The sequence below is a fragment of the Chroicocephalus ridibundus genome, chromosome 5 (genome assembly GCF_963924245.1).
Source record: "Chroicocephalus ridibundus chromosome 5, bChrRid1.1, whole genome shotgun sequence".
NCBI classification, from domain to species: Eukaryota; Metazoa; Chordata; class Aves; order Charadriiformes; family Laridae; genus Chroicocephalus; species Chroicocephalus ridibundus.
This window is the reverse complement of record NC_086288.1, coordinates 50,963,643-51,024,590: the sequence shown is the minus strand read 5'-3', so window position 1 is coordinate 51,024,590 and position 60,948 is coordinate 50,963,643. Positions and strand designations below refer to the sequence as shown.

The 60,948-nt window shown below is 46.8% G+C and overlaps 1 protein-coding gene across 3 annotated transcripts; it reads right to left on the bottom strand.

The window, feature by feature from the left end:
- Positions 1 to 245: 245 nt before the first annotated feature.
- FGFR3 (fibroblast growth factor receptor 3) lies at positions 246 to 59,377 on the bottom strand. Of its 3 annotated transcripts, none has more exons than XM_063335922.1 (18): positions 59,253 to 59,377; positions 58,843 to 59,068; positions 36,385 to 36,648; positions 31,910 to 31,963; positions 25,607 to 25,776; positions 20,844 to 20,967; positions 20,236 to 20,426; positions 15,117 to 15,261; positions 12,227 to 12,420; positions 11,157 to 11,302; positions 10,944 to 11,065; positions 9,237 to 9,347; positions 8,888 to 9,078; positions 7,443 to 7,565; positions 5,705 to 5,775; positions 4,106 to 4,243; positions 3,522 to 3,627; positions 246 to 3,435 (listed from the first exon to the last, which is right to left on the bottom strand). In XM_063335922.1, the coding sequence occupies exons 2-18, from the start codon at positions 59,018 to 59,020 to the stop codon at positions 3,271 to 3,273; spliced, it is 2,493 nt and encodes an 830-aa protein (XP_063191992.1). In that variant the 5' UTR covers positions 59,021 to 59,068; positions 59,253 to 59,377; the 3' UTR covers positions 246 to 3,270. The 3 variants fall into 3 exon arrangements, with proteins under 3 accessions (XP_063191992.1, XP_063191993.1, XP_063191995.1); XM_063335923.1 differs by having other exon boundaries at positions 11,157 to 11,305; positions 12,233 to 12,420; XM_063335925.1 differs by having other exon boundaries at positions 12,233 to 12,420.
- Positions 59,378 to 60,948: the final 1,571 nt, after the last annotated feature.

Below are 60,948 nucleotides of genomic sequence, written 5' to 3'. Positions count from 1 at the left end.
AATATACCCACTAACAAATAAATACTGCTGCCCTTAAACCAAAATTGTTAATAAATTTATTACGAATATAAAACCTGTGCTGGCCAGGATTCGCAAAGCAGCACTGTAAAAACCAAACCCTCCTGGCACCAGAAATCCCAGAGCCTGGAAGACTGGGTTTTGCAAAGGACCCTCACAACCGGGAATAAACCCCAAAATTTAACAACTTGTTTATTAAATATTCTTTTTTTTTTTGGAGGGGGGGGTAAAAGTAAGTTTGCCATGTTAACAAAAGCAGAATAGTTTTATTTAGTGTTCATCTCACACCTGCGACAGCTGCAGCTGTCAGGCACGGAAATACAGTATTAAAATAAACTGAACAGAGTTGCTCCTTGAAAAAATCACACTATGCAAACCTGTGGATTGTAACATCAACAGTATAAAATGTAACAAAATTGGAATTTTTAATTTTTTTAAGCTTTTAAAGATAATAGTCCAGGCTATAAAACTATATAAGCATTGAATAAGAAATGTTAAAGTCAACAAGTCTACAACAGATACAACTTGTAAAAACTCAATAAATTATATATATATTTATAATATCTAGTAACATTTGAAATCATGCACAGTTTTGTACATTTTCTTTTTTCAGTACAGGAAAACTCAACGCTTCGAGTACTTGGAATGTACACAATTAGCAGACATTTGTAAGAAAATACCAAAAATTCTTTTTTATTCCAACAAAACAAAACAAAAAAATCTATAGTAATCTACCTTCTCAAACTTCCACTGAAGTAACCTCAAACTATAAATTATTTATTTTAGGATAAGGATTTTGTGGCTCTAAGAAGAAAAAAAAAAAAAAATCTTAAAATGAGATGCTGTCATCCTGTTATTCTGAAACGTTGATATGTAATATGCACCAGAGAAAAATGGAAAAAAAGAATTCAGGATGCAATTTGCTTTGCCTCTTCGTGGTAGCAGATAAAGTCTTCCAGACAAAAAAAAAAAAAACCCCAACCCAAACCCACAAAAACCCCCAGACCAAATCTCCCCCCTCGTCAGCCTGATCCACGCTAAAATTTCCCAGTTCGCTCGTGTGCCTTTAAACAGCTGTCTCACATCGAGGAACAAAACAGCACGGCATCCGAAACACAGAAAACCAGGCGTCACTGGCCCTTTCCAACGTGTCAGATTAAAAGAAATACACAGTCGTTGCTCCTCTCCTGCAAACAGCGTCACACTTCTTGCTATTTTGCTCGCATGGCATTTCTGAAGCCCAAAATACAACGGTACTGGCAAAGGGGGGGAAAAAAAAAATTACCCCGCATCATCCAAAGTCAACATTTCGCTTTGCTGCATACTTGTTATTACATCGACCACAAAGAATACCTTCATTTGAAAATAGAAAAATAAACACCCACGCCCCCTTAATGCACAGTGGTTAAACTGATGGAAGAATTCTTGGCCCTGTTTTCCTGAAATATGTAAAAATCATCTCTCTGCTGCTATTTGTTTGGTTTTAACCACTGGTGATGTATTGAAAAATAAACTTACCTTTGCTCACTGCAATCCAGGATAAACTAATATTTTTTTAAATGAATACATATATATATATTTATAACATTAAATGCAATTTGTTAAAGGACTGTACACCTATACATTCTTTCAATATTTCCCATAAACACAAAAGAAAAACTTGATTAATATATTTTTTCTCGATTTTTAATAAGTTAAAAAAAACAAACCCACCCTTAAACTCGGTGAAATTTAAAGTTTACAGTAACGCTATGCTATTTAAACCAATGAACAGATATGTTAATGTCTATAAATAACTTTACAAATATACATGTTAAGGTACAATTTTTAAAACAAAACTGTGAAGATATAAAACAAACAAACAAAAAAAATCTTTTCTTTCGCCCAGATCAGTATATCCTAGATTGCAATGCTCGTATTTTGAGACTCTCTCTCTCAGTACTGCTTTATGTTGCATTAGTATTATACATTCTTTTTTTTTTTAATATATTTATTTATATATATACAGGATATATTTATAGATATATACACAGATTCTCTGGAATAAACCTTTTTGATATAAGTTAAAGGCTCTTGCCTACAGGTACCCGTAACTTCTTTCTCCGAGTCACTGCACGTAGATGGAGCCAAACCGCTGGCGTCGAGGGTTGGATGGAGGAGCTGCTCCCCTCCCACTCACCCTTGGCAAGCAAAATTATACAAACCCCGAAAAGCGAGATTTATTTCCCTCCCACCCCCCCCAAAACAGCTGTTCCCAAAGGTCGGGATGTGGCTTGAGATGCCGTGCGGGCAGCCAGGAGCCAGGTCCCCCGCCGCTCTCGGATGGGTGATGCTCTCCTCCCTGGAGACCCCCACGGCTGCCACCAGGTCTCCGCCCGTCCCCGGGGTCTGCTCCTGCCTCGGCACAGACCCATCGCTCCCAGCCCAGTGCAAGGGCCGGCGGCCACCAAGCCTGGCCAAAGCGCCGCCATTTCAGATGACGTGACTGTCTCTTTTGATCCTTTTTTTTTTTTTTTTCCTTTTCCTTTCTCCATGATGATTTGCATTTTACTCATTTTTTTTTTCTTCTTCCAAAAAGGATTCCTTCTATGTAGCTGGGTAACAAGATCATGAAGCTATAAAAACGACGACAACAAAAATATAGATATTTTTATAAATATATGAATCCCTGCAGGCAACGTGGCTTTTCAGCTCCACCAAAAAGGTTCATGTACAGATTGCATAAGCAAAGAATTTCTACATTCTTTACACTTTTTTTTTGTCTGTGTTTTTTTTTTTAAAAAAAAGGAAGATTTTTTTTTTTCTCTTCTTCGTATTGCAGGCACAGAACGGCTACTCTGGCACTCGAAACGCAAGCGCGGAGGTTGGGAGGTCAGCGCCCCCCAGGTTCAACATTCTGCTTAGTAAAAAAGAAACCCCAAAAAAATGAAAAATAAACAACAACAAAAAAATTATATATGATAGATCATCTTGGCAAGAGATTAGTTCCTTCAGGCCAAACAGTGCTTCTTGACTTTTTATACAGCAAACGGGAAAACAAACAAACAAACAAACAAAAAAAAACCAAAAAAAGTTAACTTTTTTTTTTTTACCCTGAACAGCTCGACAACACTCATATCTCTGGGCACCACCACGCAGTTCCACTGGAAGATCCTTCACTACGGTTTCGTCCTCGGCGCCCCACCCTCGCGTCTCTGTGGGCATGCTGCCCGCCTGTCCATCCGTCCGTCTGTCCGTCCGCCCGGGGTGTCCTCACGTCCGGATGACGCCATTGCAGGGGGGGTGCTTGGGCAGGCAGGGCTCGTCGGGCAGCAGGTCATGTGCAAAGACCGAGTCGTCCCCCGAGGAGCAGGTGCTGTGGGTGTCCTGGCCGGCTGGCGAGTACTGCTCAAAGGGCACCGAGAGGTCCAGGTACTCCTGCCAGGGCAACAGACCCATCAATGCTGGGTGCCCCCCACCAGGGACCGAGTGACCCCTCCCCACGCCCATCCCACCACACTCACATCGGTGGACGTCACAGTGAGGACCCTGTCCAGGTCTTCCACCAGCTGCTTGAAGGTGGGCCGCTGCGAGGGGACGGCGTGCCAGCACTCCCGCATGATCATGTACCTGCATGAGAGGGGACAGGGGACTGTCACCCATGGTGGGGCTAAGCAGTGTCCACCCGCCTGCCCACCCACACCCAAATCGCCTGAGAAAACAGCTAAGGCCAAGGCAACTTCAGCCATGGTGGTCTTGGTGCGTGGCCACCAGCTGGGAGGAGGAGAAGGGTTTTGTGGAGCCACACTCCTCATTACTGATCACCTCGCACATGTCCACGCTCCTGAAGTAGGAGGAGGAACCATCCTATAAATGGCAGAGCTTCACCCCCAACAGCCACCCGCCAAACAAGGGCAGGTGCGTTAGGTAGCCCGGAAGTCATTGACTGAGCCGAAACACATCAGGGTGGGTGAACCTACCTGCTGCCAGCCCCACAATCACACGGTGGGAATGTCCCACACCAGCCTGAACCATGGCGTGGAGTGGCATTTGGCCACAGAGGGAAGGGGGAGCGGGGAGAGAAGGTCGCCCCCCACTACGAACTCACAGGTCATGGGTGCAGTTTGCGGGTTTGTCCATCCTATGGCCTTCCTTCAAGAGTTTGAAGAGTTCCTCAACAGGAATTCCCGGGTACGGAGACCCTCCCAAAGTGAAGATCTCCCATAGTAGCACTCCAAAAGACCAGCTGGAAACCAAAGAAAGATCTTTAAAATTCAATGAGGGTTTTTTTTTCCAAGCCCCTCCTCATATCCCCTCCCCCCCCGCGTGGCTTTATTTCTGTGCAGCCATGCATAGCTAACAAAGTCATCAATAGCATGACTAATTGCCTAGGCCATTTTTACTAGTTACTTGGAGATCTCTGCTGATCCAACTCAATAGCAAAGAAATCCCAGGCACCAAGTCTGAAATTGAAATGAGCATTTAATCAGATAGGTGACAGCCCATCTATTACCCCCAGCTCTTTGTTAGGTCTTCCACCAGCTCCACTGAATGGAACAAATCAAATTATTCATGCACAGCTTCACTGAATTGCAGGCTTGGAACCACAGGCCACTAATTGTGCAAGCTGATACCAAAACTTGCTTGTTACAACACTCATTTCACTGGCCAAGCTGGGAGAAAAATACCCCAACAAAAATCAGCAGAGCACTAATGTTACACGCTCCAGCCCTGCAGCTGTGCTCTGGTTAAAAGTCCTCTTTTTCAAAAATATCTTTTGCCTTCTTCGTTTTCTTTTTGAAAACAGGGATTATCTGTCTCTGTTTCGCTTTCACGCACGCTCGCTCTCCCGTTCTCTAGCTTTGATTTATCTGTCATGCCCGCTGCAGCATTACCTAAGCATGGAAACTATGATTTAAGATCAATAAAAGCCAAAGTATGTGAAAAATACAGAAATAGAAAAAGATTCATTTGTCCAATTGCAAGTGGGGAGCTTTGGGGAGCAGGCATGCTGGCTGCTGAATTACTGTAAAAATGCTGTTATCGACCAAATATTGAAATAAAAAGCCGGTGTGCGTGCTGAGCGACTTCAGCCCTGGCAAAGTTCAGACGCGATGCAGATTTACGCGTAAGGCGGGCTCTGCTGTTTGCCTACCGTGCAGAGGCACCAAAACAGACAAGACAGGATTAGGAAAAATAAAGGGCAAATAAATGAAGCAGCAAAATTAATCAGAGAATATATTTGTTGAATATTCTCTGATCAGCTCTACTAACAGCAGACGGAATATTTCAAGCTCATCCCACGTACTCAACTGAAGCGTAACTGTCTGGGGCAAAGCGTGGAGGAAGACGAGGGTAATTATTTTATTTTTTTTTTGCATGGAATTTTTTTCTGCACGGATTTTTTTTTGACTGCAGGATGAATCACCTCATCTATAAACTGGACAAGAAATACCTGCCTGCCATCCAATCATTTTTCAGCAGCTCACTAGAGATCCTCGGATGAAAGCAACTGGATAACGGTAAAATAAAACCACGTGTGCAAAGCTGCAGCTTGGAACCCATTCGTTTGCTTTTGCATCCCCAGGCACCCCAGCAGCGAACGAGCCCTGCTTGTGCTTAGCAATGCATTTGTCTTCAAGATACTATAGGTGCTGATTTCCCTGTAATTTTATTTTTTTTTTTAAGAAAGCGCGGGTATGCTTACACATCGCTCTGGTGAGTGTAGACCCGGTCAAACAAGGCTTCTGGAGCCATCCATTTCACAGGCAGCCGACCCTGTAATTAGGAAGACAATGGGAAGATCCCATCAGCATATTCCCCCAGCCACAACGGCACCATCTGAATCTTCTGTTCTAATCCAGTTTGAAACATTTTCATTAACAAACACATCTGCCTTCCCGGTCACTGGGCAAAGCAGGAGTGGCCACATATAAACAGATTAGAGCATTTGATCCCTGGATCTTCGCTGACAATCTTTTCAGTAAATGTTCTCCGTAGAGGACTGTATTTCACTGCCAAGGCAGGTTTAACATATCAGAGCATCTAGATCTTTGCATGGGAACATAAATGCAGCTAGCTATGCAGCAGAGCATGGGACAACACTTTCCATCTCCTTGGTTGGAAGCAGCGGTTTGACTCCAAGTCCAAACCCTGCTTAGGCTGAACTTGAAGGGAAACTTCCAAGAGCGAAGGCAAGGGCCAGATCCTCTAAGAATCAAGTCTCGGTCCTGCTGAAGGCTAAAGGAGGAGGCCTCCTCCCAGGTTTCCAGGGGAACATCCTACATCAGGGCCATAAATATGGGCTGTCACATATGAGAAATATGAGATGAGAAGGACTAGATTAATCATAATTCTTTTGGGTTTTGCTTGGCCCCTGGGGGGAGTTTTAAGCTTGAGGCATAGTTTGGCTAAGGGAGGGCTTTGTCCTCTTCTGACCCACGGTCTCACTGGGGCAGATAACTAAAGATGGGACATATCCAGGATGCACAAATGGGATTATGCTCTCAGCTGTCCAGTATAGCTCAAACAAGGAAAATACATCTGATTGATAATTAAAATTCCCAGGAATTTTTATTAATTTACGATTAAGAAATCCTGGCAATTAAGAGAGATTTCTGATAAGATATTGCAAAGGATCAGTATGGGCATGGTAGGCTTTGTAAGACTGCCTGGACATTTAGACCACTTGCAGTTGCAAAACCCTCAGGTTCTGCAATACCTTCAACCTCTTCCACTGCCATCTCCACACTATGTTGTAGTTGTGGCTTTTGCTCTTTTGCTGCAGCGCACTGGGACGTGCTTTGTTCTCTGCAGCGTGGCAGTGATAGGAGGGATATCCCACGGACTGCTCAGAGCTCAGCATATGCTGCAGGGCTTTGAACCGTAACACGGGTTGTGTCTCTAGCCCTTCATTCCTAAATTAATCTCTACAGAAAATATAAATGGCTCCAGGATGCAGGCCTTGGCTGGGACCATCTTCTCACCCTTGGCAGTGGAGTCAAGGAGTTCAGTTGTAAAAGAGAGAGAGAAATGCAGGAAAGCTCCAGAAATACAAAAAGTGACATTCCTCTGCCAAGGGCTCTGGTGGGACCAGAGGATGGCTCCTTGGGAGCTTTATGAACCGTAGTGTAGCAGACTGGAAAGGGCCCAATTCCCCTTTGGTAAAATCCTTGGTTTCTCTTAGTCTAAAGCCTCCTGGCCAGAGCTGAGACCTCACAACCAGCTGCGAGCAGCAGCAGTATCTGTCAGGAAGAAAACAGGATGGTGGGTGGACTCCTGGGACCAGCCTATCTCCAGTCCCTCACCAGGTGAGGCCACTGGCAGAGTTCTTCCTTCGAAGCCCCTCTAGAAAGGGAGATGTGGGACAAGGGCCACTTGCTGCAGGGATGGCCGAATTCCCTGCCAGAAGGAGAACTGCACGTGCTTGGCAGCTTTGTACTTACATTGGTGGTTTTCTTGTAATAGTCGATGTTGTGAACGTCTCTGGCGAGGCCAAAATCAGCTATTTTCATCACATTGTCTTCAGTGACTAACACGTTCCTGGCTGCCAAGTCGCGATGAATGCACTGTGAAAGGTGAGCAAGTCAATAAATAAGGGCTTGTTAGCTGCTCGCGCCTGGAACCAACAGCACCGTGTGGTTTATGAGCTGCCATTTCATTGACTCCCAAGCTCATAAAGCTGTGGGCACTGCTTAACTCCTCGCTTTCTGTGTCACTGCCCCATCATGCATGCTCGGTGGGAGCCACCTCTTAGCAACACCTAATCGGCAGCCTCAGCGCTGACAAAGCCACGTGCCTGCTGTCTCCAAAAGGGATGCACAGATGAAAAACTCAACCCTCCTCTTCTGTGGGTGCCTACTGGGACGTGAAGCTGTCTTTCTGCCCTGCTTCCTTCAGGAAGAGGAGTGCAGGTTGACGTTTGAAGGAAAATAATCCTCAAATTAAGACATTCCCAATACACCCAAAATACACCATAGTTGCTAGCTGAGAAAGAATCTAAATTAGCCTGCACTGTGCAGAAAGGGAGTTTAAAGCCACCACAAACCATCCACCCTGAACTGCAGTCACAGGACCAACACATTTGACATCTGAAGCTGAACTTGCTCTTGCCGCAGTGCTCCCCGCCTCCAAAAAGAGGTCACGCCGGCTGGTGCACAGCTTCCTGAGCCCAAAGCCCCATTCTCCCCTTGCTGACGTCAGGGTAAATGAGGACTAATCCCAGGGTATGATGTAAGCAAACGCAGCAGCCAGCCCAGTGTCAGCAAAGTGCTCCACAGGGAGCATCTTGGGCACGGCCATGCATTGAGCCAAATCCACTGTCGGCTCTGCTCCCACCGAGTCTCCATGCGCTGGTGACAGCCACAAACACATGAGCTACACCCAGGATCTCAGCTGCTTTGTGGGTACTCCACATCTTTAGCGATCTCAGGAGGGAGGTGGCGGGGGACAGGGGTGCACGCAGCTCCTGACTGTCACCTAAAGTAACATCTCCCATGGTGGAAGCTCATGAGTTGCTGTGACCCTCACCCTGACCACTGCTGCCCAAGCCCCAGGATCGCACATCTGAAAGCCAGTTATCTCTACGAGTGGTAGAGGTTGAGTTGGTGAGGACAGACACCCAGGTTTGGGTTGCTTGTGCTTTTGTACGTATTTTGGGGAATGCTAACAGGCCTGCGGGTGACAGCAAGGGTTGTGCAGCTGCACGGGAGCTTCTGCATACAGCTGAAGCCTTCTGCAAAAAACCCCAGACACTTCATACAAAAATCTGGTCTCTAAAGGGAGAAGCCTGTAATGCTCCTACACACACACACACACACACAGAGCACTGCATGCCTCTGAACACACGGATCTGACCGACGCTTCTACCAAATGAAGTTTCTCAACTCACTTTCTGAGATGCCAAGTACTCCATGCCCCGGGCCACCTGGTAGGCGCAGGAAACCAGGTCTTTAAATGTCAGCTGCTCCTCGGGCAGCTTGCAGGTGTCGAAGGAATAGTCCATGCCAGGTGGGCGACGTGCCCTGAGGTATTCCCGCAAGTTCCCCTTCGATGCATATTCCACCAACACGTAGAGCGGTCCTGCAAGAAAGAGCACCATCAGCATCCAGCGGAGGAACAGATGAGCACCGAAATCTCATCTGGGACATTTTGGGCAGCCAGTGAGTAATTGCACAGAAGGGACAGTCAAACCTGAGCCTCCCACTGGCCTGCGAGTACCGGGCTTCTTTGCTACCTACCGTCCTGCGTGCAAGCCCCAAGGAGGTTAATAATGTTTTTGTGCTTCCCAATCATCTTCATCATTTCCATCTCAGAGACCAGGTCAGAAAGGTCCTTGTCAGTGGCATCATCTGGAGAACACAAGAGAAGAAAGCAAAAAAATATCAGGAATAACTGTTTTGTGAAGGTAGTTAATACAACTGCTGTATAGACATGAGGGGCTTTCATAGTGAAACCGTATTCAAAATATGAAAGTATTTGCATTTATTCTACATTTGGAAAAAGAACTGAAGTAAAACCTAAAATTATTATAATGAAAAAAAGAGAATACTTGTTCAAGAAGAAAAAACAGATAAATGGAGAGAAATAGTCATATGGAAATCCATAAAACCTTTCATCTTCCATTTCATCCTGATAAGTATTAAAGAAAAAAGTCAGCTTTGGTACCCAGGACCATTTTCCTTTTCTAGTTGCTGCCCTCCCCCATCTCCAGGGGGCAAAGAGTTAAGGATGGGGGAAAGTCAGAGCTAGGAAAGTGGCTAAAGGAAGGAAGGTATTTTTGCATGGAAAGCTGTAATTTTTCTACAAAAGTAGAATCATAGAATCTTCATGGTTGGAAAGGACCTTTGAGATCATCGAGTCCAACCAAACACACGCAAAAAACCCCAAACCCCTACAATCTCTGCCACTAGAGCATGCCCTGAAGTGCCACATCTAGACGTTTCTTAAATACCTTTAGGGATGGTGACTCAACCACCTCCCTGGGCAGGCTGTTCCAGTGCCTGACCACTCTTTCAGTAAAGTAATTCCTCCTAATATCTAATCTAAACCTCCCCTGCCGCAACTTCAGATCATCTCCTCTGGTCCTGTCATTATTCACCTGGGAGAAGAGGCCAACACCCGCCTCTCTCCAACCTCCTTTCAGGTAGTTGTAGAGGGCAATGAGGTCTCCCCTCAGCCTCCTCTTCTCCAAGCTAAACATGCCCAGCTCCCTCAGCCTCTCCTCATATGACTTGCCACATGAATGCTTTGGTTTGGAAAGACGGAAATGTTCCTGCTTCCAAAACCAAGTTCAGAATGGATTGAAGGAAATGCAAATTAAACAAATCCTTTTCTGATAAGAAATACTTTTTTAAAGATGTCACTGCTCGCTGTTGCAGCATCTGCCCTGCTTGCTCCAGCTGAACTCCTCAGGGTGATTTTGTCTGCGTGTTGTCTGTGGTTACTGTGCCCGCGGGAAGGATGGGAAACAGAGACTCATCTGGAGGTGCCCAGTGAATCCCCCACTTTGGCTTCCACTTAACCTCTCAGGAGTTTGGGATTGAGTTTCTTCAATGAAGAAACTCCTCAAGGAGCAGTGTGTCAGTGAAATCTCTGCAAACTCCACCGGAGCTTGTAGCACAAGCATTTGCTAGAACAGGCAGTGCTGGTTACGGGAGTAAGGAGTGGGCTGATTCACAGAGCTGGCTAAAGTGAAGGGGGTTCCCCTTCTTCTCAGGGATGCTATTACCCCTTGGCAGAGAACTGCGTTAATTCCCTTTCTTCCTGATGGGATTTCACCTTTACATGCTCTCCAAGGAGACAGCACTCACCCCCAGGCTATTGGGGGTGAAGGGGAAGAATGGCTGTTCTTGTTTTCTTCTGTTGTATCTCTTTGTATAAGAGAGAAGGAACGAGAGGAAATCCCAGTGCAATATGCTGTTGTGCCCCCTGTGGACTCCCCATACCTTTTAACATCTTGACAGCAACAGTGATGGCCTTGTTTGGCTTGTCCTTATCAATCCCAATCGCTTCTGCCATCACCACTTGGCCAAAACACCCCTCGCCGAGCGGCTTCCCCAAGGTCAGGCTGGAGGGAGGAACAAGCAGGAGTGTTAGTGGGTACCGGGGTGGTGACACTCCTGGGAGGCAAGGGGACCCCAATCGGTGGGTTGACTGACCGAGAGCGTGCCAATTCCCACTTGGGATCAGGCGGCAGTTCTAGTTCAGAGACATTGGCCAGCATCGGCCCATCACTGGAGGAGAGACGCGTGATCCGGACCAGGGGCGTGTTGGAATTCATGGAAGAGTTGGACTCCAACGACACCTGCTTGGGTAGAGCAAATGGAAGTGTTATTGCCAACTGTATTCCTAGGGAAGGCGGTGCCCGAGATGGATCACTGAGGAGGTTTGAGCTGTCTTTGACCACTGACACCTTTCTGGTAATTTCTAAATGGGAAATCCCCCCCGACCCCTCCCATCCACCTCTCCCCCCATCCTTGCAGAAATGCACTGATCTAGGCACCTGTGGTCAAGGTTTTTAGCTGGTGGAAAGGAGGGACAGGTTAGCCAGTGCCCTCCAGCAGGCAGGAGGTATAATCCGTTCGTTTGCTCTGTGTGCATCTCCATAGCACATACAGACTATGGAGCTATGGAGTGACTTCTCCTGTTCTAGCACTGTAAATGCCCACCACGAGCTTGCAGACAATGCCGTGAAATCCGTATCCTTCACAGGTGGTTTTACACAGTGCCTTTTGCTCTTGCCCACCTGCAGTTAAACGTGGCAGAGCATCACTTACTGCATGGAGGAGGACCCTCTCCCACCTCCATGAGAATTGTTTTGGGTTCACCAGTGACCTCGGTGAAAGCAGGACCAAGCACGATTAAACGTGCTCTTGCTCCCCAGATCCCTGCTCCACCAGGGAGTCTGGACTAAACTGTTCCCCTGCAAGATGTGCTTTCTGTGGCATCCATGGCTGCACTGCCAGCCCCTCTTGGACAAGGGTGACAGGAAAGCGGCTCCTTGGGAGCTGCTCATGAACCAGAGTCAGCTGCCACCAGCTACTGCTCCACTGGAACAGAAACAAACAAATAAAAGGGGTTAAACTCCTAGACTGCAGACAACTTATGTCCTTCTAGGGCAATGTTTTTCTGGAAGAGCTTCTCACCTAGAGAGAAAATTTCAAGGGGGTGGGGTGGGTGGGAAATAGGGATGACCATAGCGGGGAATAGGAATCTTGTATCTACTTTCTGTTACCTGTCTCTTGAGTGGAAATTTGGAGACTTTCTGTACAGTGGGGGTGTTCATGGCTTTTTTGTTTGGCATTTTCATCCTGCAGATAATCACAATGACCAGCACCAGGATGAAGAGAACAAAGCCAGTGCCGTAACTGAGAATGCCAGCGTACACTGAGCCCGAATCATCCATTTCCATGAGCTCCTCTGCTGCGGGGTGACAAGAGATGGCAAGTCAGGACGGGACGGGCAGCTGCCCGCACACAACTACACACACGCAGCACAAAGAATTTGGGGAGGATTTGCTCACCTACACCAATTTTCTGAGTGACTTCAGTGAGGGGACTCTCCCAGGCCAGTGGTTTTCTACCTGCGGCTGTAGCTAAAGCATTAGTTCAGTTTGCCTTTTTTAGGCTAATTTTACCACCTTTGGATGCAACCCTGGGGTTTCTAAGAGCCTTCAGCCCACATGTTGAAAACCACTGCTCTAGGCTGGAGGCATCTTCACGTGCCTGTGCTGTCCCTCTGACCCAGGTCTTGCTTTCCCTGCACATCCACATCACGTAGCTGGATGCCTCGGATGTGCAAAGGCTGCAGGACTGGTGTTTGCTGCACTTCACTGATTTGCCTTCTCCAGCAACAATTTCCACCGGACCAGTGCCTGCCCTGAGGGACCAAGGGGCTCGAAGGGCACCCAGGGGTAAGGCATCACACAGGGAAAAAGCCTCACAAGGGCAATGCGCATAATTATTTAATGAAAACTTAGTTCTGCTGCGAAGAGGCTGGAAGGTCTGGCACTGAGAGGTGGCGGAGCTGGGAGGGTGATGAGCCCATCAGCAGTGGCTACCTGCTAGCAAGACTTTTTTGGGACCAGCAAAGCTCAGTTGTGATTGTCCCCTTGTTCCTTTCAGGACAGGCACGTAGACCAGAGGAAGGGGCCGTGGTGGGAGCAGTTTTCTGTTCCCCAAAGGTGGGCTGGTGTCAGAGGAACAGTCAGCAGTGGGAAACTTCATAGTGAAGTCATGCCAGCGGGGTTAGCTCACTAACGGCTCATGTACATGACTGCTGCCCCAAAGCAGCGTCGTCGGCAAGCAGTGGGAGAGCTTTCCCCTGGCAGCAGCAGGCTCCGAAACAGGTCTTCCCGTGGCTGTCTCCAAGGGGACACAAAGAAAGGGCTGTTGGTGACATTGGGGGCTGCACCAGCCTGTATGCCAGCTGTGCAAGGACTCATCCTGCCAAGCGGCCATCTCCTCCTGCAGGGAAGGGTTACCAAATCTCCCGGGATCAGACACTATGGTTGGTGCCACAGCTTTGCTGCCTTGGCTCACACCGTCTTGCTCTCTGCTCCGTGTCTCTCCTCCCTGAGTGAGGGCAGGGGTTTACAAGCAGAGGTTCCCCAGATGGGCTGTATTCTGCTCCCTCGCTGTGGGTAGTGCTTCGGGGCCTGCTGCTGCACAGACAGCTGTCCTTCACTGCGACTTCAATATAAAGTTCCACTTCAGGTTTTTTTAGCAGGTTTTCTTCTGCTTATTCTTTGCTTAAATAAGAGGTCTGAGTTCATACATTGTAAAAACAGTGTAACAGTCGGACGACACAGTATCAGCAGATTCTCAAAATAAGAGACATAAGTCTTCTAACCAAAGGAAACGATTTCTCATCCAGTGGATGGCAGAAGCAGAAACAGGATCAGATCAGCTATTACAGAGCTGGCAAATAAACAGAGAAAAAAACAGCAGATCCCACCGGCTGCAAGGTTGGGCATGGAGGAGACCTTCTTGAGCCCCAGTAAAAGTTGTAATATCCGAATCACCCGCACAGATAAAGTAAAGATTAGAAATGCCAAAGTTCCCGGTTCCTAAACACATCCCGAGATGGATGTGTTGCAAGATGGACCCAAATGTGGTCTATGACTGGGTGAGCCAAAGTGGGGTGTATAGGATTTTGAGTGCCCTTCCAGTAAGAGTCTACTGAACATACTCCGGGTCTGTTCCTGCACCATCTACACGGCACAGCACCCATGAGATTTAATATGAATATTGCCGGTGCTTTCCTGGACTGTGCTCGTGCCTCCCTCATAGCCGGAGGCAGATTCTGCAGGTGAAGGGACAGCACAGCCTCATTCCCCTCTTTTGGAGAGCAGACCCCTCTGTTGCATATTCTGTGCTGGCTTCATTGTCGATGAGAGCTTTGCACATGAAAGGACCACAAAATTGAGGTCACTCTGGCCTCGGGTGTCAAGCCCACTGCAGCTTTCATCAGTCCCAGCTGGAGCAGGCAGCGTGCAATGCCCCTGGGAGCCAGGACTCCTGGGCTCTCTCTACAGACGACTCTCCTCCACCTTCTGTTTGAGATTGCTATCTTGGCCTGTTCATCCGTGAAGCGGAAATAATGCTACAGGCAGAGAAGGGTGTAGACACACCAACCACTTATGCATCTAATTTTAGGTTAAGATATGAGGTTAGACAGAAAGGTTCCTTCATAAGATGATCCACAGTCCGTGTCCAATTTAGGTGCCCTGGATCATCTGATAGGGAGGTTTCCTTCTCTCACGGGCAGTCTAAGGAGACAAAGCTCCCAATTTTGGCACTTAACAGTCTCCTAAGAAAGAGGTTGTGAACACCTCCTTGTTCTCCAGATCAGAAAAAAACACTGGGCATTTTGAATCATTACTGCAAAAATCATTTAGATCTTGAGATGCAATGCAAAAAGTGTCAGCTGTGAATATGCAACAGAGGTCTTCTGCTGTATGGATTTACCACAGGCACAGCAAATCCCAGAGGACAGCCCTCCCTGGATAATGTGCCCTCTTCCAAGCAAGGGGTGGTCTGTAGGAACTTGGCATTTCTAAAGCAAAACGTCAAGGCACCCCTGGAGAAGGAAAGAGAGGCCAGCACAGAAGGAAATACCTGGTAGCACCGTCAGCCAAGCAGAGTGATGTGAGAACCCAATAGAATTCCCTGCGAGACAAGTATATTCCCCAGCATCCTCAAAAGTAACATTTCGCAAGTACAGAATCTCTAGCTCCTTATCCGTTGTGTTAACACCTGCCGTCTACGGGGAAAAAAAACACACACATATAGAAAGAAGGAAAACAGAGAATAAGCCACATTCCCAGCAAGTGTGAGGACACCACAGGCAAATTTCAAAAGCAGATTAAGGTGTTTTGTTTGTGTTTTTTTTTTTTTCTCCAATGGCCCATCTTCCACATTTATTTATTCATTCCCCTCTGCAACCTGAAGTCAAAAGCAAAAAAAAGTTCCCTTCACCAGGTTCTTACTCTGTCCCACTAAAGAAGCATGCAAGCAAAAGCATCCAAATGAAAAATTGCCCCCACAATATGACTGACTTGGGGTTAGTAGGGTGAGCACAGGGGTGGGGAAAGAAAGATGGTAAAAGAGGAGAGGAAAGACAGAAGGAGACGAGAAAGGAGGGGAGATGTAGTGGGGAAAGACTCAAGTGCTGATCAGAGGAACACACAAACGTTTTGATTTATTGGTTCATGGAAAAATATAGAATTTTAGAATTTTTTAGAATTTTTTCAGAGTGGGCATCTCGGAGCCGTATATTCATTACGCAGCCCTCGATGCTGTAATATAACTCTGGTGCCTGTAAAGAACGTTCCTGCAGTGGCACTGAGCAGCACAGCAGCCAAACCCTCCAGGCTGGAGTCAAACCCCAGAGCCCAGGAGATGGCTGCTGCTGCTCCTCTCTATTTAACGTATTTGCCTGCATGAGCCAATGTTGGTGTTTATTTCTCCATTACTTCTCCAAGGGACAGAAATCTATATACTGATTATATAAGTTTTCTGGGTTGAAAACCTTGAAACAGCTTGGTTTTCCAGAGCTTTGAACGTCACAGGTCATTAACATGCAATTCTGTTATCAGCACTCAATTTTAAGGAGGGGAAAGGAATAAAAGCGTGAAGAGTTGATAGCAAAATTTGACAGTCATTTTATTGTGGGAATTTTTCCATGGCAATTGCTGTATAGGCGTTACATTCTTGTAAAAAAAAAAAAAATTAGCAAGAAAATAAGATAAAGCCATTCAGCGTCAGTTGACAGGGTATAATACAAAATGAATAGTAATTTTAATCACTAGCTTCTTAAAAATGTTATAGCTCATTCTTGCATTTGCCAGGGCCTTGGGACAGAGTCTGTGGTTTACCTGGTTTTGGTTTGCGAATGTGGAGCCAAAATGGTTTTTCGGCTATGCCTACGAAATTGTTGGCTCTACACAGATATTCTCCTTCATCTTGTTCTGTCACATTGAACAGATTTAGGTTAGCATCGGCTTCAGCGTTTTTACTGATCCAAGACTGCAGGAACAGACAGAAACCTGAACTTCAGTAAACCAAACAATACCTCCATCGCACCTATATCAGCTAGGATTGACCGTTCACGGCTATTTTCTTTTTGGCTGTGGCAACATCCCCGGCTCACCCTGTGATGAGAGACCTAACTCAGGGCCTGGGTGAAGAAGAGAAGTTGCATTTGGCCCCCAAACCACGTGCAAGTGAACTCCCTTCCCTTCACGAGCAGCACACATGCGATTTCTTTTTTAAAACAGACCAACTCATGTGATTTCTTTTTAAAAACAGACCAATTTCCCACTTCTCCATCTGACAGCAGTCAAAGACCCTACAGTTTCTTAATAACTCTGCAGACAGGAGCACAAGAGAAAGGGCTTAAGCAGAGATTTGTGTTTGCAACCCGGCTCAGCAAATACTGTTTCAATTATCGGATTCCAAAATAGAATTTGGAAACAAAATATAAGCAGTGGCGGTCTGAAACTCGCTGCTGACTTTGCCTTTCAGAAATTAGCTGTAATTTTTTCCACTGCTTATAGGAGCCTCTTCTTTACTAAATAAAGTGGTGCATATAAATCAAACAAACTTCAGACTGTTAAGCAAGGGGTTTATTTCTCTTCTTCCACGCTGCCACAACAGCACATGAGTTTGTTCCCTAAACAGTTGTTTTCATTTTGGTTGAGAATGCACAACTGGTTTGGGTGGCCTCAGAAGTAGCCTAGGGAAAGTCTAGAAAAAATATCAGCTTCAGTTCTGGAAAGGAAAATAAAACAATTGGTCTTCTCATTTTTGGTGTTACGCTCTCCAGCCCAGTCTCGGTGCCTTCGATTTCAGGGCCTGATCCTGCCAATATGACTCGCAGCCCATTAAAACCAATGGAACTGAACCCAGAGGGGGCATCAGAGAGGAGCCCCAATGTCCATGTCTCATGACACCACCACCGGTTTTGACCTCATCTCATCTCTAAAGCTTACGTGCTGGCAAGTTTGTCTGTCCTGACTAGTGGGGAAATGTGCCTGCCTGCTGTTGCTGCCTTGTTTATAATTAAACCGGGCACGTTTCAATGCAGAACATACAATTTAGCCTTTGACAAAGCCTGGGCACAGTGTTGCCAGCCCTCCCTCCGTAACTGGAATGCATTTAGTGCTCTTCTGCAAAGAAAAAGGGGTTTCCTTTGATCACAAATTAGCCCAGGCTTTCAGGAACCGATGCAGGTGATGGCTTGGTTTTGTCAGGCTGTTTAAAAAATGGGTTGAAAGTACAGCATTCAATTTATCCATCTGGACTGGGGTGGGCTTTTTGCCCTTCCATTTAGATGTGAGGGGGAAATTTAATGTGCTGGGCACCTCTCTGTCCCCCTTGTTCCGATGGAGACCAGGTTACTCCCCGTGTATAAACTGCCTCGTAGCAGCTCCTACACTCCGCAAAATCTCCTGAAAGCAGGAGGGGAGGGCAGACTGATAAAAAAGCCTTATCTCCCTGCGGGCACCACAGCACTGGGCAGGAGAGCGCCTTTTCGAAAGCAGCCGTGGGCAGGGAAGGGCTGTTGACAGGACCCTGCTCCAGCAGCGTGGCCAAGGATGCTGGGTCAAAGCATCATCACTGTGTGGCACGAGGGGAACAAGTCCATATAGCCAATTCAATGGCCCCGAGATGACGGTGAGATCATTTTATCAGATCTTCATTTTTTAAAAAACAAGTACACACACATTAAAAAAAAGAAAAATAAAAAAATCCCTGCAAAGCTGGGCCTGACACAGCTCCACGGAGGCCCAGTACTGGCGCACAAAAGATGCATCCCAAAATGGAAATGCTCCGTACCCCAGCGCTGATGCCGGCATTAATACAATTCAAAGCATTCCTGATTAACCAGAAGTAGTAAATAGACGTGTGCTGGTCCTATTCAGCAAAAAAATAAAACCAAACAAAACTTGTGCTTTCAAACGCCTGCCTGTGCTCCCCTTCGAGGAATGTGGAGCCTTTGCCGTCCACAGAAGAGAAGGTATTTGGCAATTCTAATTACCTAGCCACCCCGGTGCCGCTCCAACTTAATTTTAAAACACTATTTATACGGACTATTTATATGTTCTTTGCCACAGCAAAATGGGAGCTTGTGCTTGTGACACAAGGCACTGTTCGCAGCGGCTCTGCAAACTTCCAAAAGGTAGCACTTTATCCCACAGGGACCACACACGGAGCTCGGAGACTATACTAGATGGCATGTGACACAGCCAGCTATTCAGAGCTTGGTACTGGGCTGTGAAACCAGGGGGAAATTCAAATATGCATAATTCAAACACATTTGGAGAGACAGCGAGAAAATAAAAAGTTTTATCAACTCGCGAGAAGCGCGCGTTGCCAATCCTGAAGAACTGTCTCGAGCCATTTCTTCCAACCAATCTGTTATTTCAATCTGTGTAATTATTTCCAGGGTCTCTGGCTTTTATTATCATGTATCTGGCTGAGTTACAGTTTTGTAGATGCTGTCTGTTAAGTGGGGGTTTTTTTTAAACTCCATACAAAAAGAAGGGTGTATGCAGCAGGATGTGCACGGGGAACGTCCACGCACAGGACAACCTCAGCCTGGAACTGCAGGGACAAAATCTGCTTTCAGCTGTAACTGCAGAGCCAGAAAAACTCCACTTGGCCCTATATATTGTAATAAACACCAACACAGGATGCCTTTAATTATTAAAAGGAAGAAAAAAAAAGGTATTTAAAAGTCCAATGTTTTTTTCACTCTCTATTCTCTACCTTTTTATATTTACATAGGTTGAGGGGAAACCGGATGCCCTGGCTTTGTTCTGGCTGTAATCTGGAAGTTTCCTTTCAAGAAAGCATTTTAGCAAAGTAAAGTCTTACTCAGTGCTTTTTTTCCTCAATAAAAAAAAAAAAAAAAAAAAAAAAACCGGCTTTCCTGAGCATGCCTAATAGCAATGTTCACAAATGTTAGTGGCTGGAACAAGAGTATCTTGGCTCTCAGGTGCTGGTAGTTCAGCATTATTTAGTACGTGCACGCTGCAGTGTGTTTACTTGGAGAAGGAAAGAATGTGTTTTAGTTGGGAGCCTTTTATTTTAATAAGCCCTGAAAATACCTCTATTGAAGCTGTAAAAAAAGGTTATTTTTACAATTTTAGGTCAAATGCGATCTAACAGCTTCTCTTGTATTACTCTGCATTTCTCATAGTTGCCTCAGCTCTTACAACTACTTTGCTTATCTGTGCCACTACCGTAGTTGTGTTATCTCTGGCAAACAGAAGAGTCTGGAACATCGACTTTAGGACATTTCTGCTGTACCCCCTCCAAAAAGCAGAGTATTCCACTGCGCGGGCTTAAAAGAAAGAACAATCCCAACAGCTTATTCTCATGACTTTTTCTTACAGACACAAAACAATCACAGAAAATCAGACCTTGAGCTCCCAAAAATCTGATTTAAATAATGATTACCCTGTTAGGAGCTGTGACATTGAACATATTCTGTTGGGAGTTTCTGGTTCGCATTGCACTGCTAGTCTAGGGCTTATTTATAAACATGTATATACAGTTTATGGCTTCCACTGCTGGTGAGAACCTTGACTCAGTGCTGCTCTCTTGCTATGAGTATGGCAGTGGGTTTCTTTGAGGAGCATCCCCACAATCCAGCTGCTGTCTCTCTAACACTGGGATCAAGGCAGAGGAAGGACTGTGCTGAGGGCGAGAAGAAGGAACGTGTACCAACCTTCAGCACCGTGACATAGGGTGTCCCATCGGGTCCATATTTGCTGCCGTTGACTTCCACGTGTTTCAGCCACTGGATGTGAGGCTGGGCATCGCTGTAGACCTTGCAGTGAAACTCCACATTGCTCCCTACCACCACGGTCTGGTTGGCAGGGAGCCCTGCTTGCAGGATTGGTCGGTGGGGCGACCTTTCTGAAAAACAGAGAGGTAAATCCCAATTTACTTGTCCTTCTTCCAGCAAGGATTCTCCTCTGAACCCTTCATCTCCTGGCTTTTCAGCAGAAAGGGTGTAGACTTGGATTGTACCTCCAGGTGTCTTGGCCACCGCTCTACCCAGTGCCTCTCAAGCCAAACAGGGAAGAATCACCTGGAGGAGGCATCTCAGCCCTGACATTCCTTCTGTGGCCCCTCTGTAGACCAGCTAAGTAATTTATTGATCACTGATCTGAGGATGAATTGTTGGCCAAAAGGAAGCTCGCTGTTTTTAGAAGACACATGATCCAGAGCTTTGGGAAAGAAACCAAGCTCCCATATGCTTCCCATATCCCATCACGCTCCTTTTCAACATCCTAACAGATCAGCTGTTGAGGGAAAACAGTGAAACCTCACCTAATACATCAAGCTGGTACGTGTGCCTAATGTTGCCGTATTTGTTCTCCACAACACAGGTGTAATTTCCTCGATCTGACGGCACAACACTCTCCATCACCAAGCTCCACTGCTGGTGTCGTAACTAGAAGAAGAAATCAAACCATCAAGCTCATGGTCAAGTACCATCATCACCAGACCATTCAAATCAGTGAACAATCAGTGAGCTTCTACACACTTGGCCAGCATGAATGGATCCCAGAGCAGGCCTGAATGTGACAAGGACCCATTTCAAGGGTCATTAAAGGCTTAATGTGAAAAGGAATTAAGATCAACGCAGGAACAGTCCAACACAATGTAACACGCTGAGATTGCAGGGGGGACTTGTAGATGCTTCCACAACAACAATAATGAAACCAGCTGATAGCTGAATGTGGCATCTCTCATTAGAATAACGACTTCAGAAGGCATCAGCTAAGATAACTGATCCACTGGTCCCCTCTGCCAGACCACTCTGGTCCACAGACACTGTCAGCTCAAAATACTGTACTCACATCTGCAGATCTTTACCAATTGCTACATATAACCCATACGATGTCTATAAACAATAAAAATCATAATTCTTACCCTATCTATAACATATGTGTGCTACGGAGGCAACAGCCCACGGCATCTGTCTGAGCAGAAGTGGGTGTCTACAACTGAGTTAATCCCCTAAATTCCCTGTAAAAAACAGGAGAAAACACGCCCAGCCTCAAGTCTGGTCCCTAGGATGCCTGCTCAGCCCTTCTCTTTTGGCAACAAATTTTACACTAGTTGGTTTTCTGGATGTGGCTCATGTCCAGAGTTGTTGGTTGTGCAGTAGCAGAAGGGAAAGCACAACCCATGTCTCTGCCCTGACCTGCTGCCCTGTGATCTCAGCTAGAACGCTTGTTTCTAATGAGTATAAAGGAAATAACGGATATGGAAAGCAGATCTTGAATTAATACAGAAAGCAACCAACAGTAACAAAGATGACTTCAGGATGCATCGCGTATGAAAGCTCTCCAAATCTCTGGATATTAATTTGATGCCTTCTACCGCCCAGAGCAGAAGATTTAACTTTATTAAATATTTTGAAGGTGACTCTAAGGACACAGAAGCAGGAGATTACAGTAACGCTGCACTACAGAATGTCAAGGGCTGATGGAAAAAACAAGGGCGTAATTGCTCCTGGAGGTTTCTTGCTGCAGCAGGTGAACTCCAATATGAAGTCATTTAACCTCTTTTGCTACACGTAAATTGCATCCACATGCTTTCCTTTAAAGGCCCGAGTTGCAATTAAAGCCAGAATTTTGCAAAGAGAAGGTTCGAAATCATAGGACTAGACAGCTTAGTTGCAAGATAAGCAAGCAAAAGTCATTTTAACAAAGCTTTGTAGATCTCTGCATCCCAGAGAACAGCTCTGCTGAGCACCCCCACTTTCCAGAGACTGCTGAATATAGCATTTCCTTTCATTTTAGGTTTTAGGTAATAGGAGGCTGTGGCTAAACAGTCTGTACAGAAATCTCAATTGTTGCAGATGTCTGATCAGGTCTGACTGCACCCTCTTCCCACCCAGGACAGCAGAGATGTAGCTCAACGCAGAATCCACATTACACCTTTTGTAAGGCAACACCCCTCTTGGTGCATCTCTGTAACAGCACGGCAACTGCAGGCTAAGAGGAGCTTTGAGAACAGAGAGCCTGGACCCTGAGTTCACAGCTGAACACACCAGACCGTCAAGGAAGTTTCAATGCAAATTTGTGGCTGCTCGGTGGCTCATTTCCATACTGGCTTGTCTCATAGTTGCGTCTAAAGACTTCTTTTAATCCACTGCTCAGCATTGCAAAGCATTTGCGTCCAGAACTCCTAGGAGCTACCCCAAGGAAATGGGTCTCCAGATACATGGACAATCCCCTAGTCTGGCCTGTATTATAAAATCACGTCCAAATTAGGTGTTTTGCTTAGGATGCACTTTCAAAGATACTTTTATGACACTTTCAAAGAACTTCATCACGTTTGGACTCTGAACAGAGAGGAGAACCTGGGGTGCACAGATTCATGGGGCAGAACTTGTTTGGAAACTCTTCTAGAACCAACAAGGTGGGGTTTTTTTGGTTGAGACTGGTGTCTAGATTTAAAGGATAATAAAAAGGGACATTCCCAGGTCAGGACAGTCGCTGCACTCAATACAACACTAGGAACATGAAGGGACTTAGTGCAGGCATTAACCAAGTTGGTGAGATACTGGAAATCCCTCTGGTTTATTTGGCATTGTCATTCTTGGCTCCTTGTGAAACAAACATTTGCAGACGCACTTGGAACCTCAGTCCGTGCTTGCCAGACTGGTATGCAAGTCAGTGCAATGGTCTGGGGAAGGGATAATCCTCTATCTCCCCTCCCCCTCAATCTTCCCTTCTAGGGTCATTTAACACACACAGGCTTACAATATTAGAGATTCCAACAAGGATTTAACCATTAATGCTCTTTAGGAAATTTCATATGATAAGTCATATGAATTTATTTTCTTTACCAGTTAAGGATGAACTGTAACAAAACTAGGTTAGCCTGCACTTCATGTTTTGAACACTCGCCCCTCTCTCTTGCAGGTTTTACTCCAGGCAATCACACGGGATCTAAACGCCATTTGCAAGAGGCAGACGTGGAAGTGTGGTCAGCTTTCATCTACTGACCACAGACCTTTCACAATCAACATTTAAACTCCTCCACACACTGAAAACAAATGAGAACATTCCCAGCTCAAGGATTTCTGGGTTAATACCAGATCTCGAGATGAAGTAAGCCAACCAAACTCTGCCAGATCTGGATCTTGCCCATTCTTTTCAAGCTGCCTTAATCCTGTTATGAAGTTAAGTTGTAACACGGAATTTAAATCTTAAATACATGAGATACCGAGCAGGTTTTCAATCTCTTTTTCTGGTTCAAATCTCAGCTGATATCTATCAGTATATTTATACTGGATGAGATTTACATTAGACTCCTTACATCCAACTGTGGCCCAAGAGTAAAAGCAAGCAAATAAGAGAAGGAAAATTACAGAGAGAGAAAGATGTCTCTATATCAAGAAAGGGACAAAGAACCACACCTAGACAGATAGAGAGCTTAAACCAATCTTGCTGTAATTGGCCTGACATTGCCTTCAATAGCTCTTTTAAGCATCGGCTTGTTGCTGGAAGGTGCCCCTAGAGAAACAAAGCACAGTGATGCCAAAGACTCACTACCGTGTTGCAGAGGATGAAACGTGTCAATTTAAACTCAAGGATAGATTAAAACCACTGGGAAGTGGGTAAGGGAATTGCTTTCAGCTTTAGATTTTATTCTGCAAGCATAATTTAGTGCAGCTGATGTCACATAGTTTTCTAAAAAGCCGTTCGAATGGCGCACGCAAGCCTGAAAACACTTCATGATGATCCTTACAGCCTGCAATTAGTAAAAGATGCTTGTGCTTTGTGAATGTTATCTGCCAAAAGGCTGTTTACGCACAGGAGTTGCTTCCTCGCTTCTTTTCTCTCCTTAACTTTTCAGAAGATCCAAACCCAAGCGTGTCCTCAGCCTCCTCCAGGCTGGAGCAGGGACAGGGCTGAGGAGGGAGCTTCAAAGGCTTCACTGAAGCAATCACAAAAGGCTCTTTCAGGAACGGGTCTGAGCTAACAGGAAAGAAACAGCCCAAAACTGTGGGGAGGGAAGACTTCTTTGAACCCTCTTCTGGTTTCTGGAGCCCAGCACGCTTTGCATGCCTAGCCCCCTTCCAAAACGCTACAGATGTGGTAGGCATCAGCACACAGCTATTCAGAGTACTGATGAAGGTGTTGTCCTAAAAACCATCTTTTCTCCGCACCCGGGGATATGCGAGGGCTGGCAGACTGCAGGCAAAATTCGCTGCGCAGGAGTCGAGCCCTTCCTGCTACGCTGGTTTTGTTATAAGCAGCTGCTGCTGGTTTTATTCTTCCCAAATAAAACCAGAAAGGAGTCTGACTCAAGAGGACAAAGTAGTAAAAATGGTAACAACAAAATCAGAGCAGAGATGATTCTCCTGTTAAAATCCTGCCATAATTCGTCATAAACAGTAGCACAGAAACTTCTGGCTAATTAAATCATTTGAGTGTGGTGAGTTTCTGCGTCCCTTAGCTCTATCTGTAAACACAAGCCAAAGCATTTTCCAGAACACCTTATGGTAAAAAGGAAGGAGGGGGAAGAAAGCAGCCAAGGAGCAGATGCTATTACTCTGGCTACAAGGGAATCCAACATTTGACCGAGGGTCAGTGATTTATACCACAAGAATGTTAATGGCCACCAGCATGACAGACCAGCTCTTTGGTGAGGTCCTTCCTACACCTTCAAAGGATGCCGAGTCGGTTTTCCTTGAAAGCTGGGAGTAGCTACAGCTTGGTCTAACGCGTCTCAACGCACTGGGCTGATCTCCAGAAATTAGGACAGAAGTTTCTGTTCCTGCTTTCTCATCACTGTCCACCACGCAACCATAAACCCAGACTCGCTTTTACCTAGTCCCCGAATGACCACTATAGACAAACCGACAAGGACTTAGCCCTCAGTCCCAAGGGACAGCAGCCCTTTTTAATACTTTGGTGTCAAGCAACTGCTAAGGCTGCAAGAAATGCCCCCATTCCCACACAGTCGGGACCGTGCTCTTCCATGTACCAACGTTAATCACTGTGAAACGCAATTTTCTACAGTTGGTAGAAAACTCCTGATAAAAACAGAGATCCAAACCAAGGCCTTACCTTGATGCCTCCGATCCTATGCTCTCCTTTGAACTCCTTGCCGTTTTTCAGCCAGTAGATGGAAGGAGTTGGGTTTCCACCTGCCGGACATCGGAAGCGAACAGTGTTGGCGGCAGGAACTGCCAGCAGCTTCTTCTCCATCTTATCTGGCCGGGTCCAGAAGGGGACACCTGAGAAAGGAAAGACCAAGTTGAACAGGCCCATTTCTGCCACGGAGGATATCAGCTGGGGAGCAGACGCGTTTGAGGAGGCTTTGGCATGTGCGGAGTGACAGTTAAATTGCTACCTGCTGCAGTTAAGATAAATGACACAGAAATGCTTTCCAGCTAAACGACTCTCACAGACGTAGACAGGGTGTTTGCATTTTAGGTTTGCGATGAAAGGTTCATGACCAGGTTCTTGTCTCAGTAATGCCAGTATAAATTTAGAGTAGCTGCTTTTAAATCAACAGGGGGAGTTATCCCAGAGCAGGATGAGAATCTGGCCTCAGCATGTAAAAAGACACAGATGTACCTTTGGGACAATAGTAGCCAAGCAGCATGAACAGCAGAAAGATGTTGGAACTGTAAAAAAATGTTGAAGGGCCAGCAAGGGAGCAGAGAAAAAGTATTAGCTGAGTGCACTGGAAAATTTTGCTTCTCAGTAAGCACAAATGTAGTGTAACCTCCTTAAGGGAAGGAAAGAAAAAAAAAAAAAAGCCAGTGCCAAACTGGTTTATCATGTTTATGTTCTTTAAGTACAAGTGATTTTAGTTTTAAAGATTCATGTTACCTTTGAACAGGGATAAGTTTTAAAACACCAGTGTTAGCATGAGATACTTTTCATAATCTGCCTCAAGTACAGTGATGTTTCTTGGCTGTGTTACAAACATTACATATTAACTCCAAATTAAGGCAGCAGCAGCAGCAAAGTCATTATACTGGGAAGAAAGAAAGAGAAAGTTTTTAAAAAAAGCCTCCCAAGCTTTCATTTCTGCTTAAGGAAACACTGCAGAGCTGCACGTGGGATGTTTCTCCTACCATGCCGGGGGCCACATCCAGCCCCCCAGCGCCGTGCTGCACACCAAGGTCAAAGTGAGATGGGGGCAGACAGCATTTGTGCTGCAAAATAGCCAAGAGGAGGCCAAGGAGCGTAACTGGCATCTCCTCCAGATGGAAAGAAAGCATCCACAGGCACAGAGCACCCAAACCCACCAGTTGCAGAGACCTGTGTGCTTCTGGACCAAGACAAACTGAAGGTGCAAGTCCTTCAAGAACTGCCTTGGAGAACATGATGGCCGCCAAAGCTGTCAGGAAAGCATCGCTGTTGGCCTCTCCCGCCGTGGCGACAATGCTCAGAAACAACAGCCAGCATCACAGCCCACCTCAGCGCTACTCTGAAGCCTCTGCAACCCACTTCGCCTTAACGACGAAGGGTGTATAAAGTTTTCCCCTTGTTGCATCCCTTGGAGATGCACTCGAGCTGCTGCCTTTCTCCAGAGCTCCCCAATGTACTTAGCCCCGACGTGTTTGGCCGCACGAGACCCATCTCGCTGCAATTCCAGGTAAGTCAGTGATGACCCCACCTTGGTGTATGTCCCCAGGGTCCCCCGTGCAGGCTCCCTGCTGCATTTCAGCTCCAGGGATTTTGCAGACAAGGTCACATAGCTCAGCCAAGGCAATCCATGCACCCACCGATTTTCAGCACCCGCTAACGCTCTCCACATGGTCCCTTCTCCCCCGTGGCTCCTTGTGAAGCCCACCTGGCCACAAGGAACTGGATGTCAGGAGCTACATCCAGAAGGCCCTCCATTTGCTGGAGATGTCCTTGCTGGGCGCATCGCTCTCATGTCTCAGCTGTTTCCACACCTCCACAGCCGTCTGGCTGGACACAGGTGCTTCCGTAATGCGGTCCCAAGGTTGAAATCCAGTATTCAGAGCTTGCATCTGCCCTCAAACTGACTTGCACAATGTGCCGTGATCCCTATCAGAGTCAGTTCCATGTATCGGAGGGATCTGGTGCTCACCCATGACGTGTACGCCTCAATTTTTAAACAACAAAACTGCTTAAGGCCCTTTTCTTGCCAGGATGGCACCAGAGCAGGAGTACAGCTGGCACAAACAAAAGCAAAATGAGGAATGCCTGCAATTCCCGTGCTCCTGTGAAATCCCAGCTACAGCAAACAGCTTGTCCAGAAGAGGCCTCAAATTCTACACAGTATCTTGGGCTAAAGCGGGACACCATGCAACCATCTACCTTCCAATATCTAAGCTTAGAAAAATGGTAAAGAACTGCATAAAAAAGGGGAGAACATTTCAAAAAATATCAGCAGAGTGGGCGCAACACCTAAAGGAAGAGCAGATCTTGAAGGTAAAGGAAGATGCTGCTACCACATGCTCTGGGAAGGGCAGAAACCAAGCAAAGGCTGGGCAATAGTCCTGGCAGCAGTGGGGGGGCAAATCTGGAGGATAGATCGGGTGGTGTTGGGAAGGTTGAAGAGGAGGAAGCTGCAGAAACCCTGTTGGGAGAGATCTGGCCCTCAGAGGTGGCTTCTGAAGCACAGGCTATTTTCTGGCTGAATGCTTCCTTTCGGCAACGCACCCTGATTTCCCGGGGACTTTACAGGAGGTTAACGGGGCTACAAGGGAGAGTTCAGGGAAAGGCCAGGCACGGACGGAAAAGTCCCCCATTGCCACAGCTAAGAAGGGCAGCCGAATAACCTCCTGTCTGTTGTTTGATTAACGTATCTGCCTACAATAAATCCCATTTTATGGAGTCAGTGACACTCACCCGGGCATGGGGGTGTAACTAGGTCGCACGGCTGCTCCGCCAGGACCAAGCTCCTCCTTGCGCTGTGTTTTTTTGGGGGGTTTCCTGCTTGCACATCAGCTGTGTGTGCTGCGGGGCGACGTTTCACCACGTTTTCTCACTCAAAAGATGGACTTGAATCTCACAGGAGACCCATCAACCCACTGGCTGCAAATTTTGCCACTGAAGCCAAGGGGGATTTTGCCATCGGACATCAGAGAGGAGCAAGATGGGGCCCAGGAAAGCTTCCAGCTGGGGCTATTCTCCATGTGGAGCAAAGGCAGGACCCACTCCTCCCTCCTGCAATTACACACAGCTTCTTGCCCGAGCGCCTCCCCTCCTTTCGGGTGCTCTTCCATGCGATGTGGGGCTCACCAGGGCTGCGCACCCCAGGAATAACATGCCGAGATTCCAACAATCGGGGCATCACTCTCCAGTTGAACTGGAACTGGAATAAAGTGTCTACACATTGAAAGTGGTGCCTTTGTTCTCACTCGCAAGAGCAGTGAACAAAACATCACTGCTTTCCGTTTGCTGTGCCCCCGGAGTCCTTTCATTACCACTTTTTAAGGGGGTGAAAATGTTGCTAACTCCTCTTTTCAAGAAAAGCTTGCAAAGCTCCGGAGAGTTTTGGGAGTGAGGAAGGAGGAAGGATGAAAGACAGGAAAAATTTCTAGACCCGCTCTCTCTCAATTAATTATGAGCAACAATTCTACATGTGCAGGTGCGGAAAAAAAAGGGACCCGCAAACATTATCACCGGCCCTTTCCCATCATCAAACACTAAACCCAAAGGTCCGTTTTGTTCGTCAAAGACATCGGCCACCCATCCGACTGGAATGACCAATTAAAAAAAAACCGAGAGCGATACTTGGAATAATTAATACAGCCGAGCGCTCATTTAGCAATTAGGAGCTGCCACAAAATTCTGCGGCAGACAGAATCAACCCTAATTGTGTAATTTCCCCAGCTGACGCCTCCGAGTACACAGCCAGATTTAATTGGAGATTATAGGGGTTCTTTGAAGGTGCTGGGGCTACACAGCGGGGGCTCCAAACAAACAGATACAGAGGGGTAGGGAGCACTGGGGCAGAAGAGCAGTGTGTGAAAAGGGAGTTTTGTTTTTGTTTCAGGGCCAGGAAAAACAGCTGTAGAGAACAGAGGTACTGGAAAGCCTCTTTTTGCAAAGGTGGATCGCAGCTTGTGACAAGGCTGCAACAACCAGGCTGATGATTTGAAGCTGCTCAAGTTCCTCTTTCTTCTTTCCTGCCGCCCATCCCCAAGGGATGTCCCGTTTCTGTACTGCGCTATGGAGAGGATGCTTAAAGGAGGGCGAGCAGAGCAGGGCTCTCCGCGCAGAGGGTCTGTCTCTGTGCTCTCCAATGGGTTTTGCACTAAATATTCATTTCCTCTGAGACAGATTTCCTCTTGTTCTCTAGCTTTGGTATTTCCAGCTCTTGTCATTCAACAATTTTGGGTCAAAACCCCAAAATTAACAAGACTGGCTTCAAACCCATGACACTATTGGAATCGGCTCCCCAAGCTCTTCTCTAAATATGAGGATAAGAAACTCTTGAACAAGACAAGTAAGACAGAAAATTAACTTATCACCGCAAGGGGCCAGGAGACAAGGTTTTATTCAGTGACGTGCAGCATGGCAACACGCAATGAACCAATCCTGGATGGATTACCTCCCTCTAAATATGAATAACTCTTGGTCATACTTTTTTTTTTTTTTTTTGTGCATGAAAGTGTCTTTATTGCCTTCCCCCCGATAACTAGCAACCATGGCTACATCTGGTGGCCAAGCAGGGGCTCATACACCTCATTAGTAGGGTTTTGTTTTGCTGCAGGAGATGGAGGACACAGGTCTTTGGGCTGCCTATAGGACACAGCACTGGCTAGACTCATGTGTCTGCCTGCCTGGCATGGTCCTGCAGCTCCTGCTCCTGTTGGGATGTCCCAGTGGCAGCAGTGCTGGGGTTAACAACACAGCTGCCCAGACTCAAGAGAAGACCCGTGAAGCTTAACCAGAGGGTCTGGAGGGGGTCTGACATCAAACAAAGCAACGTAAAACACTTTCACGTCATAACACGCCACGAGGTTTCACCATGCTGGCACATTAAGCTAATCAACCGATTTTAAAGCAGAAGAGAATCCAACTTTTTATAACGAGACCTTTAAGCAAAGCCAGTTGTTACCTTCGGGTCTAAAAAAAGAGACAGCCTTGAAGTCAAGAAGACCCAGAATGCAGGCTATAAATACATGTGGTGAAACGTGTGTTTTCCTTTTCAGTGAAGAGAAACGCGTCTTTCTGTACCATAAACCAGCTGATGTTTTGTGATACCTGTTGCTAAGAGATGGACTTTACTACAAACCACATTAAAAAAAAAAGTACAGAACTATTAATTGTGCTCATCAGAAGCTGCTCTGCAACAGGAACAAATCCTGACCAAACCTAACCCTCGCTATGCCTCTACCAGGCTTCAGCAGGCATCCGGAGACTGCAGCATCTCTGCAAAGGTGCCTGTCACCTCTCAGGATCAGGCCCTTAATTAAAAGCTATCAGAAAACCACTAACTGCTGCTGATGGGTCGCCTGGCACCGTAACTCACCATTACTGTCCACATACTGCACAACACAGCGGTATGAGTTTATTACAGTGGGAGACCTGTTTTAAAGTCCTGCATGTCCCAACGCTATGGGCAGGAGAAATTTTCCAGTCATGTTGAACTGCTGCCAATGTACATAGCTGATTGGGAGTTCAAATGCAAGACATTTATTTATTAAAGACACATACATACAGGCAGCTCGCTTTGCAGAAATATAAAGAGCATAATAAAACACAACACTAACGCCTCTGAAGCATGTAATGATCCTGATTAATGCTATTGCACTTAAAGAAACAAGCACTGGGATTGAAAGGGATTCAGTGTAAAAGCACCGAGAGGCTCTGTCCTAGAGCTCCCTACCCCATGTGAGTGAAAAAAAGCCAGTAAAGCCAAAGGGGTTGCTCCCGCTTATGGCATCAGTAAATCTGGCCCCTGGCTAGCATAAATTTCGCGCTCTGCCTCCAGCTAAGAGGCTGGTAAGGACCAGAATTAAACCAGCTAAAAATAAAGCAGGCCGTGGTTTGCAATGGTGTTAAAAGTTAAAACTGCTGTAATGTCAGTGTAGTAAAAAAAAAAAAAACACGCAAGGAGAATTTATAACTCCAGCTCATCAAGGCAGATTTGCCAAATCAAGTCTCAAAAAAAAAAAAAAAAAAAAAAAATCACGCTACTGCTGCTGTAAGGTATTAAAGGTATTATAGCAGCAATATCACTCTGGCAGCTATTTCTAAATTTCTAGATAAACATCATCACATCCAGAGAGTTTGCTCTCCCCATCCTAAGGTCACCGATTTCAACATGGATGAAGACCAGACCTGCTATCCAAACATCCAGATGAACCACTCCACTTGGGAGCCACATCTCTTTAAAAGAAAAGGCCTCTGTATCCCAGAAAAACAAATTACCTGTATCTTCAGACTCATCGTCGTCATCTTCATCATCACCCGATGAAGGGGAATCTAGGAAAAGGAGAAAGAAGTGAAGCAGAAAGAGGACAGCACGTGGGGACACCACATCGGACGAGGCTGCTGCTGGTGGGCTCCAGCGAGGGAGGACATCTGAGTGACGGGTCCCCCCTCCCTGCAGCCCCACCAGCCTGTCTCTCCCACACTGCCGGCACACGGACAACCAGCCAGGAGCTTTCTGAACTGGGAGAGAGGTGTCATGAGTCTGCCTGTGCTCTGCCACCAAACAGCAGGGTCCAATGCCAAATACTTCTCCCTGTGCGAAGTGCTCTTCTCCTCATAAATACAAAAGCAATTCCAAAAGGGGAAGTTTCTTTCTGCAGAACAAGCTCTACCCTGTTTTTTTTTTCCCCTCTAGCATTCACTCTGAAGAACTTTTTATTTCACCAAGTCTCCAAATGACAGGTCAGTGTTCCTAATTCACTTTCCCTGCATTTTTAACTCAGTACACCCCTGCGACGTCTCCCCTTGTTAACTCCTTGCTAAACCACTCAGACCAAAGCTTTTAAAAATTCCCCTTGCAATTGAACCTCTCTCTCAATAGACATTTTGATGGCTACTCCGTGAACCAGTTCCCTTCGATTATATTCCTCCTACAGAGGCATTTTGATGCTGATAACTGAATCCAGGTTAACTGGTGGGAATTTTCCATCTGTATCTCCCCAAAACATCCTGAATCGTTTCTCTTAATGTGGTCAAACATCTCACCTTCTCCAAGCTGTCCACAACGAAGCCTCAGAGCCTTTTCCCCAACAAACAACTACTGTAAATGTAAATCCCATGATAAAATAGCAACTTCGTGTTTGATTTAGTTTAGATGATTTAGTACAATCCAGTCTCTAGAAGATTTACCATGACTGACTTCATATAATTTCCAGGAATTTCTTTTTTAAATAAAGGCAAAATGCTAACAACCCAGCAACCTTTATATTCTGAGACAGTGGTAAAAGAACTTGGCCTTAAAACATTAGAAAGTAAGAAACTTTATGAGTGTTCAGCATGTGGCCAGAAATGTAAAGCACCACTTTAGACTAAGCCAGGCAGAACCTCCTTCATTTTAAGATGCACTCGAGTTTTCTGCCGTTCTCTGAATAACTCAGTGGAGGTAAAAAGGGGGGGGCGCGGGAAAGGAAAAAAAAAAAGGAAAAAAAGGGAAAAAAGAGGAAAAAATAAAAGATAATATAAAAAGGTAGGGGAAGGTAACAACAAATAGTATTTCTCTGCAAAATCTGGAGGGACCTCCCAGACATATTCACCATCTATGGGAGCAAGTAACACAGGAACCATCTCCCTGCTTTAGACTTCAGCGGTGCATCGTGCTGTGCACCTTCTCCTTGGCAAAGTCCCAAGGAAGACTTCAAGGACGTATCTAACTGCAAATCCCCAGCTGAGGTCCTGCTGGCAGCAGAACTAGGGAAATGCCACGGGGCTTGCTGAAAGTGAAGTGGATGTTTAGATGTTTTGGCTGCACCAGCAGGTTTACTCAAGTCCCGGAGAAGGCAGAAACTGAGCCAAATCCCCACCAGCACCAACAGAGAAACCAGCACGTTCTCAGCCCTGCACTCAGAGTTGGTTACTCATACATTAACATGTGATTATAGTTTTCCTCTGGTTTCCAATGAACCAATCGTGACCAGAGGAGCAGAATCAATTTTTAAACCAATTCAAAAACATTTCCACAAGACTGAGGGAAGTCTTTGACCTTGTTTGTGTTTCAGATGAGAGATGCAGCTTAGGTTTTAAGACCAAATACCCCATGTTCAGAGCTACTGTTCTATTCAGGTTACTAAAACATCACCTTTTTCAGAAGGTGACTAAAAATTTGTAAGCTATTTGTCGATCATCTACTAAAACAGTAATCCTTTTCAGAAGCTGATGAGTATTGGCATCAGCAAGAATTTGTAGATGCTATTCTCAGAAGGGCTTTAATTATGATCAGAAAGGGGCTTGATTTTTTTAGTCACCTGTTTTTTAGAGCTTACTCTTGGGCTATTTTGAAAGCTCTTTTCACTGGTACCAGCCTGCAGTCTGCGCTCGTCACAGGGGTGCTGCTAAACCCAAAGGTTTCTGTGTGAAATGGTTGCAGAAACGGAGCTTCTGCCAACTGGGCTGGAGAGCAGTTTGGGCACGCAGCTGCTATTTGTGACCCTCTTCAAGCGCTCAGGTCTTAAGAGGACAGTACGTTTCTTTTTGTAAACTAGCAAAACACTCAAGCCCATGTCTGTCAAGGGAGGCATTTTAAAGAGATCAAACCCTGCTATTAATCAACCTGGTTTTCAACCCTGAAATGCCAGCTCCAGCATCTCCTTGCTCTCCCTTCAGCATCTCACTGCGCACACTGAGAGTCGCTGCAAAAGAGCCGATTTGTTGCAGACTCAATACTCACGGCCCCACGTAGGAAAATCCTGACATGCTCCTAGAACCTGGAAGCATCTCTCAAAATGGGACTGACGTTGAGTATCAGCTATTCTGAATATACCAGCCTAGTTTTGTGCACTTAAGAATATGGATCAGAGCAATTCCAGTTTGTTAGTACAGATTTAAACCAGTTTAACACAGAGAACAACTCCAGCCCCAAACATTAGGTATCCACATAAACACCCGACCAGATACCCAATCTAATCGCTGGCATTACCCCCAAGAAGTGGGAACACAAACCACAAATCTCCGATAACAATCTCGATCTCCGCAGTGCCACGCTGAGCAATCAATACTAATTATGAAGAAATGTCTGCGCACATGAGAGGCGCCACCATTGCCACATAAAGCAGGGCTTCAAAGTTTAAAACAAGTGCTGCTGACAGCTAAAACGGAGACTCCCACATTACCAGCACTTTGGTGGTAATGACAGTGGGCTAATAGAATCAAAGACTCATAATGCTGTCAGAAAGCAGGTTCAGGTTACTCGCTTGTTCTTAAGCTGTTATTAGCTATTATTAGTGAAGAGGAAAAACACAGGGGCTTAAACTTTTTAAAAGCAGAGGATTATCAGCCCTTCCACTATTAAAAACAATTTCTCACTTTGCGAACTTTTGGGGCTGGCAGCTGTTTCATTTGAGCGTGTAACCAGCTGCCCTCTTCTGTCTCCCGGCTGCCCCTTGAACTCAAAAGCATTTTAATGTCACTTTAAAAACAAAAAGAGAGTAACGTTTCTAGCAACCTGCAGTTCCTTGGATAGTTCCAATAATCATACCTAGTTAAAGAAAGCCTTTCAAGGGCCAAATACTTCTTTAACCATTTAATTGATATGACCTTGAAGCATTCACAGCAATCTCCAGTAACATTCAATGAAAAGCAGATGTTGGTGACGGCTTGCTGAAACGAGCTTTTATTCTCACGATGGTTTGATTCTCTCACTTACACAAAATCCTATTTCTGGCACGAGAAAGCCCTTTATGGAACGATTTACGATCACAAACATCTCTGTGTTTGGTTTTCAAACGGAGCCCCTTTACTTTTTGAGGGAACTCAACTCTTGGAGGCAAGGACCTACTGCTTGGGGATGCCTGAAAAAGCTCCAACAGTGCAAGGGGAAAGGAAAGTTTTCAAAACCTTAGATCCACACAGGGTTAATTCTTCTGAAAAGTCAGGCTTTTAATCTGTGTGATCAGGAAGCTTTTTATCTGCTCGCAGTGATGGGCATCCATCTACCAATGCAGCAGCCTGAAATCATGGAGATGATCTCAGAGCTAGCGGTTAGCTATCTGGGAACAACAGTTTTTTCTGGCGCTCTCTGTTTAGTGATCCAGATTTGGTCAGCTTGTAGCTGTTCTCTCCCATTGTCCTAATCACGGAAAAATACGGCCAAGCTAATGACAGCACGTGCTTCCCTAACACAGCAGTTGTTTGCAATATATGAATCCCAATAAGTACCTTTGATGAAGTACGTATTCAAGATATACACAGTTTAAAGATAAGCTACTTCCGAAACAAAGTAGTAATTTGTGATAACTGTGATGGAGGGAAGAGATTTATCAGCTACAATGGGGACACAGTTTTCAGGAACCTCCAGCTTTTACATGCAATTTTTGCCAGTGATTTGTCACATAAAGTGGAAAAAGTCACTTAACCTCCCTGAGCCACAGTTCACTCACTCACAAAAGACTTCAAAGGCACATGTAGCATTGCATCTATTTGAGTGTTAAGGGGGATTTGGGGTTTAATCTGACTAGCACCGTTTCTAAGTCTCTCTCAGTATTAACATCAAGCTTTAACATTTGGTATGGACACGCAAGCATTCTTCAATTGGTTTGTTTTGTCAGTCTAATCACTGCCAGGAGTTACCAGGGAGGTAGAGACCTACCAAGTACCGACAAAGACCGCAAAACACCAGCTGTGCTGAACATGTGAAGGTGCAAAAATTTAAAATAAAAATAAAAAAAAAAGCACTGAGACAGTTGTATTTCTACACGTACCTGTAACTCTGACTGTAAAGTTTCCCAGGACCTCGTTGGAATGCCTTGGCTTGCAACTGTACAGCCCCGAGTCATCATAGGACACATTTATTATCTTCAACAGTTTTTGTCCAATATGAGTTCTGTTGGTAGGTGCAATCCCAATACCATCCTTAAACCAGAAAACGGACACAGAAGAGCCTTGGGTGTTACAGGAAAGTTCAATGGTATCTCCACTTCCAAACACCAACTCTTCCAGAAAGGCGGTCTCGCTCCTCAAGTATTCTGCAAAGGGAGAAAGAAATGGAAATGAGTAAGTAAGAGCAGGTGTTGGAGAGCGAAAGAACATTTAAAAAAGAAATGTATCTTATATTTGCCCTATTGATGCTTCCACGTGCCCAGAGCTCCTCCTTGCCAGAGGTAAGGCTTGCCTTCCCCAGGCAGGTAGTAATGGAGAAAAAAAGACAGCTGTGCTCACTACAGTCAGGTCTCTAGCTGATCTACAAGGATGGTTTCAACCCCATAGTGACCAAAACACAGCCACCCCATCACGTACATCTCAACTAACAGCACAGACCTCTTTGTCGGGTCATTGCAATGCCCAATGTTTCATGTCAGGGTGATCTGGCAGAAATAAGTATGTGTTCTGAAAGTTCACAGTTCAGTCTCTGGATCTCAATGTCTTTACTCCTGACAGTCCACAACCCCTTGCAAGACCCAGCAAGGGAGGGACACAAGGAGCATTAATGGGGATAAACCCAACTATTCAAGTGACTCTGGATGGCCCAAAGGCAACCTCTATGTGCTGAAGCAAACAAGGGAGAAAGGGACAGAAGATGCAGGCTGGATAGCTAAAATAAATGAACCCATCACTAGCTCACTGGAGTTATTCTGTGCAACGAAGTACAGAATCAAAGACGGAGCATGAAAGCTGAAATACCTATTTCTTCAGTCTATCTACCAGCTGTGGCAGTTTGTTCCACGAGTGATGACAGTGAACCCTGCCATGGGCTGGAGAATTTTGTTTCACTGTAGGATAATGACACGAGGAAACGTTCAAGTTCATAAGTCTCCTCATGGAGGAACACGAGGCATGTTGAAAGTGTGGTTCTAAACGGTCCTCATTTTAGTGACATAAACTCATGTGTGACATTGAATGGTTTATTCCTCCTTTATACCAGTTTAATAAAGAAAAAATAGCCCTCTACAGCCGCCCTCAACCCATCTAGATCAACAGCAAGAACGCCATTCTCCCCACCTTGTCTACAGTAACCAACATTTGCACTCAACATTATCTCTATCTTCTGGCTTACACCTGCTCTGAGACTGTACACTCCACCAAGCGTAAGAGTCGTCTTGGTTTTGTACAATATGTGTCACAGAGGATCCTATTCCACAGTGAAGACACGCTGGTGCTATGATTATATAATTAATTAACAAGTTAAAAAGTAATTCAGAACAGATTGGTCTGAACCTAATGCCATGATCCAAACCCAGATCGCCTTGACTTGATCTCCGACAGTAATCAGATATGGACACAGATCCTAATTAAGCATATTCATAGATTACAATTTGACTGTGAAATCAATGCAATTACAGCAGCTCTGAATACCTGAGGATGTGGCATTGGCTTCAAGCTGCCCTTTTGGCATTAAGTGAGAGTTGCAGCAGGTTATATGAGAAAAATATATTGCTCTTCTCATCACACAAGTTTTTATGTTTGTGGAAATTTAAAAATACAAAAATGTTTCAGTCAATACCCTTGCAGGGTAGAAATGAAGAATCCTGGGGGCCTGAAAATGTGGTATTTCATGGGAGGTATCATCTCGCAGGAGGCAAAGCCCACACTCACTGGGGTTACAAAGAACCTTTCCTGTGATACCCTGGCAGCAATTCCAGCTCAAATATTTTAGGTTTTGGCCAGAATTTTGTGGTATTCATACAGTCAAAGGTTTAGAGTGCTGTTGCTTTTTTTTTAATTTTAATGAAAAGGTTTTCCCTGAAAGCATATACTTTTAGTAAAAAGAAAAAGAAAACAGAACTCCAGCATCTTCTTCCTATTAGATCAGCACCTGCTGTGACATTGAGTGTTCACCCATGGTCTCTTCACAACTGGGATACATCCTTGGGGAAAATATGGCTGAGAAATATTCTGGTTTAAGTGTTCCTTTCAGGGTTTTTTCTTCCTCCTTCTAGACTACAGGGATTTTTTCAATGGCACCAACTTTGGCTTCCAATTAAAAAGCCCTGTATACAGCTTTACAGTTGCAGGACTGGGTACTGATTCTTTGTTGACTCTGATGGAAGCTCTTGCTAATTTAATCTACTGGAAAACAAACCCCATGGAGCTGCACAATTCCTCCATACAAAATACATGGTTTTACCCAAGCTGTTTGCCAAATGATCAAGACTTGTATATTTTGGCTTTTATATCATAAACCTACCAAACAGAAACAAGCCCAGACTAAACACAAGCCAAAACGTACTGTTTAGCCATTTAAAAGGAAATCACTCTTTTTTGAAATCCGTAACAAACCTGGATTAATGACAAAGCGACAAATTATTTTTATAAAACATAATTAGGGAATGCTGAAATGCAGAGGAAATTCACTTTAGACTCAGAGCAGAATGATTGAGGTTTGAAGCTTCTTCTGTGGAAAGAAGCGTCACCTCTTGTTTCTGACAACTTTATTTTGGCTTTTCTGCCCTCAGTCTCCCTTGCCAGTCTCCAGCAGATACCCTGATGTCTCTTAAATGCGCAGTTCAGTCCTAGTGACTTTATTCCTACTGACCGGCAGTGATATCTGGAAAGATGGAGCGGTGAATTAAAAGGAGAATGTTACTAAGGGTTTTAATCTCACTTCTTTAAACAGCTTTTCAAATTTCAGTTTATATGCTTATGGCTTAAAAAATAAACAGGACCCAAATTGGAGACCTCCACAAAGTACTTAAATGTGCATTTAAGTGCTGGAGCCCTTTGCCCAACTGTGACTTTGGAGAATGAAATTTTACTATTATTATTCCTCATATAGCTTTCAAATACAATGATAAATCTGCAGGTGGAGACGGTCTCATTTCTGTGCTGAGAACAGCTAGAGTTTAAAGCAGGGAACCAGAGCTCATGTCTCCCACTAGGTGTCCAGAATCTCCTTCCCACCTTCTAGCCGCAAGTGCCTTGTGTTTCCAACACCTTCTCAAGAAGGACAGTTCCTCCCCCACCAAAACATAAAGGAGACATGAAGTTGCCTTTCTTGAGGCCAAGCATCCAACCATCAGATTGACTTGCAGAGATCTACCTCTCCAACCATGCTGCATGAGCAAAGTGGCAGGAGCTGTATGCGCAGCCTGTGCTTGGAAGGGGTTTAACGTATAATGGGCTGAGCCCTTCTGGGGACCTGGGCGAGGGTTTGGCCACCACCTTCATCCTGCATCTCCCATTGCTAAATCATAAGGAAACCAGCAGAGGGGAGCAGGCACTGAGCTCTCCTAACATGCTCGCTTCTTCCATCTGGACACACAGCTTTGATTGAGGTAGTCAAAAAACCTCCCACCACAAAGCTGCACTGCAGGAAGGCAGGTTTTCACATTTACCGGGGCTACGAACACACATCTCCTGGATCTCAGTCCTGGGTCCTAAGAAAACCATCCTCACTGCTGGAAAACAGCTATACCCATGCGTCCTTTAAAAAATTTCCTAATGCGTTTCTATTGCAAGTCAGGTTGCAAACGTTTGTCCCCCCTGGCCCTGGCTCTCCCACAGGAAAATCCCATTTGGGATCTAACTGGCATTAACAGCAACTTTTCAAAATCCACAGCAGACATAGGTATAAATTACTGGGGAGTTAACTTGTGTAGGCGTTACAGGAGCCCAGTCCACTACTTGCCAGCAGAGCAGGGATTAATGCATTTCCAGCTTTAATGGGTTCTTGGAGAGGAGAAGTCTATCTAGGTTGTGGGCTCCCAAGATATGACTAAAATTCAATCATTTATTAGTTTAGCCAAAGCAGTAATGAGTTGAGAATCATCAAGAGATGCTTCTGATGGAGATCGGACTTGCATCATCATCACTGCTGCTTGCAGCAAACATGCTACAGAGAAAGAGGCAATTTTTAAGCTGTTCAGAGGAGCAAAAAGGCAGCAACTAGCTGGGAAGCACCTTCCACAACGAGGAGCAGCTGGCCCAGCAATGCTAAAATGCTTTTGTATGTATTCACTTATAAGGATAAGATACTTCATCTCCGTAACTGCTTGGCTCATCCCAGCAATAATTCACTTTCTGTGTGGTTTGCAGCTCCAAGTGCTTAAGTGTGTCAGTATTTCCATCAGATGCCTGCTCCTCTCAGACATCAATACTTGCTTCTGGCTGAGCCTGGAAATGTTTTATTTTGGTTTTAACGCAGGCAGCTTTCCAGACCTGCAGGAAGATATGCACGTTTTTATTTTTCAGGCACGAAAGGATGAGGAGGTAGAAGATGATGGGGTATTCCTGGGCTGCTTATGCCCCCCCCCCCCAAGAACTTCAAGCCAACCTAGAGCCTGGCTGGTGCCCTCCTCAGTGTCAGGGACTATTTCCAGGTGCTGTGGCAGAAAGCATGAGGGCTGCTCCCGGGCGGCGAAGGCCCATGGTGCCCATGGGAGGCTTGGTGGGGTGGGGGAGCCCCAGGGCCCCACACCACCTTGCAGGGTGCTGGGTCCTGGCTCCAGGACACTCCATCCGTTTCTTTCTTTTCACCTGTGTTTTTCTTCCTGGAATAGCTTCCCACGATCCTGCTTTTCCAAACATCAAAGTGTTTGGGAGCCTACTGAGGGACTGCTCAGGTGGGCACATGTCTCCCCCATCACCATCCTCCTCCTCCAGCAAGCATCCCGCAGCTGGGGCACAGCACCATACAACCAAAACCCAGGACTCCCACCACAGAGGGCTCCAGGCACATGACCTTAACTACCACCTGGAAAATACTCCTCACCCCACCTTGATCTCTGGCAATTCCAGTGAGGCTTTTTGGGATTGCTTCACAGCCTGGTGGTGGAATGGGCTAAGTGGCTCATTTCCAAGCGGAGCGTATTTTCCCCTTTTCAAGCTGGACAAGCTGTATTTGGCACGTTAACAAGCAGAAAGATAGCAGCACTCCACGCACTTCTCTCTTCAGGTTAATTCGAAAACGTTTCTTGTTCTATGTGTTTTATTGCACCAAATCCACCGTGACAGGATATATTACAGGATCACGGAGCAACAACCACGCCAGAGTTTTCTCCTGTTGAGTCTGGCATCCTGTTCCCAGGGGGATGATGGTCACAGCCACTGAGTCAGTGGCTAACTGCTGGAGGGATACGGAAACCTGGCAAAGAGCACATAGACTATCCCCAGGCCCAGACCAGTGCCATGTCCTCCATGCATGCTGAACGCTCATTTACTCTAAATAAGTGTCCCACCCCACGTTAATGGGGGCCATAGTATTATTCACCTCCCCAACAGTGTTTTTCCCAATACCTCTGTGGCTGCTCGTGGGATGGGGCCGCTTCCCCACCTCATCTTGGGGCTTCTGCACTGGGAAGAGCAAACCCTGTTGCCCAGAAGGGAAATAAAACAGTTTTCTTGCTGAACGCTGCATATTTGAGACCTGCCTTAATTTAAAAAGCAGCCAGGAAGGGTGACAAGTGGCCCCAGTGCCACCTCCCCGCGAGCACCCTGCCATGTGCCTGATCTCTCTGTCCCCCAGGCAGACGGCCACGGAGGAATACTGAAAACCATCAAACCAGCCCCAGGCCCTGCACCCAGCAGCAGCCCCCGTGAGAGGTGGGGACACGATAAGATCGTGGGATCGCCCGTTTCCCCAGGTACCTGCCTTCTCAGGGCAGATAAGATCGAGGGAGCGGCCCCCGCAGCAAAGCGAGCTCACCTAAAGTCACCATTTACCCTCACAGCACCGCGGGGAGCTGCTGGGATGTCTTTTATACACGAATTTTTGGCGGTGCTTTATGCAAGGCAAGGCTTCTCCTTTCTGTAGCAGCCATGAAGGTGCCAGTGGAAGAGCATCCCTGCCTGGCCACGGCCCTGCCAGCCCAAAGGGCACATCACCAGCCTGGCACAGCAAAATACAATATATAAAATAAAAGTTTTATGTGTTTTATATATATAATATTAAATATATTGTGTATTTATATATACCTATACATACATATATACATACATAATATTGTATATAGCATTTTATGTATATGATATTATATATAACATTATATATATATATAAAATAGAAAGTATTATATAAAATAGATACCCTGTCTTCTCCCTTCCTCCCCTTTTCTCCCCCTTCAAGGTCAAGACCCCTCTCAGAGCACATTTCCCAGTGTCAGGCTGCAGCCATCCCAGGAAGGAGCTCTGGCAATCACGGCAGCAAGGGATGCTTTGCCTAAGCAACATCATTTCCCGACGTGGTGTTCAGCTGGGTTACCTCCTCTGCTCAATGGGGCCCAAACCACAGCAAAAATAAAAAAATCTGGTTGCTTCTGTAAAAGCCTAAACCATGATCGAGAAACGTGCCTTTAGGAAACCACGTCTGAAAAGGGTTTGCCTCCGTCATTTGAAGGTGCCACTTTATCTTTCACCTATTGCGTGTGTTTGCTGGAAGGGGTGTAATTCTCCTGGAAAAGCTTAAAATAGCTTTCCTAATAATAATGCAAGGTAAACTGTTTATACTGTATTACCACTGCAGTGGCCTATGCAATTGTTACCAGACAAGGTTTCTTCCACAGATGTTAACAAGCGTGCTGCACTGTATTACCACCCGTGGTAAAAAATCCCCATGGGTTTTTTTTTTTTGGATCTGTGTTAGGAGGAAAGCAAGCTTTTTTTCCTAGAGAATTTGCAGAACGATAACCAGGTTTAGTTCTGTCATATGCAGCTTTCTTCATAAACAAGAGATTATGGAAAGGAAAAAAAAAAAATCTCTAGTGTTTAGGTTGGCTATTCCCGACAGCTACTTTGGAAGAGCTTCTCAAATGGAAAAGCAGATGTTGCAAATCTGCCTTATCTACGGAGCAACTGTTGACTCTGTTGTGCAAATCCTAATTTACATCTGCATGAAAGGTTTCAGAGATTAAATGGCATTCAAGGAGGAATATTAGCTTTTCTCCCTCCCTCCAGCCCTCCTTTGAATGGATTTACTACTGGCAATTAGCTTTCTGTTCCACCGGCCAAGTAGAAAACAGGATTCATCAGGACTCTACAGTATCCTCCTTTTAATGGACTGTTTTCTCAAATCACCCAATTCAGATGCTGAGAGTTAGAAGAAGAAATAGATCGTCACAAAGCTAAAATAGTTACAAAAACACTTTGGCCAGGAGGATTTTCCTCTGGCACTTGGAAAGCCCTGAGGAGGAAAAAAAACCCAGAGAACAAACCAAAGGGGTCTCCTGTCTGCACCTAACCAGAATGGGAATGCAAAACCCCAGAGACACAAAGCTTTGGTCACTGCTGAGAGTGCAGAGCCTGTCCCAAAGACAGCCTTCAGCTGGGCTTTGCTGGCTTAAAGGAACAGGCAGTGACAGGGTCTTCCTCAAAATCTGGCCAGACTGTGCAATCAAACACTCTCCTTGGTTCCCCACTCAAAACACCAAAGAGCAGAGCAACCACCACCAGGATCTATTTATCTCACAGTTCTGCACTCTTTTTTTTTTTTTTTTTTTAAAGAAATAAAATAACTGATATGACATCACCCTCCCCTTCTTCATCAATGGTCCCTAAAGACAGGGAGCAGTGGAGCAGAGGTCCATCAGCATGGGGATGCTGAGGTCCCCAGGCTATGCTGCTCCATGTGTCCTATGGGAGTTCCTGGCTCATGCCAAAGCACCTCAAGGATGCCCATGCAGATGGTTCCTGCTCTCCTGGATGTCAAAGCCTTTGTGCTTTACTCAAGAGGAGGGCAGCAATGAGCTGTATCAGATCTCAGCAGCTCACGTCCGTGGTGGGGATGACACCAGTCCCAGCCTGGCACATGGGTGAGCGCATCCTTGTAGCTGGACCCACAGCCCACCTCACCCAACTGCGATGGCCAAATGTGGTCAAGCCAGACCACTCCCTACTCAAGGCAGAGTGACAAAACACCTGTTGGGCTGATCCTTGGTGGAGCACAAGAGACTGTGCTAATGGGTCGTCATCCTTTTGGTATCTGCCTCTTGTTGCCGCTGAAGAACGGTGGCCAACTTGGCCCCAGCTTCTGCACAGCACAGCAGGGGGATCCCAGCTTGATCTCGACAGACAGATCCTACCACAAAACAGCTCATGTTTTTGCATTCCTGCTTCTCATGCCTGAAGTAGTCCAAAAAACCCTCATCATTGCAGCAAGCAAGCAACCACCACAACTCCTTTCCAAAGCCAATGGAGGCAGCTATGGAAACTGAGGCACAGACTGAGGCTTCCCAGCATCCCAACAGACTGAGCAAAGCTTGTCCCCAGCCTCCATCAGAGCAGGGTTGAGTCCTGCCAAAGCGTGGAGGCCCCGAGCAAACTTATGCTCTTTAGCATCAGTGCTCCATGCCATCCCTCCTGCTTTGCTGGACCAGGCTACCTGGTGGGGCTTTGTAGGCGACGCTCACCAAGTAATTAGCAAAGTTTGCAACAAGACCTACAGACTACACAAACAAGTGCTCCACAAAGCACCACAGGAGAGAAACGCAATCTTTGGAAATATTTTTAAACTGTGTTATTAAATCCTTAAAAGAATAAGCATACATTGCTGAACAATTCTTTTCAGATATTTTTTCTGGGCTCCTCCTCCTCTATGCCCTCATTTCCTTCCTAAAATCCTTCAAAAATTCATTACTTTTGGAGTTTTCAACCCTCAGGGTAGGTTTGCAGCTATTTAGTGAATTCTAGCAAAATGTTCACCACCTCTTACCTCCTCTTGTGGATGCATTTTTTAAACAATACGTAAGTTCACCAGGCCCCAGAAGTGTTTAGCTTTACCTCAGAGGGACTTTTTAGAGATGCAGGGACCCACGATCCCCTTACAATTCCCAGGGAGGCCTGGCCCTGGCAATTACTTGTGGCGCTTTTCTGGTACTTGTGATGCTTTTCTGAAATGGGCTTTGAGATCACATGGCATCAGAAAAAATTTGCCGTAAAGCCCCAACCTTTCCCCTTCGGTTCACAGCTATGCAGCTCCCAAATCCCAGCTCCTCTGCATTTCCCTCGCACTTTTAATGTGCGCTCCTCTAATCTTCATTTAATGCAGGCAGCTGGCTGTAAATACCCCCGAACAATGACTTTAATCCTAAGTATCCTGAAGCCCCCCGCTTCCTCCCCGCACCAAAACTGAAGGAAAAAAAATAAAAAGAACAGCCTCATGACAGCAAGATGGAGAAATCCAAGCTATCCACTTGGCCAAAAGAGCAGAAAGACACAATGAGCTAAATTTTGCCCGGTTTGCTAATTAAAAACGGAAGCTACCCCACTCCGGAGCCAAGGCGGGGAGGTGGGGGGAGTTTTCATGCTATTCAAAAAATCGGCTTCCAACTGGGACCATATTCACTCCACATTAATTGTCATTCCAACTACGAGTGTCCTAGTTTCAAAATGAAAACTACTCTCCAGTGTAGCTAGTGAAAACTAACACCAGTTTCGAGGCATTAAACAAAATTTATTGATTGCATTTTCCCACCCACTAAAACTTTAATAAGCATTAAACCTCAAACTCCTGGCCCCGTTTCCTCCCTCTACCCTCTCTCTCCATAAAAAGGGTCAGGCTCCTCTATATGGAGATTAGGACTTAATGTTTGGTATTTGTTTATGAGCCTATCAATTGCCTCTATTTCAGGGGGGGGAAAAAGCACATCTGAAAAAAAAAAAAAAACCACCCTCTTGTACACGGATTAAGAGAGGGCAAAGGTTTACGGTAGTTTGGGTAGGTTTTTTTTCCAACTGATTGTGGGTTTTAGATATATGACGGATCATGTTCACATGAATGAAAATAAGTAAATATTCCCCTTTTCGCAAGTTTCCCTTGAGTTACATAAAATGGTATTTTTCAAAGATTCCTATTTCTCTGTAATAAGACGCAGGACTTCAAGTTTTCTCTGCTAGCTGTTTTTAGCCGTGTAAAAGAAAAAAAAATAATAATTTGGGGGCCACTCTGTCTGCATACTTAGTAAAGAAAACAAAGGCCAAACATTTGAAATGCAAAGGTCGGTGATTAAGCCCAGAAATCCATATCTAGGCATCAAAATGAATAGCCAGATTTTAAGAGTGCTTAAGCGATTTAAATGCAGAGCCTGACCTGGCTCAGCATCTCTCAAAACCAAGCCTGTTATTTCAGTGCCTCAAGCAAGATTTAGGTGCCAGGTACCCAAATTGGAGAAGTTTAACAGTAATCTCCTTTCGGGAAGCCTGATCCACTTTAATCTAAAATCGCGAATGACAAATGAAGATTTTGTTATTTAGAAAGCACATCTAACTAAAGCTGCAACACTCCGTCCTTGTGCTAAACTCAACTCTTATCCTTCAGCATTATTAGAAAGAGCTCGGAGAGACGGCAAAAGAAAAGTAGATGTCAAAAATTCTTTTATTTCTCCTCCTTAAAGAAGGCTGCTAAAGGGATTAGACAGCTTTGAGTTCACTGCTCTGTTAAATCAACCTTAAATATTTTTTCAGCTTGTTTGACTCGCTGTTCCTGTATACATTTGTGTTTTCACCTTTCTGCATTCAAATCCCACGCTTAGCGTTTGTTCTGCGCTTCTCACAGGAAACTTGGTCAGTTCTTTATTTGTATTAAGTCTACCGAGTTATAGAAAACAGACTTGGAAAACAAACCCTAAATTAGCAGGACTTACTGGCTTCCATGCATACGCGCACACACACAGGGCATCACATACCATCCGACCCAAACGCGGCGGTTTATCATTTCCAGCAGCAACAGCAGGGCATCAGGTTCACCAGGACGGACCTTTTAATGGTCTCCTGCAACCGTATCTATTACAGCGGGTTTTGGACTGCACGTAATAAATTAAGAGAGAGTTCAAGGAAGTCATGCGTGTCTCGGTTCCCACTCCCTTCAAGCAGTTTTAACGCCCCCAAATAATCACCTTCTACAAAGTGTACTACGTTAGGCTCCAGTGATGCCAGAAGCAGATTAGATACCTCTATAGACAGCTATTTTAATGCTGCCATAAGGAAATGCAGACCCTCTGCAGAGTGCCGCTTCCAGTGTCCTGCAGCAGGACATGGCTGGTCCTACCTGCACGAGCCAGGGACATTCCACAGGTACTTTTGGACACCTGCCCCATCCTCCACAGTCTGATTTTCCCAGCTTTTTCCTTCCTTCCCCCACAAGAAACACTTCTAAAAACTCTTCCTCTCTGCGAACGAGCACCCAAGTGTCCGAGTAAGATGGATGCTGTTGCGACAGCAGGGATGGTCATTGCAACAGGCAAGCCAAAGGAAAAAGAAAGTAGCTACTTCTCTCTGTCAAATGGAAAATGTGGATGATAAAAACCGAGCCCAGCAGCCACCGGAGGGTTGGATTTGTCTGAAAATCAGTCACCGAAGCTAAGCTTCAGCCACACTTCCCTTGGGTGGGATGGGCGGAAGAACCACCACCTCGTACCAACCACTAGAGAAGACATGAAGTTGGACAACCTCCTCAAATATTTACGCCTATTTATCCATGTTGATGTAGACATCCATATGTGGAGCAAGAGATGCCCACAGCAGTGAGACCAAGTTTAGAGTGACCCAAAACCTGGGGTCTGGCCCCTCCACTCCATTTCCGAGGGCTGGCAGCTAGTTCAGGGTCATCTCCTTTCCTCCCTGCCCTGAGACACCACGCACTGCTCCTCCAACTGCTCCTTCTCATTCCCAAAATGGCCAGGCTCGACCACTGGGTGAAGTTATTCCTGCAAAGACTGCACTGCTTGTCCACACCTCATTTGCTATGCACTGGGAGGAGGGGGAGAAAACCTCCACTTCAAACATCTACATGTATTTTGAAAGCACCTGAGGAGGCTTGGGGCCCGTTTTGCCAGGACTAACACATTCCGCCCACAAGACGACCTTGTTCGGAGCATGCAGACAGCTCCTCACAGGAAGGATTTACATGGCGTGGGGTCACCAGAACCAGCACAGGCGGGCAGCGACCCACTGCCAAAACCAAAGCGGTGGGTACAAACCTGCCCCGTTTTGCCCCTGCACTGAGGGCGATGGGGCAAAGAAGAACCCCTGCTGTGCCCCCACCCACCTCTGTGGCTCCCATCCCTCCACAAAGACTTTCCCCACAGAGAAGCCCACTGCCTTCTCAAATCCCAAGATGCCAGCCCATCTACACATAAAAATGAGGCGGAAATCTCACTCTTTCACTAAATAATGCACAGGCTGGAGTCCCAGTACAACTCAATAAACACTTTCCAGGAGTTATTTTCCTTTTTGCCTGGCCAGATCTCAAAGCATTTCTGCGGCAGTAGGTTTCAGGTTTGGGTTTCCTTTGCCTCCTTGTCCAAATAATGGCTATAGTAATCGAACCACTGGCCAAAAGAGAATTAAGCGTGACCCTTTCGTCCACCCTCTGGGGGTTCCTGTTTGCTCCTGCAGCTCCCTCTGCTCTACCTGAAACAAGGGCAAGAGAAGGCGCTGCTGTCAAGGTGTCCCCCTCCGAGGCACTGAAGACTGACAGAAAGGTTAAGTAACAGTAACACAATATCAACACTGTATTTATTTAAACTCCACAGTACATACTGTATTTATTTTCTGTCCCAGCTAGGATGGGAGCTGGGGGTGCAGGAGGGTGGCTTTGCCCAGTACCTTCAAGGCCAATATCGGCAACCCCCAATAGCGGCTTATACTCTTGTTCCTAAGCCAGGGAAATCAAGAGCCTGGAAAGCCCGAACCTTATTTTTATGCTTAATTACAGATTTGAAGTGCCTGACACCAGTCCCTCGCTCATTACACTTTTGACACTGATGCCTTTGGGCCGAGCTGGAATGAATGCTTTACGCTTGCTCATCACTCACTGCGTTCACCAGTGTTTAACTCCTGAGAAGGTGGGTGATGGATTTGTAGCAACTTTGGGCAGGGATGCAGAGAGGACACCATCTGCCACTTCTTACTTCTCTTTTTATTTTTTTTCCCCCCCTTCCTTTCTGTAATTAATCAATTTGCAAATTGGGAGGCAGAGTTCCCTTGCAGTCTCCTCTTCCAATCGCCCCTGCGACGCAAAGGCGAAGGACGCATTAGGGTGGCTGCAAGGTCTAAGCGCTGCCCCTGGGGCGAGAAGCGGCATTAGGGCCAGTGAGGGGGAGTGCTGGGCTCCCAGCCCTGTTGGGCGAGAAGCGGCATTAGGGCCAGTGAGGAGGAGTGCTGGGCTCCCAGCCCCGTGGGGCGAGAAGCGGCATTAGGGCCAGTGAGGGGGGGTGCTGGGCTCCCAGCCCTGCGGCTCGGCCCATCCAGGGGCCTCCGGGGGCCCGACCCACTGCACGCTGCAAGCAAGAGGCTTTTCTGAGTTTTCCCTGGGGAAAAGAAAAAAAAAAAAAAGAAGAAGAAAAAAAAAAAAGCTTTCACAGAAAGCTGCGAGTATATGCATAACACACTGGCTGTAAAAACTAACATATTTTTTAATATAATTTTTTTTCCAACTGCATCCGCTCGCAGCTCATCTCTTACGCAGTAAACACCAGCTAATTTACGCACCTCAATTTACCAGCTCCCCCCTCCCCACTTGTGCATGAATCCCTAGCCTATTAACACAACTATTTAAACTGGACATGTTTTCTTAAACATTCTTCTTCTTTCATAAACTGCCAAGTGACAGTTGTTTACTGTCAACAAGCCTGGGTACTCTAAAACAGGGAGAAATATGCCCTTTTAAAAGGCAGACATATCGGCTACCAAAGGAAGATTAAAATCTGGTGTTTTTCTCTTCTCCCTCCCCAAAAATGCTTTATTCGTACAGATGCACACGATACAGATCAGGAGAGATGGTACTATGCCTAATTCCAATCATTCTTTTAATTAAAGACAGGCTCATGGAGGATTTATCTCTGGTTGCACATGTTAGTTGTCAGGGCGCACTCTTAACTCCCTAATCTTCCCATTGCAACTGGCTTTTCCTCTTCACTTTTAGCTCCGATACCCCCATCTCCCAAAGCACATCTCGGGGAATCAGCACGCTCATCTTGCACGGATCCTGCTACAGGTTTAAAACAAAATGCTTGCCTGGGGGAATCTATATAGAGAAGTTAAAAAATTTTAAGCAAAAAAAAAAAAAATCAAATCACAGGTTAGTTCAAGTCCACCAGTCTCCAAACAAGCTGCTGAAATATTTTGCTGGGAGGGAATTTCTTGTGCTTGAGTCTCGCATGCAAAAGGGGGAATATGAAAAAAAAACCAAAACCAAAAAAACCCCAAACCACCCAAATCCTCTGAGAAAACTCTTTTTTTCCCCTACTCTGGCTGCCTGTGAAACACTGGGAAAGCTCCTTGCTCGGCTCCTGTCCCCGTGCAAGTGGTCCTGGAGCTCCGCAGCCCCGTCCTGTCCGTGGGAAGGACCAGCTCACCCCCGGCTCGCCCCAGCTCGCCCCCGGACCCCTGCAGGGGATTATTAACACTCTCCCCGGCGCATTGTGTGGCTTGCAGATCACGGTGCTGGGCGCTAATGCCGGCCGACACTGATACGATGGCACCAAGGATGGGGTGTGAGGGGATGGAGGCCGGCGTTGCAGCTCAGCTCCACGCGGGACTCGCGCCGGAGTCACAGGGGGCCCAGGCAGTGGCCATCACCATGGCCTCTGGTGCTCACGTTTGGGCTTGCATCAAAACTAGGGTTATAAAAACTGAGATGGGAAGAAGTGAACGTCTGCGTTACAGCAGGTTGAGAGGAACAGGAGGTCACGGAGAGCCGGCGCCAGGGATCGCCCCCACGAAGCACTGCAAGGCATCTCCCCACCCCCAAACCAGGGAGCCTTTTTTACCCGCCGAGTTTCCTCTGCTTGTTAAAATGTTTGGGTCATTAGAAAACTTGCCAAACAATCCCCGCTTATGCTAAATAGCTGCTCCCACCACGATCTGTGAAGGGCTTCAGCCTGCTCCCTTGGAAATCAATGGGGGCTTTTCTGCTTAAGATTCAATAGACGCAAGATCAGGACCTCATTATTATTTTTACAGGACTACAAGCAGCAGAGACCGGCAAAACCCCCAAACAAAGCAACAACCCTCCAAACCGGGAGCCAAACTTGCCCTGAAGGATCTTTACAAGCTCTGCCAAGCATCAAAGTAAAATTAAAAATCCAATTCTTGGGAGCTTTTCAGTTTTTTGACAGGGAAAGCGCAAGGTTAATAAAGGCTGGTCTCATCATTTGGATCCAGGAACATCTCCCGTAGCTCCCTTTTCCTCAAAAGAAAAGCCTTCACAGATGCGTATTTTGCTTTCCCCAGGGGGACTGAGTAAGAGGGGACGAGTTGTCAATCCAGGGTGATGCACATTGCCCTGCGGCACCCCATGGGGCCCAGAGCAGAAACACCCTCAGGCCTTCCCATGCTCTCCTCTGTCCCACACCATGATGAAACCCACCAGTGGGTCCCTCTGCAGTGCCACCACCAGCAACGCAGGGGACCAGGTGGCTCCTGGGAGGTGGGTCCTGCTGCGGGGACCACATCTGCACCCCATCTCCACAGAAGCCAGGTGCCACCTGCACTTTGTGAGAGCAGCGTCAGAGACTCTCTTGTCCTTAGCATCCTCCTCACAGCTCTACGACAGGCAAGTTCCCCGCTTCTTGCCTGTTACTTTGCATTGCTCCTCTCTCTTGGCATCGGTGAGAGCTCACCTACGCACCGCATAACCACCACCAGGTTTGGCCCCTAAGCAACACCCAGCTATTTTGCTGACTCCCCTACACCCAGCTCGCCCCAGGTCAACTCCAAAATGCTTCAACTCCATTTTACTCCCTTACTGCTGGGTACTAGCCCAATTCTCCAAAGCTTTACTGATTTAACTAACATCAGCTGAAACACTTCAGTGAGATTCCTTGTGAACAGCACAAGGTAATTCAGTGTAATAAAGGCACAACTACAAAACACTCCATTCTGGGGGGGCAAAAGCATTAAACGAAGATAAGCTGACAAATAATTTAATCAGTTATCAACCAGCAGGAGCTGGGAAGCCAGCCTTGTGGGTCTCTGGCATGCCATGGTGCACCATGATTGCCTGTTACTTCCTTTCCCTAAAAACCTTATATTCAAAATAAGGGATGTAGCGATGGCTTGGCTTCTGAGGTGAAAAGGAAAAGAGAGGGAAAAATACCCAAACTGACATGCTGCCATGTGTCAGCTTGACATCTGCAGGTAGTTCAACAGCTCCCAGTACAAGCCCTGGGTGCAAACACCAACGCTGGGGTCCTCATGCTGCGGCGTTCCCAGGGCAGAGTGCCTTCAGCGCACACCGCAGCCTGCGGAGCTTTGCTTCCTCGCAGAGAGCGATCCTCAACTGCGTCCTTTTCTCACCCGAAAACTTGGAACCCTTCTCGCTTCTGAGTCATTAATACTTTTAACCCCTCGCGACCTGCAGAAATGGCACAGCCCCAAAATCTCACAGATGCTAAACGTGTAAGCACATGGTAATTGTTTTGCATACAGTTCTGCGTGATAAAGAAATCTGCTTCCAAGTTTTAACATAACCTTTTTATTAAACCAACTCTTTATCTTCCCCTGCTTTCTGGATTTGAGAAAGCAAGGCCAGCACACAAGACCTACCTTCCCCTCTGCAATAAATACCACACCTTTTCTAGACGAATACATCTGAAACTGAAGCAGTTACTGGAGAAATGTTTTCTTACTTGACTGTGCTGCTACTCTTAAAGAAAAAAAGCTTTGCTACATGGTGTAACCCGAGTGTCACACCAACAAAACAAAACAAAAAAAAGATTTAACTACCTGGCTAGCCCCTGTCCACCTGAACGCGACAACTCCCCAGATAGCCTATCAGAATAATAGGGCAGGTTTACGTCTGATTACCTTTCACATTTTAACTACTAAGTTTACCAAAGGTTTTACTCAGCTCATATCTCACAATTCTTGTTTGCTTTTGATATTACAGAAACTTCCTGGTCATTCAAGCCAAGGAACAGATATTCTAGCACACCGGGAATACCGCATTCACCGCAGGAATAAAAGCCCTTCTTCACACACCCAGGGCTCTAAATCATATCTACGGCACTTGGCAAGCTGAGCTGTAAGGATATCGGAAAGGGGGCACCAGGACAGTCAGCTCTATTTCAGAGAAAAAGTACATTTTTTTTTTACATGATCACCAGATAATCAGCCAAAAGAGGGGCAAACAGTAAACTGATAAACTATGTAGCAGGTCAAGAAAAAGTCAAGAGCGTAACAAGGTATTTTAAGGTGCTTTCGGCATCGTACATGTCTTCAGATATGGCTTTAGCTTGGAGTTTGCACAGGGGATGCTATTGGATTTGCTCCTCCCAAGTGCCCTCATTGCCCGCTTTCACATACCACGGATGGCTCTGCTGAACCGCAGGCCCACTTGCTGCAAAAAAAAAAAAAAGGATGTATGGCAAATTTTTACCAATCCACCATCCTGGCATCCAGGCTGGTATGTGGAGGAGAATAAAGTTTATAAACTAACGAGTATTAAAGGAGATGAAACGACAAACAAACACTGACGCTACCTAATGACTTGGAGGGCGCTGGGTCAGTAGGCGATTTCAAGCGGTTCTTGGTTTTTTTTGAAGGGTCAGAAAAAATGAAGAAACAGGTATGCAGAGCCAGACAAACTCCCAGGACACAGGAAAAGTTACAAGCACATAGCACACTAGGAAAAAGAGAAAAGCCCATTCAAATGGGGAAACAGAATAAAAATAAAGTCTGTACAATTGATCATCTGTGTATCAGGTCCAGCCCAGCTGGGAAAAAAAAGTCTTCCAACTGGGGAGGGAATTTCACCTGTATTTTTAGTACAAATATCTGAATTTGTAACATTCCTTTTAGTTCTACTCCACATATACTAAAGACTGCGAAAAGCTAAACTGTGAGGAGAACACAGCCATTTCTCCACCTATTTGGAAGCCTGAGGGCCCAAGCCCAGGCTCCTGGACTGGATCCTACGCACTTCAATGACCAGCCAGAAAAACCGAGCAGCAGGCCGTGCCCAAACCTTAGCCGAAATTCAGGTTCAGTTAATGCTTTCAGTCACAGCTCTGTTTGCCAGCTGACAGATTGCTGTCAGAAACATCTTGGCCAAAGGCTTTTGTTAAATGGAAATTTTATGAACTGCGCAGAAACTGGAGTTATTCCCTATCTTTTAGGGTCTCTAACTAAAATAGCAGAGGTACGCAGTAAGTTTTCAGGGAGGACAGGTTTCTAAGCATGTAGTTAAGCATGGATGTCAAAGTTCACTTTTGTTGACCTTTAGAGGAAAAGTTTTGCTTCCCAGCTTTGTATAGGGGAAAAAAAATCCCTCCCCTAGAAAAAACTCAGCTTTGTGCAGGCAGCAGACTGGGTCCTGCTGGATGGCAACGGTCCTGATGTAGCGGGGATGCAGCAATCAAGACTCTGTTAGTGTTCGCCTAACTTCACAAACCACGCTCAGGCAGGGTTCTGGACAGGTACGCTTTCCCGAACAGCACTGAAGATTTGTTGGAGGGAGTCGTAAAAGTTAACACGCTGGTCAGAGTGGCTTACTTTAATTGCATGATTTAATTAGCAGATCAACACTTCGCTACCCAACTTTCAGATTTACTTTCATCACGTTCCCTACTCAGTGGTTGCTAATAAAGTCTTAATTAAAAGAAAAAAAAAAAACCAACTCAGATTTAATTGGAGTGACCCTTGTCAATACGCGTAGAAGACGTGACGTTATAGAGCTGGTATCGAATACATTAATGAGTCTGTCTCTGCACTGAAACAGAATTTCTAGTTTGCCATTTGCTAAGTAAGAAATACACTTTTTTTTTTAAAAAAAAGCCATAAATCATCATCTTTACTCATGTCTTCTTGTTTCATTGCTCAGCAAAATATCCTAGTCTCAACATTAGACTTAATTAGCTCTTTTAGCTCCTACTAATGTTAATGAGAACAATGCATCAACTTTTAATCTTAAAACTGTGTCGCTCATAGCTGCCCACTGGATCTAAAGGATATCTTGCCTCAGGCACAAAGTAGGCAAGAACATAAATATATAATGGAATCTTTAGAGGGGTTTTTAACGTGTAAACCCCAAGGCCGGCTCCAGGAATTTGGCACTCTGATACCTTTATAATTTCAGGGTGAACTTTGAAACGCTCAGATACACAAAGCGAAGCACCTTGGACCCTCCGCTGGGCACACGCTGAAAGGCCACAAGAGCCCAGCTGCCGTCAGCCGCACGAAGAAAAATATCTCACCCAGTGCTTCACCACTTCTTTCCAAGCAGAAAAGTCACAGGAATCAGTACGTGCCCTCCCACTCAACTCAAGCAAAATCCCAAAAAGGGCCCTTTTCCATTCTTTCAGCTTGCAAACTGCCCGTGCAGTAGCTCTGGGTGACAATTCGACTCCAGTGCTGCATAGGGAAACTCTGGTCCCTGTTCCTGACAGACTGGGAGAGCTCTCCCCTTCCCACACAAACCTGCCCCAACCTTAGCAGCTCTCTATACAACTCTTACAATGCAGGCAGACAGCTTTAGCAGCTAACTAGTGCAATACAAATCCTAAGAAGCCCTGAAATTCCCTTTTTCCCCATATACTGTGTGCAGACAGACACATACAAACCAGCTACATACAGGAGCCGGGCCGGTTATCAGAAGTTTTTAAAAGTGAAACGCTGCCATTGCAGTTGGTCTGCTCTCTAAGAAAACAGGCAGCGTTACTTGACATTCACAAATCGTACGAAGTAATATCTTTATCTGAATACTAATGCAAATTGGACGGGCGTTTTTATATTGATGTCTATTCTATGGCTGCTGAATAGACTGACCGCTTGCTCAAGGCTGCAAAGGAGTTCACTGACCTCCCTAATCATCTCTGTCATAGCCCCTGAATGACATACACATTCAATCCTGCCTTGCCTCTCTACTTTCATTCATAAAAAAAAAAAAAAAAAAAGAGGGAAGGGGGGGGAAATTTGACATTGTTCTTCCTGCAGCAGCCCCGAGAAAAGGAGAGAAGAGAAACTCAGCCCAGATGAGGCCCCTGGTGTTTTTAGTTTAGCTTCTATTCAGCAACAGCCCCGCCATCTGCCTCCTTCCTGCCAACAGCCGAACACCTCCCTGCGGAGATGTTAAAACCTGCACCCCCTCCACCTCCGCTAATAGCGAGTATTCATATTAGCAAACATACACATACCTCGAGAATGCCTCCCTTCAATGTGTGTTTTATGTAGCTGAGTATAGGCACAAAGCAGTAGCTGTTACAGCCTTCACAGCCCCGTGTGGAGAATTAGATCACTGGGGAAAAATCCTTCCAAGCCCCTTTATGGAAAATAAGGCCTTAGACTGTAAATGCAAAGCCCAGTGAACAACAACCCTCAGTAATGAGCCAATACCCCATGGCCCATTTGACTAGAAGAAAGAATTTGCTTTTTACCATTCAATTCAAAAAGACAGAAAAAGTAAAATGTATTTTTACTTGGCTCTGAAGGTTTATATTCTTTACAGTTTCTTTTGCTCAACCTTTTCCCCCCCGGGTCGGACGGGCAGCGGGTGTCCTCGCACTGGCAGGGCCACGGGCTTCGGCACAGAGCTGGGCCAGCAGTGCCGGCTTCACGCTTGCCCACGCACGTGGTTGGTGGTGGGAGAGCCACCAGCATCGCAAAGCTGCCCCTGCCTTCGCAGCCCCCTGTCCGCGGCAGCCTCCAGCAGCCCACAGCGACGGAACAACCCTTGGAGACATCGGTGGGTTTCAGGGTTAACGAGAGCCCCTTGCTCAGGGCTGAATCCGTTCCCAGGGAACACTGGCGGGGGGAGGGGGGTTTGACAGCAACACCTTCACTTTGGAGAAATCTGACAGAGTGGCAAGAGAGCCCATCCTGAGGATTTCCACTGGAGCCCCTGGAAATCCCAACCTGTGGCTCAGCCCACAGACATCACCAGAGGGACGTTTCCCTCCGTGCGACCTCCGGGTACGTGCCACTTGTTACAATTCAAGCAGCATCCTAAAGCCTTAATGTGCAAAGGTGTCTTAGAGCACGGGAAGGGTTTAGCACCAGTTGACCACATCATCAGCCCCAAGCTATGGTCTGAAGATGCAGGTGGAAGCACAGGGGACCACTGAGGCAGCCACCGAAGTTGCTCCCCACGCCTGTGGGCTCAACTGTGACCAAAGTGACAGCGCCAATACGTGCTTCAGGCTAAAATAGGGAGAACCGGGGACACCTCGTTTCTGCCGCTTCCCCCCGCTGTGACCAGCGCAGGCTGCTTGCTTCCTCCCGCACACCGACCTCATCTGCTCTGACCAAGTCGCTGAGATGTTGCCCCATAAATCAATTCTTTTGGCTGTGAAAAATGAGCCAAACGAGTTACACTAAGAATCTGGTGTTTTATTAGGACTTTCTTGAAAACAAAACCAACCCCCGGTGTGATTTATAGCTTTAACCAAAAGGGGTATGAAAGTAATGCCCCCACCCCCCAGCCTCCACGAAGCCCATTTATTCCCCTGTCACTTTTTTGGCAAACAGGCTTCAAACCCTTTCCTGAACAATGGAAACTTTCTGCCGGGTACATGCAATCCCGAAGACGGGGGGCTGCGAGGGGGCTCCCTTCCATTAAAGAGCTTTGAAAAATAAACAGGGACTCAGGTAGCAGCTGAGGCATATCAGAGAGACACGACGTTTCAAACCCGCCGTATACTTAATAAAAAAAAAAAAAAAAAATCAGCTTCTGTCCGACGTGTTAACTTTTTTTTCACTTGCAACTACAGTGCTGCCACTCGAGGGGAAATCTTCACTGGCTTCCCCGAAACGCTGTCCCCTTCTCCGCAAAGCCGCAGTTATTAAGCTGCGACCCAGCGTGTGCGCACCCGGAGCTGTCGCAACTCTTCTGCTCCCCGAGATGTGGCTATAAATGACTCTCCTTACTTTTCCCCACCCGAACACGCATAGCCGGAGCATTTCTGATGCGCGCTAAAGATGCGCGCTACACGTCTACGGAGGCATCTTTCCTTCCCCAACGCAAAAACGGGTCAAACCCCGGGAGCTGCACGTAACGCCACCGCTGGGAGAGGACTCCTGGGGGACAGCGACCGTTTCAAAAGGAGTTTTTCCCCTCCTGGGCGCCTCTGCAGCTTGGCCGAACCGCGGTGAGCGGAGCATTCACCCCGGCCCGGCTGCCACCTCCCCGGCCCCGCGTTTGTAACTCCCGGTCCGAAGACGGCTCCGGCGGTCTCCATCCTTCCCCTCTCTGGGAGAGGGGGGCTCGCAGCCCTAAACCCGACCCACCCCCCCCTCGGCTTCCCGCCTCCTTCCGCGCCCATCCGCAGCACGTGTGCGCGGCCGCGCAGCCTTACCTGCCGGCTGCCCGCCGCTCCTCTCCGCCGCCGCCGCGCCGCCGCCCCGCCGCCCCGCCGGCATCCCGCCGACGGCCGCCGCCAGGCACAGGCACCAGACGGAGCCCCAGGCCGCCCGCATGCCTCCGGCCCGGCGCCGGGGCAGGGCGGCCGCCGCCGCACCGCCCGCCTCAGACATCCCCCGGCCGCATGCTGCCGCCGCTCACCGCTCCGCTCCGCCGCCGCGCTGCCGGGAGAGGGAGAGAGGCGCTCAGGGGCGGGAGGAACCCCCCCGCCCCTGGTGCCGGCACGGAGGGGGAAAAGGAAAAATAACAACAAAAAGGAAAAATAACAGAAAAAGTGCCGCGGGGAGTAAAAAAGCGCAAAGGGACGCACGCAGCCCGGGCGCTGAGGGGCGGCGGGGCGCCTACCTGCGCAAGCCCCGCGGCTGGCCGCGCACCGCGCATGGAGGGAGGGAGCGCGCCCGCGGGAGCCTCCGCCGCCGCCCTCTCGCTCGCCCGCTCGCCGCCGCGGCGCTCCTGCGTCTGCTCGGCGCGGCGCGGGGCGCGGAGCGGGGCGGCCGCGATGTCCCCGCCCGCCGGGCCGGGCCGCCCGCCCCGCCGCCCCGCCCCGCCCCGCCGCCGCCGCCGCGGGGGGCCGCGCCCGCCGCCCGCGCCGCTCCGCGCCCGGCCCCCGGGGCTGCGTGGGGGGGAGCGGAGTCGGGGGGGTGGGGAAGGTCTCCGGCGGGAAGGGGGCGGCGGGGCGCCCCGCTCGGGGCGGGCAGCGGCTCCCGCCACCTCCCCGGGGCGAAGCGGGCGCACTTTTCCCATACGCACGAGATTAAAGTTGACTCGAAACCCCACGGCGGGGCTCCCGTGGCGGCTGCAGAGTGGCACCGTGTGCCGCGGAGCTCAGCCGTGGACTTTCTTTTTCTGGCCCTGCAACAGCGCGTTTTCTGAAAAGAGGCGGCGGGAACGGGGCGGAGGGGGGATCCGGGGGTCGCGGGCAGCGGGTAAAGCTTTGGCTCAGCCTGGGGACTCCCACAGCAGGAGGGCAGGGCACCCACTCTCCCGGCAGGGATGCCACACTGTACGCCGAGGCAAAGCCACCAGCGTGCAACCTGCTTCCAGCACCCTGACTGCGCCCACCAAACACCCAGGATCGCTGTGTTGTGTTGATGGGAGTAATCACAGCCTCCGCGCGCTCTGCGTGTTTGCTGCCACTAGCTGGACTAGCTACTTCAATAAAATCTGATTAAATGTCACTTGTATCTAGTTAGGACTATGATGACCTAGTTACTATCATAGTTATGATTTGGGATGTTATGGTCATCTCAGAGACCCCCTGACATGGCGGAGTTGCCTAAGTTCATCAGTTATTGCTGACAACCGATCTGAGCTGCTTCGTACAGAGAAGTCACAGCTCTGCTTTAATCCCCCTTGATGTAGCAGCTCATTCACCGAAAAAAGATGCAAATATTATCAGAGCTGAAAATGCTCTGCATAGGGGGCCCAAAAAACCCAACCTCCGTAAAAATCAACAGTGGTTGTTCGAGCCAGAGGAAAAGCCGGGGCAGTGGGAGTGGGAAGGTTTGGCTTTTAGTGAGGGCGTACGGCGGGGATCGTCCCCGGCAGCCATGGAGGGCTCGGAGTTCGCGCTGTTGTCGCTGCGACCGGGATCTGTCTTGACACCTTTATCAGGCACAGAGACTCTGACATCTCAATACTGTGGCATTGTGTGGGGAAGCATTGAGACGGGGCTGCGGCGAGGAAATCCTACATGTCAGCGGAGACCCTCGCCAGTGACACCGTCAGTTTACATGAAAACAATGGAGGGAAAAGCAGACATATAAATAAAATGTGGTTATTTCACCGTCACAGAGATGGCTTGGCAGCATGTCAAACGGCACGATGTTTGCTCTCACAACTGCTGTGCTGGAGGTGCCAGAAAATCAATAAAAATAAAAACAACAGCAGCATAATTGTAACACTGCACGAGGAGTTGTTGCCATCGTTATTTCGAAGATGACTTTTTGTTTGCAAAAAAGCAGGGCCAAATTCTGACCTCATGTAAAGTCAGCAGGGTGAGAGCAACACCCGCTATTGTTACTATTACGGTCCCCATTCG

Bases quoted from the DNA above. Each gene is read 5' to 3' on its own strand.
- FGFR3 (XM_063335922.1), bottom strand. From the start codon at position 59,020: ATGTCTGAGGCGGGCGGTGCGGCGGCGGCCGCCCTGCCCCGGCGCCGG. The intron at 12,421-15,116 runs GTATTTCCTTCT...GTCACCCCGCAG, and splicing joins TTGGCTGACGGTGCTACCAG to CAGAGGAGCTCATGGAAATG. The intron at 3,436-3,521 runs GTGAGTGTGGTG...TTGCCCTGGCAG, and splicing joins TCACTGTGACGTCCACCGAT to GAGTACCTGGACCTCTCGGT.